Source organism: Vicia villosa, linkage group LG2 (genome assembly GCF_029867415.1).
Source record: "Vicia villosa cultivar HV-30 ecotype Madison, WI linkage group LG2, Vvil1.0, whole genome shotgun sequence".
Lineage (NCBI taxonomy): Eukaryota > Viridiplantae > Streptophyta > Magnoliopsida > Fabales > Fabaceae > Vicia > Vicia villosa.
In genome coordinates this window covers 47,203,680-47,275,768 of record NC_081181.1, presented here as the reverse complement: position 1 = coordinate 47,275,768, position 72,089 = coordinate 47,203,680, and the positions used below count along the sequence as shown (strand labels likewise).

Genomic DNA, 72,089 nt, shown 5'->3' with positions numbered 1-72,089 from the left:
AATATCTTCTTGAGCACGAGATCACCTTCCTTGAATCTTCGAGGTCTGACCTTCTTGTCAAAAGCTCTCTTCATTCTCTCCTGGTAAATCTGACCGTGACATAAAGCGGTCATTCTTTTTTCTTCAATAAGATTCAACTGGTCGTATCTTGTTTGACACCATTCAGCTTCTGATAACTTGGCTTCCATTAGGATCCTCATGGAGGGAATTTCAACCTCTATTGGGAGTACGGCTTCCATACCATATACCAAGGAGAAAGGCGTTGCCCTAGTTGAAGTGCGAATTGTAGTGCGGTACCCATGAAGAGCAAGAGGGAGCATTTCATGCCAGTCATTGTAAGTCACAACCATTTTCTGGACAATCTTCTTAATATTCTTGTTAGCTGCTTCCACCGCTCCATTCATTTTTGGTCGGTAGGGAGAAGAATTGTGATGCTCGATCTTGAATTCATCACATAGCTCTTTCATCATCTTGTTGTTCAGATTGAAACCATTATCCGTAATGATCTTGTTGGGTACGCCATAGCGACAGATGAAATTGTTCTTGATAAATCTTACTACCACTTGTCGAGTAACATTGGTGTAAGATGCAGCTTCGACCCATTTAGTGAAGTAATCAATGGCGACCAGGATGAAGCAGTGTCCATTTGAAGCCTTTGGTTCAATCATGGTGATAATGATAATAATGATGATCTACCATTTATTATATTGTGGGATCTCAGTGGTCAATATTTAGGGTACAACACAGTCCAATGTGGAGATCTTGGCCCAACACTGGGGACTATAAATACCGTCTTTCACTAAAGGGTCAGGTAACTTCAATCATTCTCACTCTTACTTTATACTTGCACTCTGATTGCTCTCTCTTCTCACTTTGGCATCAAAGTACCTTGTGTAACACCCCAAATATACCCCGCAATTCATAAGGAAAATCAGAGTGCAATACATCGAAACAAGCAACAAATTTGAGGCTTCACATATTCGACTTAAATAAATCACAAATCATGCTCATAAAATATGGATACATAACACTTATATCGGAGGAAACTCATAATTCAATAAACATTCAACTCATATAGTTCATAATATCGCAGCGGAATTCATCAACATCATAATTCGAAATCATAATATTTATGCCAATCATGACAACAACAAATCAAACATGTCTCATAAGGACATAACAACATAATCCAAAATATGATAACAAATCCAATCCAAATATAATGGCATGAAACGACAAGCAATGTAAACGTCCCCCGAGTGCTACGTATCAGAGCATAGACACACCGACTCAAGCTAATAGATACACGGCTACTCCATGTTGTTACCTACAGAGGGTAACATCCAAACATAAGGGGTGAGATATCATTCATTATAAAGAAACGTATGATAATATTCAAAGCATGGTAAAGATCATACATATATCACCACTTCCCATCACATAACATCTTACAACCACTATCATCACTAAACAACGTACAAAACGACAACCATGTCAATAATCAATTATAACAACATATTCAGTTCAAAATTATAATATAAATGCATTACAATATTGTCTCTTCATCACGTCACGACAAACATCTCATCATCTCAATAATTCAAACACAAATCAATGCAATTTAAATGCAATTCAAATGCGACTCGACTTATGCAAATGCATGTGGTGCCATTTGGAGTAAAAATTCCACCGTCTCAAAATTTTCCATTGGGCACGCCGTCTCTATTTTCCATTAAGTCCACCGTTGCTTTTGCCATTAAGGCCACCGTCTCTTTATGCACTGGATGTGACTCAATAAATGTGACATCCACATAAACACAACCTTTACAACACATCACAAACATCGACTAAACATCATTACTTTTATAGTAATTCATCACTTCACAATCACGTCACTATGTTGTAAAATCATACAACAATACATCACTTCACAACCACGTCACTATGTTGTATCATCATACAACAATACATCACTTCACAACATCAAACAATTTCATTTAAAGAAAAGATTGAAAAAGGTTTCCAAAGGTTTTCAAATCATATTCATTAGAAAGACATCAATTAAAACTTCACGGAAGTTCAAACGAAACATAAAAAGGAGTTACGGATCAAATGATACATCATTTCAAAGTTTGAACAAGTTTTGCACAGTAGGGTCCGCTTAGCGACCCTCCAGCGCGCTTGATGAAGTTCAATTTTCTGAAGCGGGCTTGTACAGACTTAAAACAGAAGCGAAATGAAATTTGAGCTCCGCTTAGCGGACCGGCTCCACTTAACGAGCTCAATTAATTTTTTAAAAACAAACAACACCCGTTTAGCGGCCTCGAGCCCGTTTAGCGGACGTGCGATTATGCAGAAAAATAACAGAACCACACAGCACTGCGTAACAACACTTCCACCACCCAAAACTCATCGCAATCAATAATTAAACACATATAATTACAACATCTAACATCATTCATCATCAATCATTAACAAAAACATGATTTCAATCACAAATTCATGGAAATTCATCACAAACCCTAAGATTCTACAACATGCAATTCATGGATAACAACATACAATCAAGCCCCACCGTAAACATCATCATACAACCCTTTATCATGAAAGAATCTCACCCTTACCTTAGGTTTTAGATTGAAGACAACTCTAGCTTCAATCTTGGATTCTCCTATTTTCTTCACTCTTCTCTTCTTTCTCTATTTTCCCCAAATGAGATTATAAATTCTATTTATCTAAAACCCTTGTTTTGTTAAACCTTTACTATCTCTCTCATAATGCTAATGGGCCCTAATTAACATCTCATAATTAATAATACCGACTTAGGCCCAATAACTCATAACACTTACTAACCTATGTTATCTACTAATAATTTCCAACTAATTAACACAAAACCAATTAAACACACAATTAACACATAAATATCAATTAATTCACATAACACACATAAAATAAATAATTAAAAGAAAAATGGTCGTTACACCTTGTAGGTACACCCCCCCAGTTCACAGAAGTTCAACATGTTGCAAACCTTGATGATCCTCCTGATCAAGTAAGATCAGGTTTAATGAGCAATAACAAGTTATGAGTAATATGAAGTGATCATGATAGTATAAATAAGATAAACATGAATTCTGAAGCAATAAGAGAATTAAATAATAGAAAATCTTGATGCGATCTATACTCTTTATGAGGCAGTATTTAGCTACATGAGTACTCTTGATAGAATCACATATATGATTGAGAAACATAGGCTAGTTCCTATGGAATTTTGAGGCAGAATCCCCAGAGCCTTCACTAAACAGGGATGTGCAGTGTCACACCCTACTAACCCACATATATTTTTGCATATAATTTTAACGAAAACAAAACAAACAACCATAAGGATATCACATCTTCAAAATAACTTCATTTAACAAATAGTCCTGCTCCGTAACACAGGCTGCAAAAATATTTAAATATAGGTAGCATCTTTAACATTATAAAGTAAATTACTTCAAAACTTCGTAGCAGAATAAAAAATTCTTAAAGTCTTCTTCATAAAATAAATCAATACCAAAAAAGGTAGCTCGTCATAAAAAAAAATCCCCACACTTCATCTTTATCTCAACGTGATTATAAAAGTAATAACAAATTCTTCGAAATAACAAGGAAATCAAAGTTCACACTGAATCGATCCCAACCCCAAGGTTACATTTAGAGCAAGACCCACTGGACTCAAAGAAAATTAAACAAGCGCACTCCGAAGCCACCTTCTAAGCTTCCTGCACTAGTCTTTATCACGTGCAAGTTACCCACATTTCGAGGCAACATTTCCAAGCAAAAAGGGCGAGTAAAACGCAATCATTATAAAAAGCATAAGTAATAGATACAGTAGTCATAGCATAGGGACAACAACAACACTATATCATCTGTTACATCCACAGTAAAATCAACAATCTCCAATTCTTCACGTCAAACACTCCAACTCCAGAATCACATCAATTACATCACTGAATTCAAGTAGTGTGCAATTCCACAAATAATGAGATGCAACATCAATAGACCCATGCATGTGGTACATAAATCATCACTGATGACTTAGTCATCGTTATCTCCAAAGATCCTCACCAATAGGATCGATTTCCACTTGGAACTAGAGCACATCACTAGTTGCACTCAATCCACACTATGGGATTGAGGCAATCATTAGACCCAAAACGTCCTACAATCTTCAATGGATCATCATCCTGTAAAAATTCACTAGACTACTCGACCGACAAATGCTATGATTGCATGATGCGCAACAACACATAATATGACCACGACTAGTCAAAAAGCATCACTATTCATCATATTATTCATACCTCTTCACATGCTTCATAATCACAAATACATCCCAACAATATTAAAACCTCATAGCACACAATTCAAGTAACAACAAGACCAGTTTAATTCAAAGTATCACAAAGTATCATCACCTCACCATAAAACAAGTACTAGAAAAATATATCCTACAACTCATTTTATTCCACCAGAGTATATGTTATTTTATTAACTCTCTTACGCCTCAAATGGGGCGTCAAACAGAGTTCGGTAACTCAAGTTATGAATTTTACACATTTTTCTGGTTCAGGCAGCATTCGCCTGGGGGGCTTCCTCGTTCGCCCGGCGAACAAAGTCAGTAGCCAAACTCTCAATTTCTATAAGTCCTTCGCCCGACGAGCTCCTCTTTTGCCCGAAGAACACACGCTTGCCCAAGGCTCGCTTGGCTAGCTCATGGGAGAACCATGCCAGTAGCATCTTCCTTCTCTCGCCCCTTCTCTCGCCTAGAACTTCCTAGGTGAGTCCATTTGCCTGGCGGCCCAAGCGATTCGGCCAACGAATCAGCGCGAACAGAGAAATTTTGTTGGGATTTACTGCATAAAACCCAGTCCAAATATTTTATTTTCTCCACATTGCAAGTCCCAAACCATCATCTAAACTCAGTATTTCATTATATAATCACAACTCAATGTATTATACGTTACGGGTATCTTTCTATTGAAAATTCACACCTCTAATTCATCAATATCCTTCAATTAACAACAATTCAACATAACCAAAAAACCCAAAACCAATCCTACAATTATCTAACACTTATGCCAAATATAATAATTAGGATAGACTCCCCTTATCTTATTGTAACCCCAGTGGAAGAACTGGCTTTTTTGTTTTGTTTTTGCAAAACATGTTGCGGTTAGCAAGAGTCCCCACCGACTATTATTTTATCCAATTTTATTAGGAAAGACCTTTTTAAAGATTTTTGGGTTCGGGGGGTATTTATACAGAGGGAAGGTGTTAGCATCCTTTGTATCCATGGTTATCCATGGGCTCTTAATTCTCTTGCTCACTTTGCTTTATTTTGTGTGTGTGTGTTTTGTTTGGAAAGGGTTTTTGTGAAGATGCCAATGTGAGGAAAACTTTGCAATCTCTTTTGTTTTTGTCTTCAAGGGAGTTTGCAAAGTGCGTTTTTTGAAAAGATGTTTGATTTGGTACGCCAATGTAAGGCAGAGTGTTTTTTTGAAATTATTTTGTTTGCAAATTATAAAATGGAATGGAAAGAGTTTTTTAAGACCAGGCGAATTATGAGTTATTACCCCCCCTAAACATTTGTCTTTCCTATTCTTTTTCCTTTTGTTTTAAGGGAAAGAACCAATCCATACCATTAGTTAGTAGGAAGTCCTTTCATTGGATGTTAGGGACATCGTAGGGTCACCGTATGGTCATAAAAGGCCACTATAAGGACATCTTAGCAATTTCGAAGGGACTATCATCATATTGTCTAAGTTAATTACAAAAATTAATTAAAAAAAACTTGAAGTCAAATTAAATAGAAACTAAAAAAAAGTAAGTTAATTAACTAAGGCCTAAGATTATTTTCGGTGATTTTTATTGATTTTATGTTAATATAAATTAAAAGAAAGCCAACACTCCGGTTGTCTTCTCTGGCCGGGGGGTCACGAAATCTGCAAAAAAACGAAAGTCAGGACAAAACGAATTGCCCAGACTGTATTAAAATCGTCTTCTGAACATGAATCTGAGGTTATTTTGCCAAAGGATTACTGTATCGTTCAGATCTGAGCTCCCAGGTCTATGGGCCCTAACAATGGCATCATGAGTTTTAAGCCTTAAAGCTTAAATGTAATACATAAAACCTGCTCTAGCACATACTTTGAACACAATCATGCACAACAAACATGTTAATAATGCATAAATAAGTAAATTCAAAGTTCCAAAATTTTACCCAACAGTGTGACTGAGCTGTGAATTTCTTGAAAATTTTATGATATTAGAAACCTGATTCGTGAGCATCTTCTGCGTGTGATCCCCCTTTTTGACTGAGGGAATGCTCTTTATTTACAGATGACAGAGTGTGATAGAAATGGCAAGAACATGAGGCATTGTGGTAATGAAAGAGAGATTTGTTTCCTTAAAATTTTGAAATGTTACCAAAAGAAAAAGAACATGGTTTCAATTGGTGTTAAGTTTCAATTGGTGTTAAGAGTTTTGAATGGAAGAGATTTTGTCTCTAGAAGGCCAATTCAAAAAAATGGACACCCACCCCTTTCCATTTAAATTTTATTCCATTTATTTCATTTGATTTAATTAAAAATGAAATAAAAATTTAAATATATATTGAGATCTTTTGGATGATCACAAATAGTTTGGGCCCATTAGGCAAAAATTTCAATTTGCTCAAAGTAGACTTCATACTTTCTTCTCAATTTTGCCCAAATTGCATCAATCATAACTTCTTCAATTTTTGTCAAATGAAGGTGATCTTGGACTTTTTGGAATCCTCAAGATGTCCTCTACAACTTTCATGCTAAGCACTTTTCATTTGAAGTCTTTATCATTTTGAGACTCCTGTGAGTGTGAGGAGACCTCTTGAATTAATTTGTTTCAAAGATGTGAGGGCGAATTTTGGGTTATAACACTTATATTGAAGCTTGATTCTAATTTCTCTTCGTGTTTCACAAAGCCTGCAAAGTTCTCCAATGTCCTATCTCTCCTCTCTTTCACGTTCTTCCAAACATTCACGACTGAATGAAGAACCATCTTCCCTCTTTTCTCTTTTGTTTCACTTAACCCCCTAGAATTGAGTATCTCGCCCTTATCATCTCTACCTCAATATTATTCTCTTTCACTAATTAAAATAACCTCAACTAATAATTCTAATTATTCTAAAATACTCCCAGCATCTCAAAACCACCCAACATCATATATCATCATTAGAACATCATATTCGACAAATATTTCACGAGTACACGTCATAAATCACTAAAACATCAAATATCATCATCAAAATATCAAAACTTCATAAGGACTCACATAATTGCGCGAAATTAATTAAATAATTAATTAAATGATTAATCTAAATTTTTGGGGTGTTACAACTCTCCTTCATTTAAAAGAATTTCCGCCCTCGAAAATTACCTAACAGAAACAATAACAGATAAGACTCTCTCATTTGGTCCTCCCGCTCCCATGTGAAATTTTCTCCTGCTGGTCCACCCCACAAAACCTTCACTAAGGCAATCTCCTTACCTCATGATTTCTTCACTTCCCGTCCTTTTATTCACACTGGGGATGTTTCATTAGTAACGTTATCTCTTACCTGTACATCATCCATTCGAATTACATACGAAGGATCTGGAATGTATCTCCTCAACTGAGACACACGAAGCACATCATGAAGATTTGAAAACGACGACGGTAAAGAAATATGACAAGCCACCTTACCTATCCTATCTGAAATCTGATATGGACCAATAAGACGTGGCGTAAGCTTTTTCGACTTCAAAGCTCTACCGACACCAGTTACCTAAGTAACTCTCAAAAATAAATGATCCTCCACCTTGAACTCAAGTGCTTTCCTTCTCTGATCATGATAACTCTTCTGACGACTTTGGGAAGCTTTCATCCTCTCTCGGATCATCCGTATCTTATTAGTCATCTGTTGCACAATCTTAGGTCCGATCACAACACTTTCGCCTGATTCATACCAACACAAGAGAGTTCTACACCTCGTACCATATAAAGCTTCATATTGTTGTAAGTAAACCAATTAGTGGAAAATGGCTATCCCAAGCTCCTCCTTGGTCTAACAAACAAGCCCTTAACAAATCTTCCAACAACTGAATAGTCCTCTCGGTCTGTCCAACCGTCTGCAGATGATAAACCGAACTCAACCCCAATGTAGTACCCAAGGCATCTTGCAAACTCTTATAAAACCATGATGCAAACCTTTGATCTCTACCGGACACAATACTCGACGGTATCCCGTGCAACTTCACAATCTCCTTAGTATACATCCCAACCAACTTAAAATATGATTGTTAATCTTCATATGTAAGAAATGAGCAAACTTTGTTAACCTATCCACAATCACCCAAATAGAATCATTGTCCTTAGTGGTCTTCGGTAAACCCGTCAAAAAATCTATCGAAATGTTATCCCACTTACACTCTAGAATATTCAATGGTTGTACTAACCCAGAAGGTCTATGATGTTCAACCTTCGAATTCTGGCAAGTTAAGCAAGCATAAACAAACTTAGCTACATCTTTTTTCATACTAGGCCACCAAAATAAACTCTTCAAGTCTCGATACATCTTTGTAGCACCTGGATGAATACTTAACCCACCTCAATGTCCTTCTTCAAGGATACTCTTCTTAAGTTCTGAAACATCTAGAATACACATTATATTCCCATATCTCATCACACCATTATCATTAACTCGAAATTCGCCTTCTTTACCTTGGTTAATCAATGTCAATTGTTCAACCAATTTCAAGTCAACTTTTTTGTCCTTCTCGAATTTCGTCAAGAATGACACTTGTCAATTTCAACATTCCCAATTCACACTATGAAGAGTTGATTCACACACCAAACTCATATCTCTGAATTGTTCTACTAATTCTAATTCAAACACCATCATCATCGACATATGCAAGGACTTTCTACTCAATGCATCGGCCACCACATTTGCTTTACCAGAATGGTATAACTTAAATCAAAATCATAGTCTTTCAACAATTCGAGCCACATTCTCTGCCTCATGTTCAACTCTTTCGGATAAAACAAGTACTTCAAACTTTTGTTATCACTAAACACTTGAAATTTAGAGGCAAAAAGATAATGTCTCCAAATTTTCAAAACAAACACCACAGCGGCCAACTCTAAATCATGTGTAACACCCCATTTCCCAGCGTGTAATTAAATAATTAAATCAGAGTAATTATAATATAATGATCATTAACAAATGGGATGCTACATCATACGTCATAAAAATATTGCTCATATTTTATTCAATGATACATAACACTTATAAATAAGATGAACTGGCATAAAACAATCATAGAATCCAACGTCTTTCCATTAACACAACGGAAATAATTCAATCATAATAAAACCATTATTCATGCAATTTAGATTAGTATCTTGTCAATGAAATCAGAAGGGTACTCAACAAAATGCAAAACCCTCAAACAAATAATTCATAACATAAACAGACAAGTATTCATCCCAGGTGTTATGTATCAGAGCACGACCCGACTCTATCTACGCGATACTAGGCAACGCTCCATACCTCGGCTACTCTAATACTAGTCACCTACACGTTACCCATGTAGAGGTAAGATTCAAATAGAAGGGATGAGATATCACAACAATCTAATAAGTTATATAATTATAACTATGCAACAGATATCTCATAAGTATAAGTCAAGAATCATAAGTCAACAAGTTATATCATACTCATTCATCTTTATACACAACACATACACAAGTATAATTCAGTCATTATGCAGCAACACTTTCATGTTATGACATTGACTCGACTCTAATGCATGTGGTACCAATCAGGGCATAAGCCCTCTCCAAAAATGCCAATGCTGGGCAATGACAAGGCATGAGCCTTCAACAATAGGGCATAAGCCCTCAACATTTTGCCAATCTAGGCCAACAACAAGGCATAAGCCTTCAAACATGCAATGTATGTGACATCTATGTGAAACAGCATAAATATGCAATAACAAGGCATAAGCCTTCAACAATTATGCCATTCCAGGCCATCATCATCATTAATATGAAATAACAAGGCATAAGCCTTCAACAATTGCCAATCAAGGCCGGCAACAACATCATTATGAAACATCAAGGCATAAGCCTTCACCAATTTTCCGATCAAGGCGAACAACACTTATCATCATCACACAACAATATCATAATACAACAAAATTTCATTCATCATTTACACACATCAGTCAACAAAATCACATCAAATACTCATCTCAGTATTCTAAAATATCAGTTTATAACAAACACTGAACTAAAATTTTTTAAAATATTTCTCCAAAGGTTATTAACTCAATTCCATCAGTTAGAAAATAATTTTAGCTTCGCTACGGTCGAAACGACACCTAAATCAGGCTTACGGATAAAAAGTTCTGAGTTTTACAAAATTAAGCTTTTCTGAAAATTGTCAGGTGTAACGGGTTACAGCAAGGCTGTTACCCGGTTACACATCACTGTCACTGCATTCGCTATTTGTTACGTTTAGCTGTAACCGGTTACGGCAGGGCTGTTACCCGGTTACAGCACCTAAAAATGCCCAATTTTTCCTATTTTACAACGATGTAACCGGTTACATGCAGCAGGGCTGCAATCCGGTTACAGCGTAACCAGAACCAAAAATCTTTGTTTTTGACAGCATCTTTTCCAACCCAATTCCCTCTAACTCTTAGCCACTTTACATAATTGATAAATCCTCATTTTTACAGGTTCACAACAACATCTATATTCATTTTATTACACATACACATATACCAAAACACAACAACATCATTACATCAATATCAATCACAATTAACAAACTTCTAACAACGATTTCATCAAAACCCAACCTATGATAAATCCCTACATACCTACAATTATACCACCCATTAGAAGGTTGGAACCCCACCATTACCTTAGTGTTTTCAGCAAAGATTCCTTCCCTTCAGGTTCAATGGCTTCTCTCCTTCTTCCTCTATGTCCTAGCCTCTTCTCTCCTCTTCTCAATTTTCACGATCGGTTCAACAACTAATGTTTTCCTTTTTCCTTGTTTTTTCAAATATGGCCCTTAGACCCCTGAAATGATTTTTCTATTATGCCCTCACTAATGCACTTGACTTTACCACTTAACTCTTCATATCTCTACACAATTCTAATTCATTTTAATTATTATTACTATATAATAATAATTCCTTTCTACTACTTAATTAATTATTTAATTGCTAAATCTATTATTAACACTATTCAAATAAAAATAATACTAATAATCCCAAAAATACAAATATAAATATATCTCTACCTCTATCCTTAATCTCACGTCACAACTACCTCATTCTAGGGTCTTCTACCCCACACCTCACATCATAACACACACAACATACCACATCCCTTATTTTTAAATATAAAATTAGATATGATAAAAATGAGGCGTTACATCATACGTATGATGATTCCTCTCATGAACTTTAAGTTGTCTAGAAGCATAGGCAACAACTTGTCCATTTTGCATTAATACACCCCAAGTCCCATCTTTAACGCATCACAATACACCACAAAAACCTCACGCGGATTAGGCATAATTTATACCAGAGCAGTCGCTAATTTCTTCTTCAACTCTACGAAGCTTTCCTCACATTTAACATCCCATACATAAGCTTAACCCTTTCGATTCAATTGAGTTAACAGTAACGCTAACTTAGAAAATCCTTCTATTAATCTTCAGTAGTAACCAGCCAAGCAAAGAAAACTTTAAATCTCGTTTGCAGATTTCAGAGTTTCCTATTGCAACATAGCATTAAATTTAGAAGAATCCACATAAATTCCACCACTAGAAATCACCTGGACAAGAAAACTCACTTTCTTCAACCAAATATCACACTTTGACAGTTTTGCGTACAACTTATTTTCTTTCAACACTTGCAACACCTCGCGTAAATGCTCAGCATGTTCCTCTTTCGATTTGGAATAAATCAAAATATCATCGATGAACACCACCATAAACGTATCCAAATAGGAAAGGCAAGTTTGATTCATGTATTCCATAAAAATACCTGGAGGATTAGAGACACCAAAAGGCATCACAGTATATTCATAATGAACTTACTTCATTCGGAATGTTGTCTTTGGAATATCATCCGGTTTAACTTGAATCTAATAATAACCCGACCTCAAATTAATCTTGCTAAAAACATTAGCACCCACCAACTGATCCACCAAATCTTCAATCCTCGGGAGTGGATACTTATTCTTGATAGTCACTTTATTCATCTGCCTGTAGTCCACACACAACCTCATACTTCCATCTTTCTTCTTAACTAACAACACAGGTGCACCCCACAGAGAAACACTCGGTCAGACAAACTTCTTCTCGAGCATCTCTTCCAATTGCCTCTTATATTAATTCAGCTCGGAAGCCGATAGTCTATAAGGAGCCATTGTTACTGGACTCTTACCTAGAACCAACTCTATAGAAAACTCTACCTCACGTTTCGGAGGCAAATCACTTATATCATCCGGGAACACAGTTGAAGCGGTAAAGAGTCAAGCAAAAAGTAATAGGTATATTATTACCGGGTGATATAAATTATACCGTATCGTCTCCATAGGGATTGATGAGAGGGAAAAACTACCTTTCGACAGTTTCAGTCCTTCTATGTTTGGTTTTGGACGCGGAAGGTAAAATGCGGGAAAAGTAAATAAAGCAAATAAAAACCTATTACAGCTCAATAGAATTCATTCTGTCATCGTATTTCATTCTACCCGTTAAATACTTAAATCTGAAGATCTAACGCAATACACCTACAATACGCATCAAAATCACCAAGCATCGCTCGATACGTACCTCAACAGAGGTTATGTCTAACACAAAGTTGCACACAACCATATCACTCGCGTCGACGATTTCCCAACTAACACAAACAACACAAAGGCATTAAGCTCTGATAGACATAAATATTATCAGCCCTAAATCTATATCTAGAGTTTAGAAACTAATATATATCATCCTTAATCAATATCCATGAAGCATATGTCTATGACAACACAAATCTGAAGCATTTACGCAAAAAGATCAAGAACAACATCAATAATGATTTGTAAAGCAAATATATAAACGATCTAAAGATCAACAAATGTACATACAAGAAGAGAAAAATATACATACAATACCCATCATTCGAATTGGTCACAAGGAAGAAGGAAAACAAGCAGAAACTTCTCGCATTGTCGGTGCAATCGGAGACAACCCGCAACCAATCAACGTGATGAACCACCCAATGATGTTGCCTGAACCCCTAAACTACAAAGAATGGATCAGAGCTCATCGTAAGTTGGTTCAGAGATGTTTGGTGCTGAACTTGGTAGGGCGGACTACGGTTCGATCCCCCGCGACTTGGAATTGGGAAATAAAAGGGTTGCCAACTTATGTACTAGAATCCCGTGCTTAAACATTCATAATCACTAACCTGCTACTCTACTATGTGTTCGAAAAAGATAAAGGGCTTAATGTGATTGCGCTCGAATGAAAGTGGGTGATCTATAAGCAAAAAGAATTAGGTTGAGTTATGATAGCATGATTCGGACTGGTTTGCATAGGATAGAGATTTTTGATCATGTCCTATGGTTTCGTGTCATTGTTGTATCACTAGTGTTGAAGTCGAGTATCACCCTTCTAACACAAGCCCCTCAACCACATACGATTTGAATTGTGTCATGTATTTGCGTTTAACCCGTGCATAAATTGATTTTCCTTCTGATTATTTTCTTGAGGACAAGCAAAGGTTCAAGTGTAGGGGAGTTTGAAAACAGGAAAAATGTATTGTATATTTGGCTTAATTTACATAGATTATATCCCTATTTTATTTTAGTTATGTTGCTTTTTGTTGGTATTATGCCGGTATTTTTATTATGTTTCAGGTATTTAATATTTACAGGCTTGCGTGAGAAAAGGAACAAAAAGGAGGAGAAATGAAGAAAAAAGACACAAAGTATAAAAGAAAAGAAAGGGGCGAAGGAATGAAGAAATTTGGATGACCAAAGAGCCAAGGCCCAAAGCGCAAGGCCCAAAGCGCAAGGCCCAAAGCGCACATCAGCATGGGGTGACGTCCGTCACACCGCCCTGTCGACCGTCACTAGCCAAAAAGTGTGTGACGTTAGTCACACACCCATGACGCCAGTCACACGCCCTAATTTTCTTCTCCTATTTTCCAAGCCTTCCTAAATTCTCTCCTTGAATTGAGTCTCGGAGACTGAAGCCACGAAAACTCCTCCTACATTTTCTATACCTAGTTGTATACAAGCAATATAAATACTTGGCATTTATCAGCAGAAAAGCTCTCTCTTCTTCTTCGTCAATTTTTACAGCATTTATTTTTCCAGCAAGTTTCCGTTCTATTTTCCCAACCCAATTAGCAATAGTTTTCTACACCGAAAACCTATTTCCCCTTAGTTTATTTCCTATCTTTCAAAATTTGTTTTAGGGTTTTAGTTATTTATTTCTTTTCTGCACCTAATTTGTGTTTCGGATCAAAGCAAAGCCTACCAGTCTGTGGAGAAGTGCTTTCGTTTGGTACTAGAAGATTTGTCGTTTCAAATTTCATATTTAATCCCAGGTTTTTATTTTCAGTCATAATTATTTATTACTTTGATTTATTGAATATATGTTTCGATTGTTGTCAATTTGCTGTTTCTGTTCTGGTTTGACATTTAAGACTATGTCCGGCTTAATTATACCGGTATGTAAGGTCACACAGCATAGGGGGTTTAGTAACACTGTTGGCGTATTCGTTATGAGAGTATTTTTTCGTGGTTTCAATTTCTAATATTAATTATCAACTGTTTTGTTACGAGAGTAAAAAGCAGATAGAGGTTAGAATCAATAAAAACGAGAGTTTGAGGTTTTAACTAGACAGTAGAAATTGAGCGTTAACCTTAAATACAACGAGAGCGCTTTAAGGGTAATTAGACTTCATTTATTTTCAAAAATTATTTTTAGACTTTAATGGACACAACGAGAGCGCTCACTTAGGTTTAATAATAAGATCTGAATCAATAAATACGAGAGTGTGAGAAGAAGGTTTTTAAATTGATGATTTCTACTGAAAGATGTTTTAAAAATACGACTTGCGTCAATAGTTTACTAAATTCCCGAAGTCCGACCATTGCAAACCGATATTCCTCCCTGATAATTTAAATTAGATTTTATTTTCACTTAGTTCCCCTCTAATCCTAATCAATCAAATTACTAGCCTTATATTTATGTAGTAAAAATTAGATACCAGTAGATCGATTCTTAGTCCCTTAGGATCGATAATCTTTAAAGCTACGTGATAAGACTGTGCACTTGCTGTCAGATTCATTTGACATACTAAGTCATACGCGATCATGAAGGTTGCCTAACTTAGCAGGCCGTCTGCCTTTTACAGCCTTTTCATCATTTGGTGCAACATTATTTATTTCTCAACTACTCATACATGCATGTGAATCTAGAGTATGCAGACTGTCAAAATAAACTACTAAAGGAGTACTTCTCAGGATACAAGCACTATGGTACAAATCTACATGTTGGACTCATATCTCTTTTTAGGAAACCAAGGGTGTTCAAACAAACCCCCTTTCTGTCACATTATTCAGAACTTCCAACCCTCAAAAAATCATCCCTTCATCTCTGTATACTATTCCCGGTCGCTTTTGAGATCAAAACTCTTCTCAAAACAAAAAAATTTGGTCAAATTTGGGAAGAAAATGTACGTGGTTTTACACATACCATAACAACAGCATAAAATAGAAATGCAAAGAGTAAACCCTCCCCCAAACTTGAACTAAACATTGGCCCCAATGTTTCAGAACAAGCCCGAGAGGGATTACTCACAAAGGGCAGCGCAACTCCAACTCCAGCTTCCTAGTATTCACCAGAAAGGCCCCCTTTATATTTCCTGAAAAACAAAACAAACAAACACAAAAAGAAAACTAAGTTATTAAAAGCGTGGGTTGCCTCCTACGAAGCACTTCGTTTAACGTCGCATGGCTCGACGGTTCATTCCCCTTGTTAGGGTGGCATATATGACACAAAGAACACATCTTCTTTTTTCTTTCTTTTGTTTGGTAGCAATCCCATGAACTTAAAGTACTGATGATGTTGCTGTCAAATCCTTTTTAGCTTGATTTTATTGAACAGGGCATAAATGTCTTCCAATACTTTGTCAGTTTCGTGTCTTTCATTTACCTTGTTGTAAAAATAGTTTTTGGGAGTACACTTTTGTTGAAGATTTTCTTGTTGGATGTCCACATCTTCACAAATTGTTAAATTCGCGGTTTCATCCAAAACTATATCATCTTCAAGTTTCCTTATTTCTTCTTCCCCATATTTCTTTTTTACCTCAAATTCTTCTATTCTTATTGCATCCTCTTCATCTGATGTTATGCATTTTTCTTTTGGTTCCACATATTTTTCTTCCAAGTCCAACTTTCTCCAAATAAACCTATTTGGATAAAAGTTAGCTTCCTTACATTCATTCATAAGGATTCTTACCTCCCTCTTATATGCTTTAAAAAATTAGTCGCATCTTCCAAAGTGACTCCCGAATCAGGCGACTAACATGCAGGAGATACAGGTGGCAATGTATCAAAACAATGCATGGCTACAAAACTCAGACACTTTGCTAGTAGCAAAGTATAGAAGAATTCATGAAGCAAAAATAATCTGACTTTTTTCTTCTTTTTTTTTTTATAATAAAATCAAATTCAAATAAACAAAAACTGAAACAAAATTTTAGTTGACGAGCAACAAAATTTCAATTGAACTAAAATCAAAACTCTATATTTCGATAGTCCCCGGCAACGGCGCCAAAAACTCGATCGGAAAAATAGAAAGTGTACTATTTTTACCGATGTAGTAATAAGAGGGAGTTAATCCCAAGTATCGATCTCCCGGACTGCGTAGGAAATATAATTTATTATAATGATTCAACGGAATAAAAGAACATGGGGGTTTGTTGGTTGGTTGAGATTAAAACTACGTGACAGTAAATTAAACAAAGCGAAAAGTAAAGGTATATAATAAATGAGAAAGCATGCTAAGGTTAGGTGTGTGAATTGCTTTGTGACGACCTTTCATCCATGTTTTATGACATATGGTGAAAATGAATTAATATCGAATCTCAAGAATTGTTTTCCTTAATTCCTTAACTGAAAACCGTTGATGTTCATTCTTAATCCTAATTCCCTAGCGATTAATTATGATATCAAGCAATTTGAATTGTTTACCAAGACTTCAACAGTTACTACGGTTAAGTCCTCATTCCTAAGCGATTTCACACTAGTATTATTGTGCATAAGCGTTAAGGTGGTTTGTCCGACCTAACCTTAACCGTAAATCAAAAACTATTGGTCCGATAGAAAAAGCATTAAGATCATTTCACAATAAATTTAACTCATAAAAAACATCAATATCATAAAGACAATGGAATTTTGGTTCATAACATTCATAATTCAGGGACACCCCCTAGCATAGAGGGTTTAGCTACTCATGATATTCAAGAAAATTACAAAGAGAGATATAAACATTACAAAAATTCATGATTCGTGTTATCTCCAATTGCTATTGCTCTTAAAGATCTCTTTCTCCCAAAACCCTTACTAGCTCTTCCTTCCTTGTGTAATTCTTTATTCTCAATGATCAAAGATGTCAAAATGCTTCTCAAACTTTGGTCTAAATAACATCAGATCATAACACCGCCGTGTGGAACGTCAAAATTACCCTTAATGAGCTCAAACATTTAAGTGAATCAAAATATGGTTTTTTCCTCGCGCCTTCCAACACGGGCACCCGTGTTGGCCCTCTGTCTTGGTTATTAAATTTTCTTGCTCCCAGGCTTGATGACACGGGCCGTGTCAGGTGACACGGGCACCCGTGTCAGCCTTCTATTTTTGGTCCTCTTGTGCTCGTCATCTGCACACCCTGACACGGGCACCCATGTCGGGCTTCTGTTTTTGCACTTTTAACTTCCGCGGAATGTTCTTCGGCTTCGCATCAGTTACTCGGATTTGCTCTCTTGTACCTGAGACATTAACACTACAAAACCAAGCATCAAAAGCACCCTAATTGACATGAATTCCCAAATCAATGCAATGCAAAACAACTTAACATGAAAAATAAAATAAAATACGAAAAACGATAAAAGATGGAACATTGTGTTACCGAAATGATAGAATTTTTGTCGACTGATTGATGCAAACAAAGTACAAATGATGACCGATCAACAAACTTGGCAACATACTCAGTAACAGTTGAATTTCCTTATTTCATTTCAAGGAACTCCATCTCTTTCTTTCCCCAATCATCCTCGAGAAAATACTTCCTCAAGAACTCCCTGGGTAATACAACAAACACAAGGGTATTTTAACACCCTACTAACCCACATATATTTTCACATATAATTTTAACGAAAAACAAAACAAACAAACACAGGGGTATCACATCTTGATAATAAATTCATTTGACAAATAGTCCTGCTCCGTAACACAGGTTGCAAAAACATTTAAAGATAGGTAGCATCTTTAACATCATCAAGTAAATTACTTCAAAACATCGCAGTGGAATAAAAAATCCTTAACGTCGTCTTCATAAAGTAATCAATACCAAAAAGGTAGCTTAACATCCACAAAATCGCTACACTTCATGTTTAACACTACATGATTATAAAAGTAATAGATAATTCTTTAAAATAACAAGGAAATCAAAGTTCCCACTCAATCAATCCCAACCCCGAGGTTACGTATCAAAGCAAGACCCACTGGACTCAACAGAAATTAAACAAGCGCACTCCAAAGCCACCTCCTAAGCTTCCTTCACTAGTCTATCACTTGCAAGTTACCCACGTTTTGAGGCAATATTTCCAAGCCAAATGGGTGAGTAAAATGCAATCATTATAAAAAGCATAAGTAATAGATATAGTAGTCATAGCATAGGGACACCAAAAATACTATATCATCTATTACATCCTGTTTACGGTGATTTCCGGTAAACAACCGCTAGTCCTCCAAACTATAAAATATACTTTGGTTACTCGCAGGATCGACTAGATTGATCCTAGGACATAGTCAAACAATTGTCTCTCGATATGATTTGATTCATGTTTGTTTGCTCTGACTCCAAGAAAACTTGTTTGTGATATGATCGTATGAATATTCACTTAAAACAACACTTGTCATACATGTTAATATGATTTTCGACAAAGAAAACGTAAACAAAAGCGTGTAAACTGCAGGAATGTAAAGTGCAGAAATATAACGTGCAAGAATGTAAAATGCAGAAAAGTAAAGTTGCTTCGAAATGAAAGTTAAACAAAGAAAATAAAAGGAATTGAAAAAATACTAGAATAAAGAAAGATACAAATGTATTTAAAATGGTGTTGGTGTCATACGTACATTTCTCAACGAACTCGTTCTCTAAACACTTGATACTTGGGTGATTTGTGAGTGATTTGTACAAAATGAACACACGGAATCCTAACATTAAGACCCTTATTTATACTAATTTCGACCCTAACGGTCCTACACTAATCTGATGCCACGTTGCCCACAAGAATCCCTGGGATGCCATCTGTCCTTGTGCGGTTACACAGACTACTTCGAAATTCAAATCCTCCCGCCTGAATCCTCTTTCGACGCGTGGCAACGTGATCAGAACCGAGAATGCCACGAAAACACGTTAAGCCTCAGTACCTTACGTATTTCATAAAACATTTAAGTCTCAGAGATAATTCACTTCGAATTAGCTCCGATTCTAACCATCTTCGCTCCAACTCAAACAACATTCTCGAAACATGGCCATCAGTAGCCATTTTTAAATCTAAAAAATGGTCATCAGCAACCATCTTTCCTTGAATTATAATCCTTCAAAGAATATTTCCTCTAAACAAAATCTCCAGCCAACAAATTGCCCCCAATAGATGCCTGTTTCGAAAACCAGAGAAATAGGCGTTTCTTGTTATGACGAGATTTCATTTTACTCACTTCTTAGAGTTCCAAGACAACTTACTAACGTCATAATCATTTATGACTCCACTTTCAAAACGTCTTGTCATTTTCAAAGATGTCTTCTCAGAACTTACATTCCCACGTTCTGTCATTACTTCATGATCATTACTCCTATATACTAGGAGTAAGGCTAACAACTATTCAACCGCCGTTGGATTAAATCAACGCCTGCCGCGTGTCTTTTGACTTTTACCCAAAAGATTTGAAAGGGTTTCTGTTAAACCTTTAAATACTTGAACTTCTACCCTCGCATAACTTCCACTCCTATTTTCCTACGTTCATCACAGAAAAAAATCCTCTTTGGCTTCGTTTAACCCATTTCTTAAATCAAATTTACTCATGGCGTCTTCTTCAAATGCTCTTCAATCCATTCAAAAACTTCAAAATCCTACACAAATAGGGAATCAAGAACACATTCCAGACCCAAATGCTGCAGAGGCGCGCGCCATCTATGCTTCTCAGTTAATCATTCCTTTTGAACTTTCTGGAAAAACTCATGCTTTCATGGGTCCTTTACCGGGAGGAAATAACCCCTCTTTGAGTAAATTTTTTCCTGCTTATTATAAAACTAGACCTTTAGTTAGCAAGAATAAGATAGATGAAGATGGTCATCCAATCTTAGCTGATCCTGACAACACAGAAGAAACCTTGACTGAAACTTCTTCGGTCTTAGAGAAAATTAGGTTAAACTATGTAACCAATTTCGTGAGAGTCTTTAGGTCAATCCCTTTAGCAAAAGATCCTGAATTGTATTACGCTTGGCTAGCGAAAGTGGTAAAACAAAAGGCTTCTTTCTAGAAACAACTAGGGATTTATGACCTAATCCAGTTATCCAAAACAAGCTTAGAATATAACCAAACCATGTTAGTAGCGTCAGTTTATTTTTGGGATGCTTCTCACGATACTTTCCACCTTCCATGTGGAATGGTTACCCCTACCCTCTTTGATGTAGCTGCTATCACAGGGCTTCGACCAACTGGAGAAACCTTCGATCCCAATTTCATGGATACTGACACCATCCATTTTAATGAAGCAACAGTCACTTATACTGCTTTCATTCAACAATACCACAACGAAACGAACACAGAAGTCTCAGATGAAGAACATATTGCGTTTCTAGCACTCTGGCTTTCGAGATGCGTCTTTTGTTCTAGGTCCATACAAGTAGCAAAGAGATATCTTTGCATGGCTAACCAGCTGAATACTGGGAAAAAGTTAAACTTAAGCTAGTTAATTCTAGGATTTCTCTACGAGAATCTCGGTGAAGCAACAGACCTTGTTAAGAACTACAAAACAGGATCTCTTCTTTTTGCTGGTCCTTTCTGGTTGTTGCAACTATGGCTTAATGCCACTTTTGAGGCTCACCTCCGATACAAAAGTGTTGTGGATGAAGAAAGTACAGCTATAAAGAATCGAACAGTGGAAGGAACCAGATTATCTTACCTAACTCCAAAAGAAGAAACTGGCAAACTTCGTGAAACCTTCTTGGCATACATAATGATGTTCGCTAAACGTTATCAACTTAGTCCCTCGATGGCTCCATTCGTACAACGGAAAGTGGGCCCCGAATGGTTTACTCGAGAATTTCCAGCAACTTCTTCCGACCAACAAGCCGAATCCATGGCTATCTGGGAAGCTTTCCTCACCCCAAAGTTGTTGTATCACCGACTTCGATCTCCAAAATGTCACTGCTGTCTTCTTTGTTATCAACCAAATTTGGTTTTGAGACAATTTGGGTTGGTTCAACTCATACCAAAATGCTTGTACGAAAAAAGGAATCACATGTGTCTACACACTTCGCATCTGGCAGAAGATGAATATGAGTCAAAAATCTCCAAATATGTTGGCATCACCACTTTGTCTCCTGTCTCTTTCGAACCTGCTTTTTACTCTACCATAGATTTTCATCAATGGTGGACAGATTATTATTCCATGCAAATCTTCGATTCTGAAAGCCTTACTCGGGAACTAACTGAAGCTTTTGCTGATGTGCAGGCAAACTTCCATAAAGGTACTTCGACTCACATTAAAGAAATCCAAGCATTTCAAAAATTCTTTGAAACTATCTACAGGCCTGATGATCTTAGTCGGACCGTTCGTAAGGCTGCGGTCACTTTACGTGAAAAGTTTTCTGCTAAACTGGATAAGTTGAAATTGCCCACGTCTGTTCGACCTGAACTACGTTATGAAGTGGCTTTTAAACTTAATCCTCCAAAATTTCCTCCACTACCTAGTGCTGATTTTGGTGTGGCTTTAAGCCCTCCTTTTCCAGACTGGTTTGTGTGTGGGAATCTTATAAAAATCCTTCAGGAACAATCTAAAAAACGCACTGAAGGAGTGGTCCCGACTAAGCATACCTTGGATACTTTCAAAGGACATCTTCATATAGGTCTTGAGCACGTTCGCGTCTTGACTCCAATACCTGAAGGTTGGGGTTTAGACAATCCTTCGACTAACTTTTCCTTCTTCACTGGAATACTGATTTACATTTTGTTCACAGGCGTTACTCGAAAGAGAAATATCAAGGAAGCCCCTGCACAGAAGGGTTCTGGAGCTTCGAGGAGCACCAAGGCAAGTGGGAGTGATTCTGTCACCACTGGCAAGAAACCCACGGTACATACATACTTTATATTCTGACTTGTGTAACTTTATGAATAATACTCACTTGGTTTTAATATGTATTTCAGAGCTCGAAACCTCCAGCGCCTTCGAAGCGAAAAATTCCTCAGACGGCTGCTTCAGATGACGAAGATAAATCTCCTCCTCGTACTAGACAAGCAGTAAAGAAAAGACAGAAAACTGCCACCCCTTTAACCAAAGAAAAGGGATCTGGGAATTTGAAGCTTACTTCGTCAAGTGATAAGGTATCTTCTGATGAATCACCCTTAAAGGCTGCTAGTACTATCCCCATTGTAGAGAGCCACAACTCAAGCCCAGACAATGTTCCAACCAAGGTATTTGGATTTCACAACATAATCATCTTTTCAAATTTTAATTCTAATGATTAAGTTCACATCTTACCTTGTAAATGTAGGATGATGTAGGCACAGCTACTTCTGATCTCAAAACCTCAAGTCTAAACATTGATCTTGACAATCTTCGAGGTAAATGTCTGCCTTTTTGAATGACAGATGAATTTCTTGCAAATTTTCCATTTTGATCAATTATAACTATCGAACACAGGTGTTTCTCGACACAAATCTCATGTGCTTTCTCCGGTTATCGAAGACGCTCAGCCCCTTGCAACCATCATTCCAACTGTGCCTGCTAAAGAAAGCCATTCAAATGATGATTCTCCACCTACTCATCAAGATGAAAATATGGGGGAAAATCCTCAGTGTTCGGATAGTGATAATGCAGCCGAACAACCAACTGGCAGTGAAGATACTATATCTGAGCAAGATGCTGCGGAGGAAACTTCCAATTTGCCTACACCTGGTCCTCATGAAACTTTGACCTTCAGAACTATAGTCACTCCTGTGACTACTTCGAAGCAGGCCCCCGCAATGCTTACTCCTTCGGAACTGGAGCAACTCAAGAAAACTGATCCCGTAAGCTTCCTCAAGACCATGATGAGTGTTGATAACGTTTCACCCATTGGGCTTAAAACTTCTTCTAATGTCCTGGCGGATACTGGCGACAAGGATGATATTCCTAATCTCCTTCGTCAAATAAGGGAAAAGTTCTTTGAAACCAACCTCGTTGAAGCTCTAAGCAAGGATTCCACCAGATGTTATAGCTTAAACAATCTTTTGAAGAAAGTGGATTTACTTCTGGTCTCAGAGGAAGTCTCGGAAGTGATTGTTTTACTGGGTTCTCTGATTGATCAACTCCAATCTAATCTTCTTCGAAAACGAAATGTTGACGAACAACTCGCAACAAAGGTGACTTCTCATAGTTCTTCTTGGAAGGCTGCAAATGATGCAACAAAAAAGGCTGACGCCCTTAAGCTTGAACGTTCGAAGAACCAGAAGGAATATGAAATTGTGAAGCGAATATCAAATCCTGGAAACAAGAAATTGAACTCCTCGAAGAGAAGATAAAGAATGCCCAGTCTCGTCAGGTAGCAATCCAACAAACTCATCAGGAAGAATTGACTGAAGTGGCGCAGTTAGGGATTCAACACTTCGAGACGGCACAGAAGCTAGTGCCAGCGATCGAAGAACTGAAAAGACAACAAGCATTAATCGAACGTCATATGTCTTTATGGGAATCTCAATATTCGGAGATGAAAGATAACCTTCCCAAGGATTTTAATTAACCACTTTGGACCTTGTACTATCCTTTTGTGTTTTGTACTTAGTTCTTTTTTTTTTATTATTTTGTAATCAAACTTCCTCAGGAATGTATATGCAATTTTATCTTTCAATCTTCCATACATCGAATTCTGTAGTTGTCACGAGTAGCGTTTTAACAATTCCTAAAAATTGTCAACAATTTATTTTTATTATCATAATAATGATTTTAATAATGTACCCACGTGACATGATACTCTTCGCAGCCTCTCAAGCCTAGACTTGACGTTTCCACTTCCCGAGCCATAACCATCATTAAATGATGACATCACTTTTCCAAAACGTCTATTTGAGACGCACGTGTATCAGTTTTCAAAATGATTACACTCCAACTTCCAAGGTGGGAAACGGCGGAGGCCATAACTTCTCTTGGGGATACCAAACGCAGTCCAATCAACACTTAAAAGATAAACCGTTCTTTTAGGGCCAACGTGTTCTATATAAGGCTTAGCATTCTGCTCATTCTTTCATTCTCTTCACCAAGTTCTTATCAAAATTTTCCTTTCTTCCCTTTACATTCTTTCAAATACAGAGTTTGATAAAACCTCTTGTACTTCTCATCCTCACAATGGCGCAACCTTTGACTTACGTTACCATCCGGTCCTGCATCAAAAAGGAATTCAATCTCTCTAAGGAGGAATTCGATGAAAACCGCATCAATATTGGCGTACTCTTTGCTGACCAACAACTCCAGTTTTACCAGGAAATCCTGGACGGGTATGTTTATCCTAACATGCTGGCAGATTTCTGGATGTTTGCGTCCCTCCGTATAGATCCAGAAGGAAGAACCACCATTGTGTCTCAGGTTCGAAGGGCTCACATTACCATTACTACCTCAACCATCTCTGAACTGCTGAGGTGTGATAATTTTGGAGAATTGTTTGATGATAACACCATTAACATGACCACCTCTGATGTCCTGAGGTCTCTCATGGCTAATGATCCCTTTAGCGCTAAGATCATTAGGGTTTGGCACCAACTTTTAGTGGGCAACTTTCGTCCATGAAACCATGATCAAGACAGCATCATGGTAGAAGATTTGGAGTTCATTCTCTGTGCTCTCCGAGGAAGGAAAATCAACTTTCTATTGCTGATTTTCAAGCAACTTGTCGAAGCTGTTGCTATGGCCGCCTCTCGTCAAGGCGTAGTGACGTGTTTTCCTTATGGAAGGTTGTTGTCCTACATGTTTCTCAAAAAAGGTGTAGTGAGAAGAATGCGTAAGTCAGGATCTCTAGATCTCTTTGAAGCAGAAAGCTTGCCCCTGCTATCTTTGGAAGGCATAGAACAAAGGATCAACTAGAGGGTGCGTTGTTTGAAGCTTTGATGGAGATGTTATAGGTCTTAGTTTTATTTTTGAATGCTCCTTTTAATAGTCTCTAGTATGCTTCTATTTCTGTAGCCTTTGTTGTTCGTGGGAACACAATTTTCCAGAATGAATGTACTCTTCCAATCTTAATGAAATGTATTTTGACATTGCTTTGTCTTCTTACTTTATTTACCACATATCTTGTTTAAACACGAAGCCATTTTGGTGCTTGTTCAACAATTTTGGCCTACGTAGCATACTTTGAATATCAATGTTTTTGCAATTTTTACTTCGTGCATGCTTGGTTTGTATCTTTTCAGATACTTTCCGTTCACTCTTAAGATCCTACGATCTTCTGCCAACTTTTCTATCTCATAAGCGTTATTTTAGAATACTTTTAAGATTCGAAAGGGTCCTTCCCAGTGTGGGGACCATTTACCTAAAACCTGATTCTTTCGATCTATAGGCAAAATAACTTTCCAAACTAAATCATTGTTAATAAATGTTTTACCTTTCACCTTTTTATTATATGCTCTGGACACCCTTTCTTTTTGTCTTTTTATCATTTCCAACGCTCGAAGTCTGTCTTCGTCCAAATCCACCAGTTCGTTCATCATCAATTCCCAATATATGTTTGGAGGAATTTCTCCCTGTCTTTGGATCCGTACTGATTGCAAGTAGATCTCAACTGGGAGCACTGCATCGTGTCCGAACGTCAATTGGAAAAGTGTGGTGTTTGTAGCTTCTTTTGGCAACGTTCGACAGGCCCAGAGTGCTTGGTCCAAAGTTTTATGCCGACTTTTGGGTTTTTTCCCTACGTGTTTCTTTATTAGACCAATTATTATCTTATTTGCTGCTTCAACTTGTCCATTTGCCTGAGCGTAGTAAGGTGTAGAGGTAAACAACTTGAACCCCATTTCTTTGGCGAAATCTTGCATCTTTCGCCCAGTAAACACTGATCCTTGATTTGTGGTTATACTCTCCGGGATTCCGAATCTGTATATAATGTGTTTTTGAATAAACTTAATCACAGCCTCCTGATCCACATTTGCAAGTGGTATCGCTTCGACCCATTTTGTGAAGTAGTCTATTCCCACTAAGATATATCTTTGACCTTTAGAAGACTTGGGGTGAATTTCCCCAATTAAATCTAGTGCCCAGCCTCTGAAAGGCAATGGCTTTATTATTGAACTTAATTCATTTGTAGGAGCATGTTGAATACCTGCATGTTCTTGACACTCTTGACATCCTTTTGCAAATTCTATGCAATCTTTTAACATAGAGGGCCAATACATTCCATATCGAAACAAGAGCCATTTCATTTTGTGCCCTGCTTGGTGTGCACCACACACTCCGCTATGTACATTTGAGAGAGCCAAATATGCTTCCGCTTCACCCAGACATTTTAGCAAAACTCCTTCAGGAGTTTTCTTAAACAATTCGTTTTCCATTATGAAGTATGATAAGGCTCGATACTTTACCTTTCTATCCGTGTCTGTCGAAGGATCTTTTAAATAGTTCACAATTGGACTCCTCCAATCCGTATCTGCTAAAGAGTCTATATTTAAAACTTCAAACTCCTCTTTGTTAGCAAAAGCTAAATGTGAGTTCTCCAGATCACTTGGGGAGAGCTTGGTGGCCATTGCTTTGCCTCTTACTTCGATCAGTTCTTCTAGTTTTTCTTTTGATACCCTGTATCATGAGGCTAACTGTGCCAAATCATTCGCTTCTTGATTATTCAACCTTGAGACGTGATTTAAATCCACGTACTCGAATTTTTTAAGTAGCCTATTTGCTATGACAAAATACATGATCAAATTTTCTTTGATACATTTGTATTCTTTCGTCAGTTGCTTAATCACTAGTTCGGAGTCTCCTTTAATTTCGACTCTAGTTGCCCCCAATTCTAACAAAGCTTCAAGTCCAGCGATCAGTGCTTCGTATTCAGCCTCGTTGTTGGAGCATAAGGGACCTTCAATCTTGTACTTGAGCTTTGTTGGAATTCCATCAGGAGAAATTATTAGTATTCCAACGCCGATTCCTTCTTTATGGGTTGAACCATCGAAGTATAACTTCCAAGGCTTCAATTCTACATATTATTGAGGGTTCTCAACCACTGCATGGTCAATAATGAAATCTGATACGATCTGACCTTTCATTGCTTTAAGGGGTTGGAATATCAAAGAGTACTCAACAAGGGCCAAAGCCCACTTGCCAATTCGACTATGAATATTGGTTTTGATAGCATATGTTTAATAACATCACAATGAGACGAAACATAAACATCAACTGGCTTTATATAATACCTGAGTTTGATACAAGAGAAATATAAACAAAGGCAGAGTTTTTTTATTGCGCTATACCTAGTCTCTGCATCATTGAGTACTCTACTTAAGTAATAAATGGCTCTTTCGATGCCATCATCGTCTTCTTGAGCTAACATGCTACCTATTGTATTATCTGACGCTGAAATATACAGGCGCATGTGCTTCTTCCCATTTGGGGGAGATAATATTGGTGGATGCATCAAGTATTGCTTGATCTTTTCGAAAGCTTCCTGATGTTCAGCATGCCATTCAAACTTTCCTTGCTTGAGTCGAAGTAAGGGAGAAAAAGCTTGCGTGCGTCCACTCAAGTTAGAGATGAGTCTTCTCAAGAAGTTTATTTTTCCTAGTAAGGACTGTAGTTCTTTCTTCGTGGATGGAGGTTTTGTTTCCATAATAGCCTTTGTTTTATTCTGATTAGTTTCTATTCCCTTTTTGTGGACTACGAAGCCCAGGAAATCTCCAGCCTGTACAAAGAAAGCACATTTAAGGGGATTCATCTTTAAGCCATGTTTTCTCATTCTCTCGAATGATTGGCTCAGATGGTCAAGATGACTGTAATCTGAAACAGATTTTACAACAATGTCATTTATGTATACTTGCATGAAAGTTTCTATAAAATCATGAAATATAGAATTCATCGTTCTTTGATAAGTTGCCCCAGTATTTTTAAGACCAAAAGGCATTACAACCCATTTGTAGGTGCCTATTGCCCCTGGGCAATGAAAATTCTGTTTTGGACACATCTTCTTCTGCAATGAAGATCTGGTTATACCAAGAATATCCATCCAACATACTTAGATATTCGAAGCCTGCGGCTGAATCTACTAGCATTTCTGCCATAGGCATAGGATATTCATCCTTAGGCGTTGCTGCATTTAAATCACGAAAGTCTATGCATACTCTTAATGAACCGTTCTTTTTAATAACCGGCACAATATTGGCAGTCCATTCAACATACCTTGTAGTTCTGATGAACTTGCATCGTAGAAGTCTTTCGACCTCTGCTTTGATCTTTGAATGAATTTCTGGTGCAAACCTCCTAGGAGTTTGCTTGATAGGCTTTTTTCCTTCCTTTATGGGCAGCTTTAATTCGACCAAATCTCGCCCTAAACCAGGAATCTCATCGTAATCCCATGCAAAGCAATCTTTGTTTTCTTTTAATAACGCGATGACTCTTGAGTTCAACGTTGGCTCTAATTTTGCACTGACGTATGTTACCCTCTTCTGATCTCCGTCTCCAAGATTTACTTCTTCGAGTGGATCTTGGGCTAACATTTTTATATTTGCCGCCATTGGGTCTTTCTCGAATCCCAATGGTTCTTCATCGTAGATTGCGTCCAGCCTTTGACTCAACTCTTCACCTGAGATCTTTTCGGCTTGAACTATATCTTCAAGGAATTGAGGGATCGAATGTGTCCCAGAATTCGTCGTTTCTTCCTTTCTTGGAATTGCATCAACAATCATATGTGATAATTGGGCTTCGAGAGCCGTCTTTCTTTTGTTCTTGGCTATGTAAGTCGAAATCTTTTCGAAGAAGGATGATTCAGACATCATCAACTTCGTCATCCCAGCCTGTTGGCCGTATCGTTGGCAAATGGTCTATTGGTGCGGTATCTTCTGGACCGTCCATTATTTCTCTATTCCATTTGAATCCATTTGGGTGTAAAGACAAATAGTATAGAGCATTCTTGTTCGGAGTGTATATATCTTCAGCAGCATGGCAAGGTCCTATGTTTGCCAAGTTCCTGTCGAAACTAGTCTTATTGACTTGATTAACTTCGGCCATGTAGTAACTCAGATCTCCTTCAATGTTTTCTACTATGCCATCTTCCCTCCAAATGGTTAATCTTTGATGCATTGTCGAAGGCACTGCAGCAACTCCATGGATCCACTCTCTTCCTAGCAAAAGATTGTAATTCGCCTTTGCTGGTATCACCATGAACATCGTTGGCCTTGTGACCGAACCCACAGTTAGATTTACTTGAATGACTCCTAAAGTTTTCCCTATCTTGCCTTCGTAGTTAGACAAGACCATGTTATGTGGCCTTATATCAGTATCGAACATACCAATTCTCTTCAACATGTATTGGGGCATTAGGTTCACCGCTGCCCCCCCATCCACTAGGACTTTGTTAATGCCAACATTCTCAATCTTGGCCCTTATGTAGAGTGGTTTTAGATGGTTTCTCATACCTTCATCAGGCCGTTCGAAGAAAGCATTCTGCTCTTCGACTGCCCCATTGTTAAGCACATAATAATAACACACAGGTCTGTGTCGTGCCATCTCTTCCGCATCAGCTTCCTCACAATCTTCAGCTTCTGTTTCTTGATTGAACTCATGAGGAAACACTGACACAACATTGCAATTGAGATTTATAGACGATACTCCGTCTGAGTCGAAATCATTTGTCATCCTATCGTCTTCTTTCCAAGGGCTGGAATGCATCTTTTCTTCTTCTTTCTCATTTTTAAAATCGAATAACTTGCGTTCCACTGGAGGCTTACTTGTCATTGCCCCCTGCGTTGGGATTTGGTTGCTACTAGACTCTCCAATCTCCCTTGGTTTGTATTCCCTTTGGGCCTTCTTCATCCTCTGGTGCCTTCTCCATTGGGATCTAGACATAGGATTTTTGCCTTTGTAATTCTCCAACCTGTACATCTCTCGATTTGAGGTCTGAAATTGCTTCCTATATACCATTGCAGTTCTTCCCCCTTGGTCCCAACTTCGCCATTTGTTGGTTCTCGCACTAGCTTGCATCCACCTATCCCTGGGTATGTCTGCAGGGACTTTGAATGTGACCCTTCGAGCTCTAGGGTGCGGGCTGTCAGGCCTCTTTGATGGGGTCCAGTTATCGAACACATACATGTTGGGACGAAGTCCCTGAGTTTCTCGACCCATGTAGAAATATACCCTTTCGAATGATCGTGCTAGTAGTTCGTCATAGACTGCTCCACCTCTGGGGCATAATGCAACCTCAGTGTTTTCTTTGTGGCATCTGACCAAGAATCCTACTATGCTTTCTTCAGTCCCTGGGTATACCTTTAGCAATAGGTTTCCTCCTCTCCAGGGTTGCTCCATTCTTTCTCGTAGGGCCCTCTCAAAATTAGCTTGAACCCTTCGATTTAGCAAGATTGAACACCTTGGGCACATCATCATTTTTCCACCATTTTTCTCATGACAATTCCAGAGATAATCTTTCAAACTTTCCCCTCTTGGTGGGATTTCAATGTTTCCTTTCTCCCTTATCAGCCACTTTTCTAGTTCTTCTATTTTAGATAAAGGCCGCCTAACATTGACCATGTTAACAACTGCCGGAGGAGCTTCAGAAATCTGTATCTACTGAAGTTTTGCCCTGAGGTCTTCAGTGGCCTCGCTAGTTTTTCCTTTCAGATCTTCAGTCATCTCCGCATCAAAGGATTCTTCAATATCAGTATTGAAGACTGTGTTGTCCTTTAGGCTTTCAGTAGCCTGCTTTCCAGTTGAAATTATCTCTGATTCAGCAACATCGATTTCAGATACTTCTACCATGTTGACGTCCAGTGGTTCACACAGGTTAGTGTCAGCAACACTCAAAGGGTCTGTGTCAACCTTCATATGATTCTTGGCTTTATCAGCGAATTTCAGACGTCCGTCCTTGATAGCATTCTGAATTAGATCCCTGAAAAGAAAACATTGTGAGGTTTTATGGCCTAAAAAACCGTGATATTTGCAAAAACCTCACTTCTTCCGTTGTTCTAATGGAGGAATTTTGGAATTGGGAGGCACTATCATCTGGCCATCTTTCACTAACAAATCAAATATTTCGTCACATTTAGTGACGTCAAATGTGTAACTTTTCTTAGGAAATCTATCGCTTTTATCATTCTCTACTATATTTTTTCCATTAGAAGGGGTGAGCAATTTGCAAGAATAAGGCGGTGCTTCTTTTAACTCAGCTAGATCTATTTTGACCTCTTCCACGCTGTATGAATCTTCGAAAGATTCTCCGTCAGCGTCTTCAGCTTCAATATATGCTACCCTCTCCTTCTTATAACTTTTATTTGCTCTAGCCTTTTCTGCTTTTAGTCATTCGACTTGTCGAACCCTGTCTGCCAATTGGGCCATATCCCTTAGGTATTGGGTATCTAGTTTCTTTCTGATTGAATAATCTAGACCGCCTGCAGCCATTTCGACTAATTCGTGTTCTGGGACAACCGTGATGCATCTTGATTTCATCAAACGGAACCTGTTTAAGTAATCATCTATAGGCTCTGTGAACTTCCTCTTGATGCTAGCCAATTCTTTCAGACTTATCTTGGTTTGACCCATATAGAATTGTTCATGGAATAATCTCTCCAAGTGTGCCCATGCGTCTATGGAATTTGGGGGTAATGTAGTGAACCAAACAAAATCATTTTTTGTTAGCGAACTAGGGAAGTATTTAATTCTTAAATCCTCGTTCCCCGCTAAATCTCCTGCTTCCGTCAAATATCTGGCTATGTGTTCCACCGTTGATTCACTAGTGTCCCCTGAAAACTTCGTAAATTTGGGTACCTTGGTACCTCTTGGTAATTCTATTTGCATAATGTATTCGGGTATGGGGGACGTATAGTTTGGACGTCGAAGTCCAGTATTAAGGCCATTATTAGCCATTATTCTTTCTATCATGGCAGTGAGATTATTTTATGTTGCCAAGTTGTCTCCCTTAACCCTATGCACAACTTCGTCAGGATGTTCGTTTCTTCACACTACAACTACTCTAGGCTGTTGCTGGGGAACTGCTTGTCGACCAACGTTGGTGGGTTGATTTTGAGTTTCTAAATCTACCACTTGGTTTCGTTCGACTGATGTTGGCCTAGGTGGCGGTACTGCGGCTCGAACTTGTTCTAGAACTGGGTCCCCTTCTTGATAGGTTGATTGGTTGTTTCTTCGCCTATTTTGTGGGACTCCTAAGAAATCCGCCATTTGCCCTATTTGTGACGATATTTTTTGATATGTTTCCACATTGTCTTGGTTAGTCCTGGCAATGTTTGTTACTAATGGATTAAAAATCGACCCCAATTCTTTAGCAAGGACCCCTAACATATCATGGTTACTTGCATCCATTTCCTGTCGAAATGCCGCTTGACTACTGGTGGTTAAAGGAGGTATTTGGGCAGAGAAACCAGTGTTTTGTGCGCTTCGACCTATCGAACCGACATTAGGCGAAAACGCCGTTGGGTTCATTGTAGTGTATGTAGGACCTGTTCCTCGTAATCCTGCCATGTATGAATATGGCATTCCATATGGGTTGTTAGGTCTCCAACCTTCAAAAGCGGTTGATGGTCCTGGGGTAAATAATTGACTTGTGGCGTTTGTCGAGAAAAGTGGTATCTCGCTTGCGCCTGTGAGTGGAGGCACGGTAGTTGAACTCGAGACTGGAACAGTCCCTGTTATCCCTGAAGTATTCTCGGGTATAGCCTGGGAACTACTTATGGGTCCAGACCCTGTCGAAACCGGTATATCCTGTACCTCTTGAGTAGAAGTCGAAACGTGCGTAGAATTTGTCGCTACTGTTCCTGACCCCTGTGGGGGATCTTGATCTCCCCCTCCACTGGCCGTATTGACCATTTTCTTGTTGTACCTTCGTTTATGAATCGGTTGTGCACTGTTGGTTAATTTACCGTTCCTAAGGTTCATACAAGGTCTTGATATTATCTAGACAAAACAAAACAATCAATTAATAACAATCTGTTTGACACTGTCCCACTGGGCGTGCCAATTTGTTTACGGTGATTTCTGGTAAACAACCTCTAGTCCTCCAAACTATAAAATATACTTTGGTTACTCGCAGGATTGACTAGATTGATCCTAGGACATAGTCAAACAATTGTCTCTCAATATGATTTGATTCATGTTTGTTTGCTCTGACTTCAAGAAAACTTGTTTGTGATATGATCGTATGAATATTCACTTAAAACAACACTTGTTATACATGTTAATATGACTTTCGACAAAGAAAATCTAAACAAAAACGTGTAAACTGCAGGAATGTAAAGTGCAAAAATATAACGAGCAAGAATGTAAAATGCAGAAAAGTAAAGTTGCTTCGAAATGAAAGTTAAACAAAGAAAATAAAAGGAATTGAAAAGATACTTGAATAAATAAAGATACAAATGTATTTAAAATGTTGTTGGTGTCATACGTACATTTCTCAGCGAACTCGTTCTCTAAACACTTGATACTTGAGTGATTGTGAGTGATTTGTACAAAATGAACACACGGAATCCTAACATTAAGACCCTTATTTATACTAATTTCGATCCTAACGGTCCTACACTAATCTGATGCCACATTGCCCACAAGAATCCCTGGGATGCCATCTGTCCTTGTGCGGTTACACAGACTACTTCGAAATTCAAATCCTCCCGCCTGAATCCTCTTTCAACGCGTGGCAACGTGATCAGAACCGAGAATGCCACGAAAACACGTTAAGCCTCAGTACCTTACGTATTTCGTAAAACCTTTAAGTCTCAAAGATAATTCACTTCGAATTAGCTCCGACTCTAACCATCTTCACTCCAACTCAAACAACATTCTCGAAACATGGCCATCAGTAGCCATTTTTAAATCTAAAAAATGGTCATCAGCAACCATCTTTCCTTGAATCATAATCCTTCAAAGAATATTTCCTCTAAACGAAATCTCCAGCCAACACATCCATAGCAAAATCAACAATCTCAAATTCTTCACGTCAAACACTCCAACTCAAAATCACATTAATTGCATCACTTAATTCAAGTACTGTGCAATGCCACAAATAATGAGATGCAACGTCAATAGACTCATGCATGTGGTACCAAAATCGTCACTGATGACTTAGTCATCGTTATCTCCAAAAATCCCCACCAATAGAATCGACTCCCACTTGGAACCAGAGCACATCATAAGTTGCACTCAATTCACACTATGGGATTGAGGCCATCACTGGACCCAAAACGTCCTACAATCTTCACTGGATCATCGTCCTATAAAACTTCACTAGACAACTCGCCCGAAAAATGTTATGAATGCATGATGCACAACAACATATAATACGACCATGACAAGTCAAAATGCATCATCATTCATCATATTAATCATACCTCGTCATATGCTTCATAATCACACACACATCTGTCATACCCCAATTTTTGACCTAAGATACCACCTCATATCATTTGCATATGCATCATTTGCATCTCTAACAAATTGCATAGCTTGTGTTTGTTACTTGTGCTCAGCAGGGTTTAATCAAGAGATCACTCATCAGTGCAAGAAACAGTCAATTAGGGTTTTGTTCTCCCTTCATCTCAAATGAATCATCTTCATCTACAATCAATATTTGGTCCTCAGAGATTCATTTCAACAAGCTCAAAGGCTCTGAATCGACTGAATTAGGGTTTTGACTGAAGACAACATACTCTTGACTTTTACTCAGAATTTGACATAATGACTTGGGACATGACATCAAGACCCCAAGTGCATCATTTTGACCTAATCCATTGGCTCAGAACATCTCTTACACAAGGAATGACCAACAGTGAAATTGCAAATCATCAGATTAGGGTTTTGAACTATCAGGGACCAAAATCAGGGATCACATTTGGGAAACCCTAAAAATCCCCAGGAAGTCAATCAAAGGTTTCAATCATTTCAAATAATCCCTATGACAATATCCAATGAAAATTGTGTCTCAATTCAAGATCCACAGTCATCATTTTCACCAGGTCGACAATTAGGGTTTTTGACCTAATTCACTAAACCACTGACTTTTTAATCAGGACATGGTGCCACAACTCAAACCATGGCTCAATATCCTCTAATGCTTCAATATGATCCATTCATACCATTCATATGGTGAGGATAGCCTGTTTCATTTGAAATCTCCAGAAACGCGATTCGTCTGAAAAAGTCAACTGTACAAGATCACCATTGACTTTTAGGGAATTTTGGTCAACCATGACTTTTGAAGTTTTGAATCATCAATATATGATATATGAAGTCATTTGATCAAGGAAAATCGAGAAAATCAATCAAGAATCAAAAAGTCAAAAGTTTGACTTTTCATACTTAAGAAAAATTTCTAAGTGTTTTTCATGGTTTTTTTCCAAACTTTGGAAGGGAATTTCTCAAAATTTCACCTACAAACTGAAAAAAACTTCCAACATGAAAGTTGTAGATTTTGATCCAATAAACAACTTTGACACATATAATTTTTTTCCATAAGATCAACCATTTAAGAGATATGGAGCTTCAAAGTTGGAACTTTATGAAAATTTCACTTAAAATCTCATTTTCTTCAAAGTTCATGGATCTTTTTCACCCACTTCCTTAAAGGTCTTGAAGAAACTTTCAACTAGGGTCTTGAAGTGTGTAATATGAGCTTTCCAAAATGACCAAGAGCATGAAAAAACATAGCTATGGTTTTGAATTTTGTCATTAGAGGTCCTTATGCATGAAATTATAAGCCATTTTTACCAAAGTTATGCACTATTCTACTAAATGATCCAAGTAATGATGCATAGATGCAATAATTGGTAGATATTTTCTGATTTGAGATCAGAATGGAAGAGGATAAGAAGTTTGGCCAAAATAACCATGGTTTAGTTACTTTAACCATTTGCATTAAATGTAAAGATTCCACTTTATCTCCAAATGCCAAATCACCAAAGAAGAAGCAAGTTGCAAGGCTCTGCATTCAGAACTCATGGCCTATAAATAGAGGTCATTTCCACTCTTCAATTCACACCAAAACCTCACAATTATAGGTTTTCTCTCTTCTTTCTTGAATTGCAAGTTTCATGAGTTTCAAAGAGGAGAAAGTGCAAGTTCCATCCCTTGCAAGTTCTGAGCAAAATGATGCTTCCCACAACTCATAAACATCATATGGGATGTGTTTGATCCATCCATACACTCCAAAAACACCTAAAACTCAAAATCACTACCTCACTTCTCAAATATGCATAACATGAGACTTATCATGCCAATTTTCATTCAGGCTCAATTCTGTCCAAACTATCACTTCTAACATCATCCATATATCACATATGAACTATCCAATCCATCACATATAGCCAATAACCTCAGAATCATCAAATTCATTTCACTCTTGAAGCTTATGCAGATCGGGTACCATGGCCATGCCCAGATGAATTCAGATGGTTCCAAGCATCCAGACACCTTCCATAAGGTCCATTGAAGCTATCCAGATCATCAAACAACTTCTGTAACACCTCCAAGCAAGAATTCGATTCTCAGGTGTGCCGTTTTTAAGGTAAGTGCTCATGAACTTCAAACTCATACTTGCACGCATCATAAATGAAATGTGAGCATACCATCTTGTTTCTGCACCTATGAGGATCATTAACCCTCAATCAATTGCTATTTATCTTGCACATACACGATTTCATGATCAATCTCAGAATTAGGGTTCTTCGTGTTCGTCAGAAAATTGACCCCCTTAGAGTGAAAATAAATGAATTATGAGGGCATCATCATGTTCCTCGTGAAAAACCGAGTGAGATAGACCCTTTGATCGATCAAAACAACACAGTTTTGAAGATTTTTGAATTTCAGTTAGGGTGTGTTCTTGGCGCCAGATTTTCGTTCAAAGAATTCAAATAATTGTTTTAAAATATAATGTGTTGAACGCGTATCATAAACAAGCTGCACGCGCAGCTCAGTTGGTTGTTGTTTTGAGTGGTGAACCTTAAGGCGTGGGTTCAAACCCTGGCAGGACCAAACCTTATTTTTTGACACTATTTTTCTTCATTTTCTTCACAACTTCATCATTTAATTTAACCAATCAAATCAACTTATTTTTTCTTCATTTTTTAAACACTTCTTATTTAATATACATATTTTGACAATATAAAAAAAATCACAAAAAAAGATTTATTTAATATGTTTTTAATTAGGTTTAAAATGATACATTTTTAAGTGTTTTTAAATACTTTAAATATTTGTTTTTCATTTAATTTTCAAACCTAATCACTTGTAAATATTTTTGTGATCAAAACCTAAATCACTTAGGTCTTAATTAAGCATTAAAATTTGATTTAAACTTAATTAAGTTGACTTTTGTCAAATTCAAATCATTTTAAAACAAGCGATCGCGATTCTTTTCAAAGACGATAAACCATTTCTTTTTGAAACTATTGATTAAATCTTTTTAATTGATCAATTGATTTTCAAAACGATGTGGGGCCTCTCGAATATTAGAGAGTATAAGACCCACTCCTTTTTCCTTTTATACAGTTTTTTTCTTCTTTAAACAATAAACTTCTTTCAAAACAAAAAAACTTTCAAACAGTTTTTCAAACCTCGCATCTTTTTTCAAAACAATCAACCATGTTTTATAAAATAAAACATGGGCCTCCACATAGGTATAAGTCCCATTCCCGTACATGAAATTAGGTATTTCATTGTACACCCTTTTTGTACATACCTCGACCAATTTGATTTTTTTTTAATCTTGAATAACAAATCAAAAATGAAGGTTTTCTTTAAATCTTCCCAAAAATACCATGGGCCTCCATGTAGGTATAAGTCCCAAGCCCCTTTGTAAATACCTGTTTACATAGCTTTGAATAAACTCAAGTGGACCTCTCCTCGAGTATAAGTCCCGAGCCCCTGTGTATACAAATGGATCATGCTTACAGGTATATTTCCTTCATAAACTCCATTATATACACACACTTTGTCATATATATGTATAACTGTTCATAATTGTTCATGTACTTGTTCATATTTGTTTGTACTTGTTCATACTTGTGATTGTGTTATATATGCCTGTTCAACTTAGTACAACACTAGGTTCCCCATAGCCTCCTATTGGGCTTCGTGCAAAGAATCTCCCTAGTTTAGGTTAGGACATAGAGTATGGTTTCCCGGTGAAATCGCTCTAAGAGCTCAAACCAACTATACCATGCCTCCCCTTGGGCTTTGTACAAACGAGTGACCCTCCCATAGCCTCCTCTTGGGCTTACAATGCAAGGACCCTGGATTGTCCCTCCCATAGCCTCCTCTTGGGCTTACAATGCAAGGACCCTCGGATAGCCTCCTCTTGGGCTTCGTACAAGGACCCACGGGCTTCTTATAAGCATCCCAATATCCAAATCAAATACCCTAGGAGATTAGACATTTATCATCTCTATGATAGGAGTATCTCTTCTATATCATCACAAACAATCAATCAATCAATCAAACTTTTTTGCCACAAGGCTGGCTAATCAATCAAACCTTTTTGCCACCATACTGGCTGATTAATCAAAGTTTTTGTCACAAGGCTGACTTCATTGAAACTTTTGCCACAAGGCTGGCTGATTAATCAAAACTTTTTGTCACAAGGCTGACTTCATTGAAAGTTTTTGCCACAAGGCTGGCTAAAAAGCATCTTTATCATTCTAAGCGCCATAAGTGGCATGGCCCAGGGCTTGTAATGAAAAGATTTTCAAACAAAAAAACAAACAGATGTATGTGATGATATAGATTAGATACATCGAACATTTAGATGACATTTGTCTCTTTTCCTTTGCTTCCACTAGCATAAGTGGGAACTACGATTGCTCTGACTTTCTCAACATCCCTTTGAGAATACGTAGGCACAAGGTCGTATCCTTGGCGAGCAAAACTTCTCTCTCAAACCATTCAAACCTTAGCACCCGTAGACCCCGAGCTACAGATGCTCTGATTCCCTCTAAGGGATATGTATGCAGAGGATCGCGATGATCTTTGCGAGCATAATCAAACCAACACCTTAGGTCCCACCTATTTCACAAGAACCCCCATAACAAGAATGGAATAAACAAAACAAAGAAACCTATAGAGTACTATAGATACGTTGGGTGCTCATACCTTCCCTTCGTATAACCAACCCTCTTACCCAAGATCTCTCCCCCCACTTTTAGGTTATTGCAGCTTTTTTCCTTTTCCTACTTTGGAAATAATAAAAAGTTTGGTCGGAACAAAAGAAAAATCATTTTTTGAGCACTCGAGCCCAAAGAAGGCATCAGGTGTCTCATCCCGAAAAAAGGATACGATTTTTCCCCGCGACAGAAAAATGGCGACTTCACTGGGGACCATCTTTTTATTGTTTCCAAAGAAAGGGTTATTTCTATTTGTTTTGTTTTTATTTTGTTCTTGTTTGGTTCTTTGGTTCTGTTACTTGTGTGGTTCTGTTACAAGTGATACATTATGGACAAATCCTAACCCGGATTAAGTACACATAAGAATTAGGTGGAGGGTATAGTCATGTGCAGGCGCACGTGAGAATCCTTCCGCTCAGTGGAGGTTCCTTGTTTGTAATATATGTTTAGCGAGTTTAGTTGCGAAGACATTATTGCTTTCATTGAACTGTAGAAGCTGAGTTGGCTGTAGAACCCCAACCCATCCTGGCCTTATTAGGTTGTGGTGCAGAAACTATTCAGGTGAAGACTTGGATTAGTTGTCATGCGGAGAACCACACTCAGACGAGTTTTTCTTGAGAATATTGCTGGCTCATGAGTTTAATTGTGGAAAGCCGGTAATATCCGAAAGAAAGATGTAGACTCTGACGTATCAGTAGAACATGTTTTGCAGGTGATTAACTAGAACTATCCCATGTTTGGTTCTCTGACCTCATGCTCGTGACGCTGGACCTTTGAACCTGTGTGTACCATGTTTGTGTTACCATGTTTGTGTTGCCATGTTTACAGTACCATGTTTGCGTTACCATGTTCGCTTTACCATGTTTGAATATGTGGCATCCATGCATCCATGCATTCATACATCCATAAAAAATAAAAATAAATCTTTTTCCATAAAAACATGATTTTTTCCAAACAATTAGAGAATTTTCTTTGCAAACATTATAGGATTAGGTTATGGAGTGGGTAAAAAGGCATACCAAGAGGTACGGTTTCAAAGAGCCTAATGTGGAAAGACTGAAAGAGTTAGCGTCTTTTGTACAAGATCCTTCTGATTTTAGGAAAAGCCATGGAAAGCTTTTGCCTATCTTGAACACTCATGTTGATGAAGGACTTCTCAAAACTCTGGTTCAGTTTTATGATCCCGTCTACCGGTGTTTTACCTTTCCAGACTATCAGTTGGTACCAACCTTGGAAGAATATGCCAATCTTTTGGGTATTCCTGTGTCTGACAAAATACCTTTCAATGGTTTGGAAGCCATTCCTAAGTCACCAGTCATTGCAACAGGTACCCACTTGAAGAAATCTGAAATAGAGAGTAATTGGACTACCAAAGGAAACCTTCCAGGTTTGCCTTCACAGTTTCTAATAAAGAGAGCCTTTGATTTCATCGAGACTGGTAGCATGATAGCTTTTGAAGCTGTACTAGCCTTGCTCATCTATGGGTTGGTTCTGTTTCCCAATATCGACGACTTTGTTGATATCAATGCCATAAAGGTCTTTTTGAATGGAAATCCCGTTCCGACTCTGCTTGGTGACATGTATTTCTCTGTCCATCATAGGAATCACCAAGGTGGTGGAATTATTGTATGTTGTGCACCTCTGTTGTTTAAATGGATTGTTTCACACTTACCTAAGTCTCCCATTTTCACGGAAAACCGGGAGGGTTTACGTTGGTCTCAAAGACTTATGTCTCTTACTAATAATGATATTCAGTGGTATACCTTGGCTCGCTGCGGTACAGAAACCATTGAAAGTTGTGGAGAATTCGCCAACGTACCCCTCATTGGTACACAAGGAGGAATTAACTACAATCCGGTCCTAGCCCGACGACAACTCGGGTATGCAAATTCAACTAAACCCATTGGCCCTACAGTGGAAAGCTACTTCTATCAGGAAGGAAATGATCCTCAAGGGTTGAAAACAAAAATGGTGAAAGCCTGGTACGACATCCGATGGAAAGAAAAAGGTGAGATAAGGAACTGTATCGCTACGAACGCCTACGTCTGTTGGGTAAAGAAAAGGGCAAAGGAGTTTCAAATGCCTTATGATTATGAAAAACCCATGTTCCCTGTGGTACCTCAACGACCCAACATTCCCGCTATGGAGGAATACCAAGACACTTTGACCAAGATGAGGATAGAAAAAGACGCTTGGGAAGAAAAGTTTCGAAGAACTGATGTGGAAAATAGAAAGTTGAAGAAACAAGTGAAAGAACATGAAGAAACTCTCTATTATCAGGATGGATGGCTCATGAACAAAGATGAGAAGATCCGTCGGAAAGATGCCGCAATCAGAAGATACATCAAAGAAAGCAAGAAAAAGCTTGAAGGCTCAACAAGCAACGCTCCGATACCTGACAATTGGAAGAATGTGGTTGACAAGCTGAGAGCTGAAAAGGCCGAGTTGAAAGCTTACTATGGGAAAGAAATCATGAAGCTCAAGCTGCACAATGCATTTGGTTCTTCGTCTGATGAAGATGTTTAGGATTTGTTTAGATTTTCATGTATCATTTGATTCTGTAAGGAGCTACGCTCCAATGTTGTAACATTTCCCATTATTTCAATAAAAGAATTGTTTGTGTTCAAATGTTTGCAAGGAAATAATCTTTAAAATGTTTGGAAAAATCATAAAATTTCTCTTTGCATACATCATTCTGCATATCGAGTCTGTTGTATAGAGTCTCATCTTTTGGATCTTTCTCCAATAGATCGTCAAGCTGTCGCGTCTCAAAGTTTCTCGACCGCGCTCGCAATCAGATCACAGATACAATACTCGTTCAAATAGAAGAAGAGTAATGGAACACTCTGAACAAGAGAATATTGAGCTCCGTGGTACAGTGACCACCCTTCAGGAAAAGTTGGAAAGTCTCACTACTCTGGTTGACTCCTTGATGGCCGCACAGAATCAGCCGCCACCACCCAACAGTCAAGCAGCGGTAACATCTGAAGTCACTACTCCAGTTTCTACAGTTGCATTCGGTATTCCATCTTTCTCTATGCCAGAAGGTTGGGGCCCGCCTTTCAGCTTTGGTACAGGTTTCCGCCATAATTTCTCTGGGGTTCAAACAGCTACAACTGAAGCGCCTGCTGCACAAGGTTCGGCGTTTATTCCACATTCAGGGGTAACTTTTTCCCAAATCACTATGGCACTTTCTCAACCCACTATGACAGTTCCGACCCCTACGGTTCACACTGTTCCTTATGATGGCAATGAGATTTATCATGATCAAGGTGATAGCACAAATCAGCGTAATCTTGTGGAAGATCTCCAAGAACAGTTCAACAAGATTCAACTGGAAGTCAAGGCTATTCGTGGGAAAGATTTGTTTGGAAAGAATGCCCAGGAGCTATGTTTGGTTCCCAGTGTACAAATACCGGCTAAGTTCAAGGTCCCTGACTTTGAGAAGTACAAAGGTAGTTCTTGTCCACAAAGTCATCTTGTGATGTATGCCAGAAAAATGTCTACTTATGCAGATAATCATCAGTTGCTCATCCATTACTTTCAAGACAGTTTGACTGGTGCCGCACTGAAGTGGTACACAGGCTTGGATAGCACTAATATTCGAACATTCAATGACCTAGGTGAGGCCTTTGTCCGACAATACAAATACAACTCGGATATGGCTCCAGACAGAGATCAGCTCCGATCCATGGCTCAGAAAGACCATGAAGCTTTCAAAGAATATGCCCAACGATGGAGAGAAACTGCTGCTCAGATTAATCCACCGTTAAAAGAGAAAGAGATGACAAAGATCTTCTTGAATACTCTCAGTCCGTTTTATTATGAACGCATGATTGCTAGTGCTCCAAGTGATTTCACCGAAATGGTAAACATGGGGATGCGTCTAGAAGAAGGAGTCCGAACCGGACGTCTGACTAAAGAAGGTGGATCTTCGAGTGGAACCAAAAAGTTCGGAAGTGGTTTCCCAAAGAAGAAAGAACAAAGTGTTGACATGGTGTCCCAAGGGAAGCCAAGAGGAAACGTCAATCGTCGACAACAGATTGCTGCTATTGCGCCAGTCGTTAATACAGCACCAAATCCGGGATTTACCCCGCAGTTTCAACAACAACAGCCTCGACAACAGGCTCAGCAGTTCAACAATAATCAGAATCGTGTGCAAAGAGCTCCACAGTTCGATCCGATTCCAATGACCTACACAGAATTGTACCCTGCGTTGGTTGAAAAAGGTCTCGTTCAAACTAGAGCACCACCACCAGTACCTGAGAAACTCCCATGGTGGTACAAAGCAGAGGTCTCATGCCCTTATCATCAAGGAGCACCTGGCCATGATCTTGAGCATTGCATAGCTTTGAAATATGAAGTTCAGAGGTTGGTTAGATCTAATCTCCTCTCTTTCAGAAATTTGAATCCAAATGTGCAAGCAAATCCGCTGCCCAATCATGGAGGGCATGTTGTAAACATGGTGTATGGATGTCCTGGTCCATACCGAGTCTATAATATCAATTACTCAAGAGCCGATTTGGTACAAATGCACGCCACTCTCTGTCGAGGACAGAATTTTCGCCAGCATCAATATGGTTCCTGTAGCATATGTTGTGTAGATCCTCACGGATGTTCGATTGTGAGAAGAGATCTCCAAGTTCTGTTGGATAATGGTACTATTCAGATCTACCGAAATAGGGATGAAAATGAAGTTAACATGATAGGATGTTATCCGCATGAGCTTTTAGTCTCAGATATCAACTCGGAAATGCCTAAAGTTAACGTCATCATTCCTCATTTCAACATGCCCGAGCGCATAGAAGTTACTTACAACAAGCCAAGGGTTCCTGTTGCTCCTTTGATCATTTGTCTACCTGGACCTGTTCCTTATGACTCTGACAAGGCAGTTCCATACAACTACAATGCAACAATGATAAAGAATGGACAAGAAGTTCCTTTACCAACTCTCTCATCTGTCGTAAACATCGCTGATGTGAGTCGAGTAACAAGAAGTGGACGTGTGTATACTCCACTACCTTCAAAGCAACCTGTTGCTCCTGCAACCGGACAAAATCCTGTCAATGTTCCGGTGGGGAATCCTGTGGAAACTCCTGTTAGTAATACAAACACTGATGTTGGTCAATCCAGTGGAACCAATGTCAATCCTGACTTTGACGAAATTTTGAAGCTTATCAAAAGAAGTGAATACAAGATTGTGGATCAGCTTATGCAGACTCCTTCAAAAATCTCAATACTTTCATTGCTTTTAAACTCTGAAGCACACAGGGAAGCCCTGATGAGAGTCTTGGATCAAGCTTTTGTAGATCATGATGTGACTGTTGACCACTTTGATGGGATAATAGCCAACATAACAGCTTGTAACAATTTAAGCTTCTGTGATGAAGAACTCCCCGAGGAGGGTAAAAATCACAATCTTGCTTTGCACATTTCTATGAACTGTCAGTCAGACTCTTTGTCCAATGTGTTGGTAGACACCGGATCTTCCTTGAATGTGATGCCAAAGACGACTCTTGCTCGCTTGTCTTACCAAGGAATGCCTATGAAGTTCAGTGGTGTAGTAGTCAAAGCATTTGATGGATCGCGAAAATCTGTTATTGGCGAAGTCAACCTTCCCATGACAATTGGTCCACATACATTTCAAATCACCTTCCAGGTCATGGACATTCAAGCTGCTTATAGCTGTCTGTTAGGACGACCATGGATCCATGAAGCAGGGGCGGTAACTTCTACGCTCCATCAAAAGTTAAAATTTGTAACAAATGGAAAATTGGTAACAATAAGTGGGGAACAAGCCTTGATGGTGAGCCATTTGTCCAATTTCTCTTTCATTAGTGCCGATGATGTGGAAGGAACTCAGTTCCAAGGTCTCTCTTTAGAAGACGAATCTTCCAAAAAGAAAGCATCAATCTCTTCATACAAAGAAGCAGTAAAAGTAGTGAGAGATGGAACTACCACTGGCTGGGGGCAAGTTGTGATCCCGACCAAGAATGAAACCAGAGCAGGTCTCGGATGTTCACCAACATTCTCAAACTGCACCAAGAAGGATGAAACCCTTCGTCCGATCAAAGAAACGTTCCATAGTGGAGGGTTCCTTAACCCAATTCCTCAAGAGGTTAATGTCCTTATCGAAGAATGCATCGAAGAAGGTCTCTCCGATGATGAAGAAGAATGGAAATGTTATCTCAATGACTCGGGATACATATCTCAGGAAGAACCATATCCTCCTTCGGAGAAACCCAAAGGCAAAGAAACTGAGCCTGTTCCTGCAGAAATCTGGGACACCTTGGGACAACCAAGTGGAAAATTTGATTATATGGTGAAATATACTGCACCTGAAAGTTCAAAGATTGCGATTGAGGACATCCAACCAACTGGATGGGGAGATCCCTTTGAATATAATAGTCAACCAAAAGAGGCTTATCAGCCCTGTCAATTTTCTCAGCAACCTGAAATTACTGAAGATTTCGGATTCAATGCATCTGCCAAGGTTCATAATCCTGAAGATGGTTACTATCACATAAATGCCATTTTTGAAGATGAAGGGGAAGATGGTCCCGCAACTGACTCGGAAAGTGTCGCTGACAATGAGTCTCTTCATCCTGAAGACTGGGAAATACATCCTGAAAATTCTGAAGATTGTGACTCATCATATGCTCTTCAAGAAGTAGAAGAAGACCGTTTCAACTCTACAAAGAACAAGGGTGACAAACCAGGACCTTCAAATCCTGCTCGACCAGCGGTCAATGTCAATACTGAAGATAATTCTGAGGAGAATTTTCCTGAATACATAATACACAGAGGAGTTCGTTGCTATTGGAAGGCTGTCGACGTTCCGAATGTTGTTCGCCGCTCAAAGTAATCACCTCGCTGTTATTTTGACCTCCTGCCTTGCCCAAAGCAGAGAGATGTTTTATAGGGCTTTGCTTTTAAATGTTCCGCCCAAATAACTTTGTGTATAGGGCTTTGTTTTTAAAAGTTTCCCTCTTTGTCCTGCCCAAGACAAATGAGTTTGTGTTTAGGGCTTTGTTTCAAAAATGAATCATAAATAAAGTGTCATTTTGAATTCCCTACATTATATGTTTTATTTTTGCTTTTTTTGGAAATGGTAATCCTAAAAAACCAAAAAAAAAAAAAAAAAACTTTTTCAAAAAAAATCTGCATACACTCCTGCATTCATAAATTTTCTGAAATAAATATAAATCACATGTGCAGATTTACTATTGATAAACCCATTGAATGCAATAACCCTATGCCCTCTCCCAACTTTGAGTTTCCTGTGTTCGAAGCCGAAGAAGAGGAAGAAGAGGAGATCCCGGACGAGATCTCTCGATTACTTAAGCACGAGGAAAGAGCCATTCTGCCTCACAAAGAGCCTTTAGAAAAGATCAACTTGGGTTCTGAAGAAGACAAAAAAGAAGTGACCATTGGATCGCTGCTTGATACTGATATCAAGAGTAAGTTGACAGACCTTCTCAAAGAATATGTTGACGTGTTTGCCTGGTCCTACCAAGACATGCCTGGGTTGGATACCAATATTGTTCAGCATTACTTGCCATTGAAGCCAGAATGTCCACCGGTTAAGCAGAAATTGCGAAGGACTCACCCTGATATGGCTAACAAGATCAAAGTGGAAGTTCAAAAACAGCTCGACGCAGGTTTTCTTGTCACCTCGGAGTATCCTCAATGGTTGGCCAACATAGTGCCAGTTCCGAAGAAAGATGGCAAAGTCAGAATGTGTGTTGACTACCGTGACTTGAACAAAGCCAGTCCCAAAGATGACTTTCCATTACCACATATCGACATGCTGGTCGATAACACCGCTAAATTCAACGTCTTTTCCTTCATGGACGGGTTCTCCGGTTATAATCAGATCAAGATGGCTCCTGAAGACATGGAGAAGACATCTTTCATCACCCCATGGGGTACTTTTTGCTACAAAGTGATGCCGTTTGGATTAAAGAATGCCGGCGCAACTTACCAAAGGGCAATGACTACTCTCTTTCATGACATGATGCATAAAGAAATAGAAGTTTATGTGGACGACATGATAGCCAAGTCCAGCACAGAAGAAGAACATATTGAATACCTTTTGAAGTTGTTTCAACGACTAAGGAAATATCAGCTTCGCTTGAATCCTAACAAATGTACTTTTGGGGTTAGATCTGGAAAACTCTTGGGGTTCATTGTCAGCCAAAGAGGTATTGAAGTAGATCCCGACAAAGTCAGAGCTATTCAAGAGATGCCTGCACCAAAAACTGAAAAGCAAGTAAGAGGATTTCTCGGACGATTGAACTATATCTCCAGATTTATCTCTCAAATGACTGCTACTTGTGGGCCAATTTTCAAGCTTCTCCGCAAAGATCAAGGGGTTGTATGGACTGAAGATTGCCAAAAAGCGTTCGACAGTATCAAAGAGTACCTGTTAGAACCACCAATATTGATTCCTCCAGTTGAAGGAAGACCATTAATCATGTACCTTACTGTGTTGGAAGAATCCATGGGTTGTATGCTTGGACAACAAGATGAAACCGGTAAGAAGGAACATGCCATCTATTACTTGAGTAAGAAATTCACAGACTGTGAGTCTCGTTACTCCATGCTCGAAAAAACATGTTGTGCTTTGGCTTGGGCTTCAAAACGTCTCCGCCAGTACATGATCAACAATACTACTTGGTTAATCTCCAAAATGGATCCGATCAAGTATGTCTTTGAAAAGCCTGCCTTAACAGGAAGGATTGCCCGATGGCAAATGCTGTTATCCGAATATGACATTGAATACCGTGCTCAAAAAGCGGTCAAAGGAAGCATTCTCGCCGATCATTTGGCGCATCAACCAATTAATGAATATCAATCTCTCAAGTTTGACTTTCCTGACGAAGATGTCATGTACTTGAAGATGAAAGATTGTGACGAACCATTACCTGAAGAAGGTCCTGATCCTGGATCAAGATGGGGCCTAATTTTCGATGGAGCAGTAAACGCTTATGGCAATGGAATTGGGGCAATCATCATCACTCCCAAGGGTACTCATATCCCGTTCTCCGCCAGATTGCTATTTGATTGCACCAACAACATCGCAGAATATGAAGCTTGTATCATGGGTCTCGAAGAAGCCATTGATTTAAGGATCAAGATCCTAGACATATATGGAGATTCAGCCCTCGTGATCAACCAAATCAAAGACAAGTGGGAAACTTATCACCCTGGCTTGATTCCCTACAGAGATTATGCAAGACGTCTGTTGACTTTCTTCAACAAGGTTGAATTGCATCATATACCTCGAGATCAGAATCGAATGGCAGACGCCTTGGCTACTCTATCTTCCATGTTCAAAGTCAGTCACTGGAATGATGTGCCTAAAGTCAGAATCACGCGCCTTGAAAGGCCCGCCTATGTGTTTGCAACTGAAGCAGTCATCGATGATAAACCGTGGTTCCACGACATCAAACGCTTCCTTCAAACTCAAGAGTATCCGCTTGGGGCATCAAACAAAGATAAGAAAACTCTAAGGAGACTTTCTGGCAGTTTCTTCCTGAATGGAGATGTGCTATACAAAAGAAATTTCGACATGGTTTTGCTCAGATGCGTGGACAGACACGAAGCAGATATGTTAATGCATGAAGTGCATGAAGGGTCCTTTGGAACTCATTCAAATGGGCATGCAATGTCCAAAAAGATCTTAAGAGCAGGATACTATTGGTTGACAATGGAATCTGATTGTTGTAAACACGTGAAGAGATGTCACAAGTGCCAGATCTACGCAGATAAGATCCATGTGCCACCGACTCTACTCAACGTTCTCTCATCTCCGTGGCCTTTCTCCATGTGGGGTATCGACATGATTGGAATGATCGAACCGAAAGCTTCAAACGGTCATCGTTTCATCTTAGTGGCAATTGATTACTTCACCAAATGGGTCGAAGCAGCATCTTACGCCAACGTTACAAGACAAGTGGTTGTGAGGTTTATTAAGAATAACATCATTTGCCGATATGGTGTTCCCAGCAAGATCATTACTGATAATGGTTCAAACTTGAACAACAAGATGATGAAAGAATTATGTGAGGAATTCAAGATTGAGCATCATAACTCTTCTCCTTACAGACCAAAAATGAACGGCGCCGTTGAAGCTGCCAACAAGAACATTAAGAAGATCGTCCAGAAAATGGTCGTCACTTACAAAGACTGGCATGAAATGCTGCCATTTGCTTTACATGGGTACCGTACTTCAGTGCGTACTTCAACAGGGGCAACTCCCTTTTCTCTAGTATACGGCATGGAAGCTGTGCTCCCCGTAGAAGTTGAAATCCCATCAATGAGAGTCCTCATGGAGACTAAGTTATCAGAGGCTGAATGGTGTCAAAACAGATACGATCAGTTGAACCTAATCGAAGAAAAACGTATGACTGCTCTATGCCATGGACAGTTATACCAAGCAAGGATGAAACACGCCTTCAACAAAAAGGTTCGACCTCGTGAATTTCAAGAAGGCGACCTCGTGCTTAAAAAGATCTTGTCTTTTCAACCAGATTCTAGGGGCAAATGGTCTCCTAATTACGAAGGCCCGTATGTTGTCAAAAGAACATTTTCTGGCGGCGCCATGATTCTTACAACCATGGATGGTGATGAACTCCCACATCCTGTGAATGCTGATGCAGTCAAGAAATACTTTGTCTAAAAAAGAACAAAAGAACAGCTCGGTAAGTCGAAAACCCGCAAAGGGCGACTTAGGCAAAAATGAGTGTCTCGGTGGACTGAAAACCCGAAAGGGCGGTCCAGGCAAAAATTAGAGACAATAAACAGAAAAATTCATCCTGGTAGATTGAAAACCTGAAAGGGCAATCTAGGCAAAAATTAAGGAATTATGACAAAGTAACTGCATCAGTCCGTACTTCGTCATCTGAGGAGTCTTTTTCATCAAAGGATCTTCAAACAAATCATTGTCAATCTGAAGCGACAAGCACAGTTGGAACTCAAAGTTGTTAGGGGGAATAGTGGTTATTGCTTTCAATGTAGCCTTTTCCGCATAATTACCATTTCCAACTTTTGTAAAATACTCTATGGAATCACGCCTTTAGCTGATTACCATCCTATTAAATAAATTTGAGCCTTGTGCCCAATTGTTTGCAACTCTTGATTTCTTTTAGCTTGCAAAATGACGCTTTAATCGTGTTATTCACTTTTGAAACAAAAGAGAAAAAAAGTTTTAAATGAATTTACTTTTCTTTTTCAAAATAAAAGCGAAACTTTCCTTTGAGTGCTGAACAACCGAAGGAACATCAACAGCTATCTCCATGGGATGAATCAAAGATTATGATAGGAAAAGCTCTTCTATCCCCAGTGAAGAAGGTCTTCTATCCCCAGTGTCGAAGATTTTCCATCTCCAGTAAAGAAGATTCTTCCATCTCAGTGAGAAAAATTGCTCATCTTCCCCAGAGAAGTTTAAAACATGCAGCACCATTCATCACCCGTGCTATCTACAACGTGTTGAAAAACATTTGCCAAGTATCTGGTTGTATTGCGACGTCGGTCCTTCTCCAGTATATACTCCTCTGTCTGTCAGTATCGTCAGCATGCATGCTACATTCATGACATTCATCGTTCATACATATTTGCATCATTTATGCATTCTTGCATTTTTCAATGATTGCTTCGAAATCATTCATTCAGGATATATTTATCCTCAAAAAGAAAAAAAGAAAGAAAAAAAGGAAAAAAGAAGAAAGAAAAAAGAGGAAAAAGAAACAGTATGGGCGTGTCATCTCTCCAAGTAGGTTGTCACCCATAAGCAGAAATAAAATCTTCTTTCTCCAGTTCCCCACTGAGATCATTCCTCGTGGAAGAAGGTTGCTTCAGTTTCTCCTCTCAAAACAAAGGAGAAAATCCCCATTTGAGTTCATTCCTCATGGGAACAAAGTCTTGTTTGACTGTTTCTTTCCAATTCATTCATGGTTAGAACTTTGTCTTTACCAAAAATTCAAATTCCGATTCTCCAAATAGAGTCAAGAAAAAAAATTGAACCATAAACAATCGCCTCGTCATCTGAGCAGTTTATGTTTCTTTCAAAAATTTCCTCTCAAGGAAATCAATCATGAAGATCATTTGACGATCAGGGCCTTATTACTGTTCACAAGGCTGAATATCCAGTAATTCCCCTATCAAAGTCTCCAAGGTCATTCTATCACTCGGCTGATAATTAATCATGTCTTCAAAACCGCTATCACGAGGCTGGTAGTCGGTAATCTTTTGTTCTGGTTATATTATTTAACATGTCTATCACAAGGCTGATAGTCGGTAATATTAACCGAACCTTTGAAACTCTTTTTACCTTGTCAAGTCTATCACCATGCTGATAGTCGGTAATACAGTTTCATACCTTTCACCTTCGCATTATTAAACAAGTCTATTCCCATGCTGATAGTCGATAATGTCGATAGGTAAGCTTTTCTTACAAAGCTATCATTCCCCGGTGAAGCATACACTTGCTTTCCCGAAAAGACAAAACGGATTCTCTTCCTAAAAACGGATTGAGACATCCTTCCCAATCTCTTGTCCTCAGTGGAGTCAGTTCTTGATATCCCTCGGTAAAGATATCCTTGCATCATTCGCAATTTTGGTATCTTAGGTCCAAAATTCGCGTCTTCTGATATTTAAGTCTCTTCCACCCTATCAAAACGAAGATTTTCAATCTTCATGTCTCAGGTTGAAGAAACTTAAATAGGGGCATCTGTCATACCCCAATTTTTGACCTAAGATACCACCTCATATCATTTGCATATGCATCATTTGCATCTCTAACAAATTGCATAGCTTGTGTTTGTTACTTGTGCTCAGCAGGGTTTAATCAAGAGATCACTCATCAGTGCAAGAAACAGTCAATTAGGGTTTTGTTCTCCCTTCATCTCAAATGAATCATCTTCATCTACAATCAATATTTGGTCCTCAGAGATTCATTTCAACAAGCTCAAAGGCTCTGAATCGACTGAATTAGGGTTTTGACTGAAGACAACATACTCTTGACTTTTACTCAGAATTTGACATAATGACTTGGGACATGATATCAAGACCCCAAGTGCATCATTTTGACCTAATCCATTGGCTCAGAACATCTCTTACACAAGGAATGACCAACAGTGAAATTGCAAATCATCAGATTAGGGTTTTGAACTATCAGGGACCAAAATCAGGGATCACATTTGGGAAACCCTAAAAATCCCCAGGAAGTCAATCAAAGGTTTCAATCATTTTCAAATAATCCCTATGACAATATCCAATGAAAATTGTGTCTCAATTCAAGATCCACAGTCATCAATTTCATCAGGTCGACAATTAGGGTTTTTGACCTAATTCACTAAACCACTGACTTTTTAATCAAGACATGGTGCCACAACTCAAACCATGGCTCAATATCCTCTAATGCTTCAATATGATCCATTCATACCATTCATATGGTGAGGATAGCCTGTTTCATTTGAAATCTCCAGAAACGCGATTCGTCTGAAAAAGTCAACTGTACAAGATCACCATTGACTTTTGGGGAATTTTGGTCAACCATGACTTTTGAAGTTTTGAATCATCAATATATGATATATGAAGTCATTTGATCAAGGAAAATCGAGAAAATCAATCAAGAATCAAAAAGTCAAAAGTTTGACTTTTCATGGTTTTTTCCAAACTTTGGAAGGGAATTTCTCAAAATTTCACCTACAAACTGAAAAAAACTTCCAACATGAAAGTTGTAGATTTTGATCCAATAAACAACTTTGACACATATAATTTTTTTCCATAAGATCAACCATTTAAGAGATATGGAGCTTCAAAGTTGGAACTTTATGAAAATTTCACTTAAAATCTCATTTTCTTCAAAGTTCATGGATCTTTTTCACCCACTTCCTTAAAGGTCTTGAAGAAACTTTCAACTAGGGTCTTGAAGTGTGTAATATGAGCTTTCCAAAATGTCCAAGAGCATGAAAAAACATGGAGCATAGCTATGGTTTTGAATTTTGTCATTAGAGGTCTTTATGCATGAAATTATAAGCCATTTTTACCAAAGTTATGCACTATTCTACTAAATGATCCAAGTAATTATGCATAGATGCAATAATTGGTAGATATTTTCTGATTTGAGATCAGAATGGAAGAGGATAAGAAGCTTGGCCAAAATAACCATGGTTTAGTTACTTTAACCATTTGCATTAAATGTAAAGATTCCACTTTATCTCCAAATGCCAAATCACCAAAGAAGAAGCAAGTTGCAAGGCTCTGCATTCAGAACTCATGGCCTATAAATAGAGGTCATTTCCACTCTTCAATTCACACCAAAACCTCACAATTATAGGTTTTCTCTCTTCTTTCTTGAATTGCAAGTTTCATGAGTTTCAAAGAGGAGAAAGTGCAAGTTCCATCCCTTGCAAGTTCTGAGCAAAATGATGCTTCCCACAACTCATAAACATCATATGGGATGTGTTTGATCCATCCATACACTCCAAAAACACCTAAAACTCAAAATCACTACCTCACTTCTCAAATATGCATAACATGAGACTTATCATGCCAATTTTCATTCAGGCTCAATTCTGTCCAAACTATCACTTCTAACATCATCCATATATCACATATGAACTATCCAATCCATCACATATAGCCAATAACCTCAGAATCATCAAATTCATTTCACTCTTGAAGCTTATGCAGATCGGGTACCATGGCCATGCCCAGATGAATTCAGATGGTTCCAAGCATCCAGACACCTTCCATAAGGTCCATTGAAGCTATCCAGATCATCAAACAACTTCTGTAACACCTCCAAGCAAGAATTCGATTCTCAGGTGTGCCGTTTTTAAGGTAAGTGCTCATGAACTTCAAACTCATACTTGCACGCATCATAAATGAAATGTGAGCATACCATCTTGTTTCTGCACCTATGAGGATCATTAACCCTCAATCAATTGCTATTTATCTTGCACATACACGATTTCATGATCAATCTTAGAATTAGGGTTCTTCGTGTTCGTCAGAAAATTGACCCCCTTAGAGTGAAAATAAATGAATTATGAGGGCATCATCATGTTCCTCGTGAAAAACCGAGTGAGATAGACCCTTTGATCGATCAAAACAACACAGTTTTGAAGATTTTTGAATTTCAGTTAGGGTGTGTTCTTGGCGCCAGATTTTCGTTCAAAGAATTCAAATAATTGTTTTAAAATATAATGTGTTGAACGCGTATCATAAACAAGCTGCACGCGCAGCTCAGTTGGTTGTTGTTTTGAGTGGTGAACTTTAAGGCGTGGGTTCAAACCCTGGCAGGACCAAACCTTATTTTTTGACACTATTTTTCTTCATTTTCTTCACAACTTCATCATTTAATTTAACCAATCAAATCAACTTATTTTTTCTTCATTTTTTAAACACTTCTTATTTAATATACATATTTTGACAATATAAAAAAAAATCACAAAAAAAGATTTATTTAATATGTTTTTAATTAGGTTTAAAATGATACATTTTTAAGTGTTTTTAAATACTTTAAATATTTGTTTTTCATTTAATTTTCAAACCTAATCACTTGTAAATATTTTTGTGATCAAAACCTAAATCACTTAGGTCTTAATTAAGCATTAAAATTTGATTTAAACTTAATTAAGTTGACTTTTGTCAAATTCAAATCATTTTAAAACAAGCGATCGCGATTCTTTTCAAAGACGATAAACCATTTCTTTTTGAAACTATTGATTAAATCTTTTTAATTGATCAATTGATTTTCAAAACGATGTGGGGCCTCTCGAATATTAGAGAGTATAAGACCCACTCCTTTTTCCTTTTATACAGTTTTTTTCTTCTTTAAACAATAAACTTCTTTCAAAACAAACTTTCAAACAGTTTTTCAAACCTCGCATCTTTTTTTCAAACAATCAACCATGTTTTATAAAATAAAACATGGGCCTCCACATAGGTATAAGTCCCATTCCCGTACATGAAATTAGGTATTTCATTGTACACCCTTTTTGTACATACCTCGACCAATTTGATTTTTTTTTAATCTTGAATAACAAATCAAAAATGAAGGTTTTCTTTAAATCTTCCCAAAAATACCATGGGCCTCCATGTAGGTATAAGTCCCAAGCCCCTTTGTAAATACCTGTTTACATAGCTTTGAATAAACTCAAGTGGACCTCTCCTAGAGTATAAGTCCCGAGCCCCTGTGTATACAAATGGATCATGCTTACAGGTATATTTCCTTCATAAACTCCGTTATATACACACACTTTGTCATATATATGTATAACTGTTCATAATTGTTCATGTACTTGTTCATATTTGTTTGTACTTGTTCATACTTGTGATTGTGTTATATATGCCTGTTCAACTTAGTACAACACTAGGTTCCCCATAGCCTCCTATTGGGCTTCGTGCAAAGAATCTCCCTAGTTTAGGTTAGGACATAGAGTATGGTTTCCCGGTGAAATCGCTCTAAGAGCTCAAACCAACTATACCATGCCTCCCCTTGGGCTTTGTACAAACGAGTGACCCTCCCATAGCCTCCTCTTGGGCTTACAATGCAAGGACCCTGGATTGTCCCTCCCATAGCCTCCTCTTGGGCTTACAATGCAAGGACCCTCGGATAGCCTCCTCTTGGGCTTCGTACAAGGACCCACGGGCTTCTTATAAGCATCCCAATATCCAAATCAAATAACCTAGGAGATTAGACATTTATCATCTCTATGATAGGAGTATCTCTTCTATATCATCACAAACAATCAATCAATCAATTAAACTTTTTTGCCACGAGGCTGGCTAATCAATCAAACCTTTTTGCCACCATACTGGCTGATTAATCAAAGTTTTTGTCACAAGGCTGACTTCATTGAAACTTTTGCCACAAGGCTGGCTGATTAATCAAAACTTTTTGTCACAAGGCTGACTTCATTGAAAGTTTTTGCCACAAGGCTGGCTAAAAAGCATCTTTATCATTCTAAGCGCCATAAGTGGCATGGCCCAGGGCTTGTAATGAAAAGATTTTCAAACAAAAAAACAAACAGATGTATGTGATGATATAGATTAGATACATCGAACATTTAGATGACATTTGTCTCTTTTCCTTTGCTTCCACTAGCATAAGTGGGAACTACGATTGCTCTGACTTTCTCAACATCCCTTTGAGAATACGTAGGCACAAGGTCGTATCCTTGGCGAGCAAAACTTCTCTCTCAAACCATTCAAACCTTAGCACCCGTAGACCCCGAGCTACAGATGCTCTGATTCCCTCTAAGGGATATGTATGCAGAGGATCGCGATGATCTTTGCGAGCATAATCAAACCAACACCTTAGGTCCCACCTATTTCACAAGAACCCCCATAACAAGAATGGAATAAACAAAACAAAGAAACCTATAGAGTACTATAGATACGTTGGGTGCTCATACCTTCCCTTCGTATAACCAACCCTCTTACCCAAGATCTCTCCCCCCACTTTTAGGTTATTGCAGCTTTTTTCCTTTTCCTACTTTGGAAATAATAAAAAGTTTGGTCGGAAAAAATGAAAAATCATTTTTTGAGCACTCGATCCCAAAGAAGGCATCAGGTGTCTCATCCCGAAAAAAGGATACGATTTTTCCCCGCGACAACATCCCAATAGAATTAAAACATAATAGGACACAAGTCAAGTAATAATAAGACCTCGTTAATTCAATTTCACAATAGAAAGCATATTTACTATTATTCATCACAAAGTATAGGTTATTTTATTTACTCTATTACACCTCTAACGATGCATCTAACAGAGTCCAGAAACTCAAGTTATGAATTTTACACATTTTCTGGTTCAGGCATCATTCGCCTGGAGGGCTTACTCGTTCTCCCGGCGAACCAAGTCAGTAGCCAAACTCTCAATTTCTTCAAGTCCTTCGCCCGAGGAGCTCCTCTTTCGCCCGAAAAACACATGCTCGCCTGAGGCTCGCCCGACCACCTCATGGGAGAAGCATGCCTGTAACCTCTGCCTCCTCTCGCCCCCTCTCTCGCCTGGCGCGTCATTTATGAGTCCTTTCATGCGACGGCCCAATCAATTCTCTCGACGAATCAGCTTGAACAGAGAAATTCTATTTCAATTTTCTACAGAAATCCCAGTCCAAATATTGTGATTTCTTCACATTACAAGTCTTAAACCATCATCTAAACGTATTTCATTATACAATCACAACTCAATGTGTTATACATTACAGGTATCATTCTATTGCGAATTCACACCTCTAATTCATCAATATCCTTCAATCAACAACAATTCAACATAACTCAAAAACCCTAAAACCAATCCTACAATTATCTAACGCTTAGGACAAATATAATAATTATGATAGACTTCCCTTACCTTATATTGAAGCTTGATTCTAATTTCTCTTCGTGTTTCACAAAGCCTTCAAAGTTTTCCAATGCCCTAGCTCTCCTCTCTTTCACGTTCTTCCGAATTTTCACGACTAAATGAAGAACCCTCTTCCCTCTTTTCTCCTTTGTTTCACTTAACCCCCTTGAATTGACTATCTCGCCCCCATTATCTCTACCTCAATATTATTCTATTTCACAAATTAAAATAACCTCAACTAATAATTCTAATTATTCTAAAACACTCCCAACACCTCAAAACCATCCAACATCATATATCATCATTAGAACATCATATTCAACAAATACTTCACGTGTACACGTCATAAATCACTAAAACATCACATATCATCATTAACATATCAAAACTTCATAAGGACTCACATAATCACGCTAAATTAATTAAATAACTAATTAAATAATTAATCTAGATTTTCAGGATGTTACATGCAGGGACATTAAAGCACGCAATTATTAGAATACACCTTAAGAAAAAGTTGTGTGTGAGTTTGATGTCTGAGACAGAGTTCAAGATATTTGTGTCACTCTTGTTGAATCAGAATCCTATTTGTAAAGCAAGGATTTAAGTCCTAGATACCTCTGTTTATGCACAATCTTTGAAACGTTTGACATTACTTATGAAACACTATTCTAAATTCAAGTGGGGGATTGTTGGAATATGTCAATATTCCTATTGGGAGATGAATTTGAAAAAATTTCTTAAGTCTCACATTGTTTGAAAAATAAGTGTGTTAGTGTTTTAATTGCTAAAACTTCTTTAGTCTCACATAGCTTAGATAAGCTACATTGGCTAACTTACTTCATTATATAAGGAATGCACATGCTTCATTCCAAAATACAACAAAAACTTCTTTTAAGTTTTTCCGTCCCCACTCTCATTACTCTGCGTTTTTCAAATTATCGAAGTGCAAATTCTCTCCATTTCTTTATACGCATTGAATTTTTCATGTATTTACTTGAATTCTCTTTAGAAAATTATTTGTATATCTCTTTGTTTGAGAAATTATCAAGTATTTTTTGGATTCTCTTTGGAGAATTATTTAAATTTTTCATTGTTTGAGAAATTATTACGATGGTTCTTTATATCAGAATATACGAGTGATATTTATATCATATTTGATTGGTCTTTGTACCAACAGAGAGTACTATCCACTATGATAGTATCGGTTTGAAGTACTATGCAAATAACCTCCAGTTCACACGTAAACAACCTCTGGTTTACTGCCTTCTCGCCTAATCACTACTCGTGCTATACTTCTACCTAGGACTCACCTAGGTATGAGACCCTTCTCAATCCCCCTCAATCACAACCGTGATAATCAATTACAAAACTTTAGAGACACACTTCCAAGACACAGTCACTCAATGCTTAAAAGCTTATGAATGAACACAGAACTTACAATTCAATGAAAACGTCCAACTCTTCTGGTCACAAGTTAAAATGAATAGAACATCTTGTTCAACATATTCCCATGAGTTAGTTTTATCAAACACAATGACAACCATAAAATAGAGAATTAACACAAAGAAAGATTTATTTTCTACCTGTTGCATTTAAAATAAAACTTGAAGAAATAACCGAGCATTGAAAATGCTTGATTTTGATCTATTGTGACAATTTTTGTAACCTTTAATAAGGGCTTAAATTTAGTGAGTACATATCATATTTACCTGTATTTGTACTCATGCCTCGGTTATTGGATTCTCTGTTCATATTTGCACGTACTCCTCATGCATTGAATAGTCAAATAATACTCTAAAATTCGAGGTCTATTGAGTATCCAAGTCAAACACTATGATAGAAACCGGTACCAGTAAAAATCACTTTTATTTATTTCTGTTTATCTATGCTGTTTCCATATCTTCTTAATTACGATCTTAGCATAGTAACATATACCAATCACAATACCAATCACAAGCAGTAGAAGTTACTAGCTGCACCCTTAAATAATTTTATTCTGACAATCACATCCTTTCAATCTTACATGAAATGTTCCTTTTGTTATAAATTCTTCACCTGTCCCACTGGAATGAATCCTTACCCTAATAAAGCTAATAAAGACTCACCAACTGATAAAAAAAACGTACCCTTCTCGTCATAGTATTAGGCCTGGATTGCAATGGTAAGGTAAAGCTTGTGTAGCCTTATTTGGAGCTAACATTTCTGAAATTTTTGCTACACATATTAATGGAACATATCCATCCTCACCTTATTCTTTTTGTACATTAGTCAAAACAGGACTATGGTCAAAGATAAAAAATAAGTAAAGTGCACGAATATACTCACCCCATGACGGTCTCTTTCGTGTTGATGAAATTACATAACATATAACTTTACAAACTAATACAATTCAACCACGGATGTGTATGGATTGGCGGTGGATAAAATTTATTATAACAGAATTAAGTTTAGTAGAATTGATTTTTGCACAAATAAATTTAGCATAATTGATTTATATTTGAATATATTTATGTAAAAGTGGGTTGAACAATAAATTATAGTGTAAAAATTACTCAGAATTAATTCTGAAAGCAAAAATTACAAATTCTATCTTTATGTAGAATCAATTCTAAAGACAAAATTATTTCTACTTTTAATAAATCAAATACCTCAAAATCATCCATAATCAATTCTACACCTCTAAAATTAATTCTGAATCTTACTAAAAACAAATTCAAACATGATAGTGACCTTTGGTGAGTAAGTGATTTCTTGTATAGATTCTTCTCTTTTTCTCTATTTTATTACTATTTCTTTTTATTTTTGAAGAGTAATCAAATTTAAAATTGCTCCTTCTTTTTTACTTCTGATCAAAGTGTCCCAATTTATTTAAAGATCTAAAGCAACTTGTAAAATGAGAATTACAAAATTAAAAAAAAATTATGGGAGTTAAAAATTGAATTAAAGACTAAGAAAATAAGAACATTCCTTTTCATCTATTCAACCGAGAGAATATAAAGAATTATATATATATATATATATATATATATATATATATATATATATATATATATATATATATATATATATATATATATATATATATATATATATATATATATATATATATATATATATATATATATATATATATATATATATATATATATATATATATATATATATATATATATTTGGGATTAATTGAAAATATATATGTTGAATATCGCTTAATTTTATAAAAAAAAATAAGGAGTCTATGACCATATAACGGATTTAAGTTCATTATTATAAGACGTAACAGTAAAAAAACACTTTAAATTCGTATTACACTTCAAGGTTGTATTTGACTTTCTTTGTTCTCTTATACTCCTGTGTTAAAGTGTTGTGAGATGTAGTTAAATATTTACTTTAGAAGGTGTGGGTATACTGGAACCTTGGTGGTTGAAGATATATTATGTGTTGTAACAATTTTTATATATTATTAATCTCTGGAGATTATTTGACAATGATCGTAGTTGTATTGTGATTGTGTTTGTTTTATTTTCCTTATGCCGATTTTCTCCAACATATATAGTATAACTAAATTGATTTTTTTAAACATTTTATTAACTCTAGATTTTGAGGCTTAAAGCCATATTTATAAATATTGTCAACAAAAAAAGTCCTATTTATAATTAAGTGTCTAAAATAAAATATGTTTCATGATGGTAGAGTTGAGTTTGGCTTCAGCCTTATAAAACCGACTTGTAATGTGAGAGGTGTTATTTTATATAAATTCTTTAAAAATTCTATATCTAATCAATGTAGGCTCAAAATTTTATCATGTACCTCCTGACACCATGAACTATTAAACATGTTGCATGTATATAAATGATGGATGACTTATGGTTTGATCGATAATCTCTGATACCTCCTCACACCATGCACTATTAAACGTGAGTGCATGTATATAAATGGTGGATGACTCATAATTTGATCGATAAGCTCTGATACCATTTATTATAGTTGGAATTTGAAATAACTCATCTCTGTAAAATTGACTTTTGGTACTTTTCCAACAAAACTCTTAAGTCCAACACTCTATTAAGCTTGATGTATGAATATAAATAGTATTCGGTCTATGATTTGATTGATATGCTAGATTTGGTGTATGATATGAATGATAGGTGATCTAATAGGGAAAATCTGACAACAGATTGTTTAATAGATTGTAAACATGTCTGACTCATGGTCTAATCAATATATAAGCTCTTATATCATTAAAGTTAGAGATTGTCCTAACTCAATGCTAATAAATTTATCTTCTAACACTACAAGAAAAAGGCTGTTTAGCCAGGGGTTAAACCCCTCACAACTGTCAAAAACCCCTCACAAATCATAAATTTGCGAGGGGACAACACCCCTAGCTAAACAGGGGGTCGCAAATAATTAGCGTGGGGCTTTCCACCTCACTAATTTAGCTTGGGGCTAACCCCCTCGCAAATTGAAAATTCAAATTTTACTTGTTTCTAGGTCATAGTCGTAGGTACAGTGCGCGCAGAGGTAGCTGCAGAGTACTGTGTCAGCATTTAGCCAGGGGTTAAGCCCCTAGCAAATTTCTGCTTTTTGGATTTTGTGAGGGGTTTATCCCCACGCAAATTCCATATTGTACTATTAAAAAAAATATAATTATCATAAAGTTAGTATTATAAAATGGTATTTATATATATATATATATATATATATATATATATATATATATATATATATATATATATACCATTTTATAATACTAATTTTATATATAATTTGACATTAATATAATAAAAAAATACTTATTTTAAATTTTTGTAATAATAAATTGAAATAAAATTATTATAAAATCAAACATGATTAAAATTGAAATAATCTCCTCTATGCAAACACTTATAAACATACAATTTTTTATTCTTATAATTTTTTTAAGTACATATACTCTTATAAATATACTATATACACTTATAAACAAATATTTATTCACACTTATCTTATATAACAACAACCACACAAAAAAAACACATAAAAAATAGAGAGTATATTATTATATCTGCAACACCTAACACAGTAACCACCAAAAAACACAACATCATAGAACAACAACCATCAAAATAAAAAATGGAAAATAAAAGTAAATGACCATTATCATTGTAGAACTAATCAGATAGTCTTTGATTTCGACCCTGCAGCTGCAAATCCCCCTTGTGCTATAGACCAGAACACCCTTCAACCGCTATTTTTCCATGTTCTTCCTTTATCATTTTTCTGTTTTCATATTGTTGCATTTTAGAATGAAAAAGAGAAAGAGTGAGAATGAGAAAGAGAAAGTGAGAGAAAAAATGGGAGAAAGTGAAAGAGTGAGAAAGAGAAAGTGAGAGAAAGAGAATATGGGAGAAAGTGAAAAAGTGAGAAAGAGATAGAGAATGTGTAAAGGAAAAAGAGAAAAATGAGAGAAAGAGTACGTTCTGCATTTTTTAGAAAAAGCAATAATGACAAAAAAGATTTGCTAGGGGTTTCCCCTCACAAATGAAAAAACAATAATGACAAAAAAGATTTGCTAGGGGCTGCCCCTCGCAAATGAAAAAGCAATAATGACAAAAAAAGATTTGGTTGGGGCTGCTCCTCGCAAATAAAAAAAAGTACTGACAAATATTTTTATTTCATTTTCTGCTTTGCGAGGGGATTAACCCCAAGCAATGTATTAATTTAGTGAGGGGCTTTACCCCTGGCAAATATCCCCTGGCTAAACAAGGTTTTTCTTGTAGTGTAAGATGAAAAGTAATACTCTATATAAATTCCTCGGAGACGGTATGTCTAATAATGAGGAATAGTACATGAGGTAGTAATACTCTATATAAAAGTGCTCAAAACTAATGAATGACTTTGGGAGGTTAGTGTGATTAAGAAGGGATAGTACATGAGGTAGTACCACCCGATACATTGTAGAAAAAATGTGTTGTTGAAAGGAAGAATCAATTAATTATGAACATGGTGAGAAACATGTTGAAGGGGAATAACTTTCCGGAAGAGTTATTCGGAGAAACGTTGTCCACAACTGCATAACTGTTGAATATGTGTCCAACATAGAAGCTTGAGAAGATAACATTGGAGGAAGCTTGGTCTGGATTTAAACCAAATCTGAATCTTTTTAGAGTTTTTGGTTTGATAGCTTATTGACATGTTCAGAGGTATCTGATAAAGAAGCTGGATGATAAGGGAAAATTAATGATACTTATATCACTTTACCGATCGTTACAAGTTGTATGATGCATCAAACAAAAGGATTGTGATCAACCGAGACGTCATTTTGACGAAATCAAGGAGTAGCAGCAGCTTGTAACCAGTTACCAAAAAGTTGTAATCGGTTACAACAGTGAAAAATAGTTTATGTAGAGTTGGAAAGTGCAGAAATAGTCCCTGTTAAAGTCCGAATTGAAGAGAATATGAAAAGATCAACAAGAAAAATAAGTTTGCCTCCAAGACTCCAAGACTGTGAGTTGTTACGAGATAACGAATTCAATGATGATGGTGATTTTGACCATTTTGCACTTATGGTTGAATTCGAACTCGTTATAATACAAGAGGCCTTGAGTGATCCAAAATGGACTTATGCTATGAAATGGACTTATGCTATGAAAGAGGAGCTGGAATTGATCTAGAAGAACAAAAATTGGGAGTTAGTTGATCTTACAGAAGGAAAGAAATGAATCGGAGTAAGATGGATGTACAAAGTGAAGACAAATCGCAAGGGTGAAATAATCAAGAATTTTTGCAAAGAGAAGACATAGACTTTGAAGAGTTATTGGACTGGTGGCAATCAGACTAGTTATTGGTATTGAAAATAATAACAATAGGTCCATCTATCAAATGGATGTTAAATCTGCATTTTTGAACGAGTAGTTTATGTATAGCAGCCCTCTGATTTTGTTGTGAAAAACCAAGAGTCAAAGTTCTACAAGTTGAAGAAAGTGTTGTTCGGTTTGAAACAAGCTCAAAGAGCTGGGAACAAGAGGGTAGATGGTTTCTTAAAGGAGATTGGATTCAAGAAGTGTGTATCCGAACATGGTGTGTATGTGAAAAAGGATAGAAGTGAATTAGTATAATCTTTTATCCATAAGTAGACGTTTGTTGATTACTGGCAGCAACGAAAAGTGCATTTCTAAGTTCAAAAGAGAGCTTATGAAGAAGTTTGAGATGACCGACCTTGGCCTTATGACATAATTCCTTGGCTTCACAAGTCCAAGAAGGGATTGCTCATGCACCAAAGAAGGTATGTGCTTGAGATTTTGAAGAAGTTTGAAATGGAGCATAGTAATGTTGCCATTACTCCGGCTGAACCGAGGCTACAATTATCGAAAAAAAGAGTATGAGCAATATGTTAATCCAACAAAGTATATGAGGTTAATTGGATCCTAGATTTACTTGTGTAATACGTGATCGGATTTGGCATTTAGTATAGATATTGTGAGTATATTCATGGAGAGACTGAAGGTGTCTCACTTGACAGCAGTCAAGAGAATTCTAAGATACGTCAAAGGATCTATTGGCTGTAGAATTCTCTTTCTCGCAATGGACACGAGCAGAAAATGCAATTTGCTTGATTTTACTTATTCCAATTGGTGTGGAGATAAAGATGATAGAAAGTCTACAACTCAATACATCGCTATGTTTAGTGAAACACCAATCTCATGGTGTTCGAAGAAGTAACCAGTGGTAGCACTCTCTTCTTGTGAAGCAGAGTACATTGTCGCTTCGTTGTGTGCATGTCAAACCATGTGGTTAATGAATCTATTGAAAGAGCTGGGCAGCAACGAGGGTGACGTTGTAACGATTATGGTTGATGACATTTCTACTATAAACCTTGTTAAGAACCCAATTGAACTTGGGAGGAGCAAGTATATTGAGATGAAGTTCCACTACTTGAGAGAACTTATTAGTGAATGAAAATTGAGATTAGAATATTGTAGAAGTGAAGACCAAGTAGTAGATTGGCTTATTAAGAAAGTCACAATTGAAGTGTTCAAGAAATTAAATATAAACATGGACATAAAAAACTTGGGGCACTTGAATTAAGATCGTATGTTGTGAGAAATCACATCATTCAAATATTGTAATCAATTACAATATTACGAACACTAAAGGTGCTTTTATTTCTATAAAACTCATATTCTTTTTACATACTTATTTCTATGTACTCTTTTGTGTTTTTACCGATGTCTCATTTCTCTCAAAGTCTTGCACAATTTTTTAATTTGTAAAAAAGAAAGAAAGTTGGGTGTTGCATTGGTTGTGAACTGATCAATAAATAACTGCTTCTGAGTGAAAGCAATTTTTCATTGGTCAAGGGTCAGAGGAGAAAAACTTGCATGGATACGAACATAAATCATGAGTGTTATGAACAACCAATAAGAAAAGAGAGAATTTTAAATTTATTTAAAATTTAATTTCTTTTTTAATTGAATTCATGGGGTGGTTGTGATTGAGTAGGAGAGAGAAAAAAATATTTTTATTTTTTAATTAATAAAAAATTGTGATTGGTTGTTTGTATAGCCACCTATTATGTTTGTGCTCATGCAAGTATTTTTAAGGGTCACAGATACCCGTTACACCACATCACACTATGGCTAGTTTTTTGCATCTTACTATAAAAAACACAAGTTCTGCACAACTAGAGCTTGGAAATGGGAAAGTAAATAGTTTTGAGTGCTTGACCATGTGTAAACGTGAGAGAGAAAGAGAGAGAGAGTCAGAAAAGCCCTTAAAATACATCGTCATTGCATTCACTACAAGCTGTAAAATTTCACCAACCTTGGTCAGTATATGGCAGTGGCATTGACCATAAGATTGGGTCCCTACAACCAACACTGCACAGAAATACACATGCATATGGAAGTGAGAGTGAGAGTGAAACACAAGAGAGAGAGCGCACAAAACATACATACAAAAATATTTATAGGTTTTTTTGTATGATTGTTGTCACATATGGTTGATAATGTAACATGTACAAAACAAAGAATCTCAACTCACCAGTAGAATCATTTCCTTCCTACTTCACCTCACGCAACAACTTAGTACTAGTGGAAATACAATTCAATCTTCGATTTCACAAAAAAAAAAATATTTACACAAGATATAAAGGTTATCATTTACATATATCATAGACACTTAATAATAATTAGTCTTCATAAATCCACAGCACAAAATTTACTTAAATCCAAACATAGAGTTAAGGGCTCGCGATATAGTTTTAAAATAGTTCGATAAAGTGAATACAATCTATCTCAACTTGTTGTCAACTATTAGAATGAATAATATTTTTAAATAAAGATCGTTACTCGTAAAAATAATTAAAGTGTGAGACGAGATTGAGAGAGACAATTATGAGATTAGCTAAAAAAAAATTTTCAAACGAAATAATATCATGCGAATATAGATACGGACAAACATGACTCAATAGAATTGTTCTCAAGCCTTTTTGAGATGTATTGTGGTACGTTTGAATAGTTAAATTTTAGGATTAAATATGTTTTTTGTCTTTATAAATACCTCAATTTTTATTTTTAGTCTCTATTAAAAAATAATATATTTTAATCACTGCAAAAAATTTACTTATGTAATTATAGTCTTTGTTATTTTCTAAAATTTTGAAAATTGTTATATTACCCTTAAACATTCAAAATTTTGAAAAATTTATTCATAAAAGTTTAGATATTTATAGGGACAAAAAACATATTTAACCCTAAATTTTATGGTCATTAGGACATAGTCAACAAAATTAGCCGAGAAACATAAATCATGAAGTCAAACGTAAGGCACCACGCATTTCGAAGAAGAGGGAACACTCACACATTATCAGTGTAAATAGATGAATATGACAACTTTTTTGTACTTCACGATTCTCACTACGCCAAAAAAGACCTAAGAAAGCGCTTTTTTGGCCTATAACAGTGCTTAAAAGCGCTGCCTATGGTGGCGCTGCTGTAGGTATAGACAGCGCTTTTTTTATGCAAAAGAGCTGCTAAAGGCCTACTTTAGAAAGCGCTTTTCTTTGAAAAAAACTTTCTAAAGTAGGGTTTTAGCAGAGCTTTTTCCTGATAAAGCGCTTTCTAAAGTAGGCCTTTAGCAGTGCTTTGTCTAGCCTTTTATGCCTTGTATTGGCATCTTTAGGTAGCGCGTTTTAAGGAAAAAGTGCTTTCTATTGACTCCCTTTAGACAGCGCTTTTAAAAGCGCTGTATAATGTATTTTTAAGGAATCTTTAGGCAGCGTGATTCCAAGAAAAAGTGTTTTCTATTATGTACTATAGGCAGCGCTTTCCTAAAAAGCGCTTTCTTTTTTCACGTAAAAAATGACATTTTAATCGTTTTTTTGCGTAAAAGTGCTTCCTATTCTATCTTTTTTAGAAAGCTTATTTTTTGGAATAATACCATAAACCTGTAATTCAAGGCTTACATTTCAACGGGTCTTTATTTCAACAAAGAAGCCTTTATGTACAAAAAAGACATTATATACCATTATAATCCAAAATATATACACCATTATAATTCAATTCACATATGTTTGCAACAGAACAAAAATGAGACCTAACAATAACAAAGTCATCCCTAACAATAACTAAATCAGCCCTAACATTAATAACTAAATCAGCCTTATTAACAAAATCAGCCCAAAATCGCCAAAATCTGACGAGCAGTCCTGGTCCTGCAAGGTATGAACAGAACAACACAGTCAACTAAACTAACTTGGCTCCAACACAATTAAACCTAATTTTTCATAACACTGTTCAACCTCCAATACCTTATATGATTCTTTTTTCAATAAAGTATTCACACAATTCCTCCTTGATTTCTTCCAATTAATTTTTCGTGTAATGAGCACACTTGTATTCATGAAAGTACTACATAACAAAACATAATATGCATGATTTAGTTAAAAGTAATAAATTAGATGACATATCCAATAAATATTAAAATAAATCCTAAGTTATAAATCCATACCGTGATTGGAATCTCTATTTGATTCAAATGAAAGATTTCTTTCATAAACCTCAAAACAAAGTATCTGCAATCTATACTATTACGTTGTTGAGCACACTACATAGAAAAACAAATAAGAATGTATAGTTTTCTTGTTTTATCAAGTAGCATCATTATTATAAGAAAAAATGTGAAAATTAATGTACCTCCACTTTGATCCATGTAATGTTGCTTGATCTAGACCGTGATACTCGAGTTTTTCTTTGAGAGCAGAATACTTGTATTGATGTAACAAAATAAAAACATATATTTAGAACAATCTCACAGGAATAATTAAATATACAAATACACACGAATATTTAGAACAATCTCACTTACGTATCAATCATTAACTTCATATCTGGATAATTTATCCATTCACCATCTACCGAATTCAGATAATACACCACTTCTTTGAAAGGATCAATAGCAACCAACAACCAGTGACGTCTATAAATTAAAACAAAAGTTTAGATGGAAACTTTCAACATAGAAGATACAAATATTAGAATGAACTTAGAATGAAGTACTAACCCCACGCGAATAGTATTATACGGTAAAAGATACAAGCATTCTGTACTGCTGGCCATGAATCTCTAGTCTAAGTGATATCTAACTGAACCTGGATCCTGAACAATTGTCGCTCCATTGACACGGAAGGCAGACACAAAATGGAATCTGCTTGACAATTGATTCCCGCGCATCAATTTTTCATACAAGAATTTAAATAAAAACATAATAAACATTAGACTATTTTCATTAAAATGTGTAAATAAATTGTTCGACTAATTAAATAATAGATTGATCGCATTACCGGGTGTATGAGTTTACAACACCGATGCCTAATTCTATATGCTGAAAGATCTGTTCCATTTCCTCTTTTGCAATTGTTTCGAAGCAAGAAAAACCAAAGATACACTCCTCCATATCCATTTGACAAATAGCACAATTCATCAAATTTGAAGTTCCCACAAGTGTTTCAAGATACATCCGAAATCGAGGTACAAAAGGTTTTCTTGGAAGAAGGCGCTTTTTTTGGCCGGGTACGCTACTAATTTTCTGGGTCACTTGTTGTGACTCTTGAGCAGGAACCTAAGAATCATATAACTTAGGTAAATTATAAAATCATGCAGTTTTTGAATTCGGATCATATAATTAACACTTTAAATAATGTACCTGTTTTTGTGATGCAACAGACTCGTTGTGCCGCAAAATCCCTTTATCCTTAGATGCGGGTTTTGTAGGAGTCTAAAATTAACTTGTAACAAAAATATACGTAATGGTTCAGAATTGAAATTTGAATACTAAAAGATTCTGTATGGTTTTCAACATACCTCACCATCTATGAAAATGAGGTCCGACGGCCATGCAACAAATGATCCTATTGCATCTCGCAGCAATGTTGTCTCTGAAACAATGTCGGGTATCGGTAGCAACGCATCCAAATCTAATGCAACATCAACTGATACTTTCAGATGTCCATCATGGAGCGGTCTATGGTGAAGTAAATCTCCCAAAGTGTTATGCATTTTTCCCTTGCCAACTATGCGATAAGTCGGTGATGATAAGTATAGTTGACAAGATGAAATGCCCTAAACCAATAGTAAATATGTTACTGTTAATGTGTATATATGTCAATTAAAATAAATGTGTAATTTAATTTCATAATAACATATATAATTACCTCGAGAAATTTATTTTGACAATTGATACTAGCTCTATCACTAGTTTGTTTCACCTCTGAACTGCACTTTTCTGCCATATATCTCTCTTTCTCGTTTTGCAATTCACAGACTTGCGCCTTTAATTCCTCCAATGTTTGCATCACTTATTGATTGCTAGGATTTCTTTTCCTTGGATGCTTATACGAGGAAGTTGGATTCACACCATGTCCTTTACCCCTCACCCGACCGGGATACTCAGGAAGTTTTAGTGCTCGACTAAGTACGCTCCAGTTATCCTGGTCCTCACCTGTGGTTATCGAATGAGATAGAGTCTCCTAAAATTCATTTACATATTGAAAATTATTAGCGGAAATAAAAAATTAATTATATATTAATAAAATTTTGATTTAATTAAAGACACAATGTTATACTTACACATTCATCATAAATATGTTGAACATCTTCCCAACGACTCCATCCTTGCCCACACGAGCTTTCTGTAACATCCTATTTTTATTAGATTTTATTTAATTATGATTATTTGATATTTGATAATTGTTTGTGTGTTTATTTAATTATTGTTTGAGCAATAATTATTTGATTGTGTGGTAATATGTTATTTAGCTAATTAATAAATGGTAGAATTTTATTTGAAATTAGTTAAATGGGCTTAGTTGAGTGAGAAAGAGTATTAGGTGGGTTAAGCCCAATGAGATAATGAGAGTTAGAAGAGAATTTTATGAGTTAATCTAAATTAGATAGAAAGATAGAAAGAAAAGTAGAGAAGAGAAAAGAGGCAAAAGAGTAGAAGAGAGAAGAGAAGAGGATTGTAGATTCTTGAAGTTAGAAGGAGAAATTCAAGAGGTAAGGGTTTGAATACAAATTCTTATAGAATCTATGATTGGGTAATGTTGTATGTGTTAAAACATGGGATTTCACTTTGAGTATTTTCATAATCCATGAGATTTGTGTTGTTTGATGTTGTTTATGCTTGGAATGGGTAGAAATAACATGTAATTCATGATTCTTTACTTGATTCTATGGGTGGGTTTTGATTTATAACATGTTGGATGAAAAGAATGTAAAAACCTAACTTTGGGATTTGGGTGAAATTCATGGATTTGCATAATTAATGAAACT

General features: G+C 37.0%; 1 protein-coding gene across 1 annotated transcript; it reads left to right on the top strand.

Annotated features, from left to right (window-relative positions):
* Window positions 1-18,980: 18,980 nt before the first annotated feature.
* On the top strand, window positions 18,981-45,930 carry LOC131649009 (uncharacterized; the record flags this gene model as incomplete). The annotated part of the gene is made up of 7 exons (XM_058918756.1): window positions 18,981-18,984; window positions 22,616-22,686; window positions 22,803-22,971; window positions 23,299-23,594; window positions 24,943-25,215; window positions 43,300-43,887; window positions 45,103-45,930. Coding segments are annotated over exons 1-7 (2,229 nt in total), but the record flags the coding sequence as incomplete, so codon positions are not given.
* Between the last annotated feature and the right edge of the window lie 26,159 nt (window positions 45,931-72,089).